Source organism: Stomoxys calcitrans, chromosome 4 (assembly GCF_963082655.1).
Source record: "Stomoxys calcitrans chromosome 4, idStoCalc2.1, whole genome shotgun sequence".
Taxonomy (NCBI): Eukaryota; Metazoa; Arthropoda; class Insecta; order Diptera; family Muscidae; genus Stomoxys; species Stomoxys calcitrans.
This window is the reverse complement of record NC_081555.1, coordinates 103462584-103534672: the sequence shown is the minus strand read 5'-3', so window position 1 is coordinate 103534672 and position 72089 is coordinate 103462584. Positions and strand designations below refer to the sequence as shown.

The 72089-nt window shown below is 38.4% G+C and overlaps 1 protein-coding gene across 1 annotated transcript; it reads left to right on the top strand.

The window, feature by feature from the left end:
• Positions 1-18337: 18337 nt before the first annotated feature.
• LOC106083241 (uncharacterized) lies at positions 18338-67288 on the top strand. Its single transcript, XM_059367219.1, has 4 exons — positions 18338-18419; positions 66095-66177; positions 66587-66656; positions 66873-67288. Exons 1-4 carry the CDS (start codon positions 18338-18340, stop codon positions 67286-67288), a joined length of 651 nt encoding a protein of 216 aa, XP_059223202.1.
• Positions 67289-72089: the final 4801 nt, after the last annotated feature.

Sequence of the window (72089 nt, the reverse complement as noted above, 5' to 3'; positions counted from 1 at the left end):
CTTCAACGAGAAGTACCTTTGAAAAATTTCAAGTGGCTAGCTTTATGCGTTCGATCGCTGTCGTGAGTTCGATGATGGAGGGACGGACACGACTGGTCCGCATCATTTTTGATTCAGGTGCCGAGGACTTGCATACAAGTGACAATTTCATCGAAATTGGGCAATAAAGCAGCTATTAACGGGATTAAGACCATGAATTGGCCAATCTGGATAAAATTCTAGGCGGAAGGCTAAGAACAACTCTCTGTTTTAAGTTTCTGCAAAATCGGACAAATGTGCGGCCTTTATAGACTTTAAAACCTAAATCGCCAGATCGGTTTATATGGTAGCTATATCTAAATGCGATCCGATCCAAAATCGAATAATAAATGCGGGGTCTTAGATAAATATTTCGAGGTATTACAATTGGAATGTCGAAATTGGAATACCCCCATCCTATGGTGGAGGGCATAAAAATCGCACCTCATCGATATCTGAAACGAATATGGTCCAGATTGGACTACATTTGGATATAGTTGCGATATAGACCGATCTGCCGGTTTAGAGTTTAAAGTCCATAAGATGCGCAATTTTAATACGATTTCGCTGAAATATAGAGCAACGAGTTTTATTATGGCCGCCGATATCCAAACCGGATATGGTTCTTACCGGGCTTTAATTGCACATTACTGCCATATAGACCGATCTGCCGATTTAGGGTTTTAAGCCCATCAAGGAAGCATTTAGTATCCCATTTCGCTAAAATTCAGAACAGTGTGTTGAACTAGGCCACCTATCCTATATCCTATCCGACTATGGTCCACATCAGTCAATTTATAGATTCAGCTGTCATAAAGCCCATAAAAGACGTATTTATTATCGGATTTCGCTGAAATTTCTAACAGGTAAGGCCACCGTAGCGCAGAGGTTAGCGTGTCCGCCTGAGTTCCATTCCTGGCGAGAACATCTGGAAAAAATCGTCAGCGTTTGTTATCCCCTCATAATGCTGACGACATGTGTGAGGTACTGTACCATTTGGTATGGCAGCCATGTAAATACTGCATCACAAAGAGGTGTCGCACTACGGCACGCCATTCGGACTCGGCTATAAAAAGGAGGCCCCTCTTCATTGAGCTTAAACTTGAATCGGACATCACTCATTGATATGTGAGAAGTTAATAGAATGTTCAAGACAAATTTGTATTTGTATGATCGACATCATATTTAGATATAGCGGCCATTTGGAATGGTCTGCTGATATGAAGCGTTAGGTCCATAAAAGCCTTATTTGTTACCCGATTTCTCTGAAATTTGAAATTGTGACTTATATAAGGTTTCCTGAAAACTTAAACTACATAAAATTCTAAGAAAATTCTCCGTAGAAACCATTTATCTAAAATAAAATCCTAGTCCACGCCTCTTGACTTGCAAATGTATATGCCAGCCTTTGCCAAAAAAATAAATGCTACTCGTAGAAATAGTAGGTTTTCCCAAGTTGAGAAGCGCGGATTAGGATTTGATTTTAGATCCATAGTTTTTTCGGAGAATTTTCTAAGAATTTTATGTAGATGACGTATTTGCTATTTGCAACCTGTCACGGTCGAAGTTAATGGGTTTTTATGTCCTACAGCACTATTGAGGTACAGGATATTATAACTTAGTGAATTAGTTTGTAACACCCAAAAGGAAGAGAGATAGACCCATTGATAAGTATACCGATCGACTCAGGGTCACTTTCTGATTCAATTTAGCTATGTCCGTCTGTCTGTCCGTCTGTCCATGCTAATTTGTGTTCAAGGTACAGGTCGCAATTTTCATCCGATCGTCTTCGAATTTGGTATGGGCATGTTTTTCGGACTAGAGACGAAGCCTTTTGAAATTGAAAAAAATCGGTTCAGATTTGGATATAGCTCCTATGTATTGGGTTGCCTAAAAAGTAATTGCGGATTTTTTAAAAGAAAGTAAATGCATTTTTAATAAAGCTTAGAATGAACTTTAATCAAATATATAATTGCCATTGTGTTCGATAACCTTTTGCCATCTTCCTGGCAAATTTAGTATTCCACGCTCATAGAACTTCTGGCCTTTATCTGCAAAAAACTGAACCAAGTGCGATTTTATAGCCTCATCATTGCCGAAAGTTTTACCATTTAAGGAGTTCTGCAAAGATCGAAATAAATGGTAGTCTGATGGTGCAAGGTCAGGGCTATATGGTGGATGCATCAAAAGTTCCCAGCCAAGCTCACTCAATTTTTGGCGAGTGACCAAAGATGTGTGCGGTCTAGCGTTGTCCGGGTGGAATATGACACCTTTACGATTGACCAATTCTGGTCGCTTCTCCTTGATGGCTGTATTCAATTTGTCCAATTGTTGACAGTAAACATCCGAATTGATCATTTGGTTCCTTGGAAGCAGCTCAAAATATACCACACCCTTCCAATCCCACCAAACAGACAGCATAACCTTCTTTTGGTAGATATCAGCCTTTGAAGTGGTTTGAGCTGGTTCACCATGCTTGGACCATGGATCGTTTTCGACTAACGTTGTTGTAAACCATCCATTTTTCATCTCCAGTTATGATTCGTTTTAAAAACGGATCGAATTCATTGCGTTTAAGGTGCATATCGCAAGCGTTGATTCGGTTTGTTAAATGAATTTCTTTCAAAACATGTGGTACCCATATTAAAATTGACGCCAAACAAACAAATGTAAACCAAATTTCGCGCACTTTTTTTCTAAAGCAAGCTAAAAGTAACAGCTGATAATTGACAGAAGAAAGAATGCAATTACAGAGTCACAAGCCGTTGAAAAAATTTGTCAACGCCGACTATATTACTACTATATTACCGACAATTACTTTTTGGGCAACCCAATATATGTTCGTCATATACATGTTCAGAATTAGATGTAGCCCCCTTTTGTTTTTATAGCGTATGTCTAGGGTATTATAAAGTCGGCACCGTCCGACTTATGCCTTTCCTTACTGTTTTCCTACGTAATGTAGAGTATCAAATTGCCGGCTTTTCCCAATCTTAGTCTTAAAACGCTTATTTTTATATACATGTCTCCCATGCATTCAGATGCCATTCTATAAGTTTACCATAAAATCTTTTGAGATCATGGCATAGCTTTTTTCTGCTTTCGTTATTTTGTACTCCTTTAGCCCAGTTTTTTTCTGTTTCTTTTGCATTCCCTTTACTGGATTTTTGTTTTCTTTTCGCATGGCTGTCATTTTTGGGTGAAGGCAAATGTTATCTCAGAGTTGTAAAGTATTTTGTCTATTTTTTTTTCTTCTTCTTGGCAAATTTTCATATTGTTTGAACTTCCCCACTTTAAGATAACTTTATGCCGTATTGAAGTTTTCTTTACATTTGGGTATTAAACACATATGAATAAGTTGTGAATTTATGTCTGTAAACTTAACCAAATGTAAATTTTTCGGTTATTGTTGTTGCAGTTGTTGGTTGGGACTAACATTTTGCGGGGGTAGACTGTCTTGATTTAAGTTGTTGATAATTTGTTTTGGAAAATTGGTAAAATATGTGCAAATAGTTATTTTGGGGAGAAGATTAAATGTTTGGTCGGCTGGAGAAATTGTTGCTGGCAAAGTAAGAGATAACAAGATGACACAAGTGGGGAAATGAAGGAAATCAAAATGTGGTCTAACATGTTACGATATAAATGGTAACCTATCTAGAATGTGATGATTTGGGTGAGGCAAATACAGCACAGTAGATCTTACTTAGATCATTTATAACTGTGTGTATTACCACAGGAAGGATATTTGTCTTCTAATGGAAGTGATTCAGATGGGAGCTGAGCAGGTAGCTCTTCATAATTCCTAGAGCATTATGTTGACAGGTCTTCATCTTATTGCACTGAGTGTCGTTCAGCTGGAGAGTCCATACTGGGCCTTCATATTTCTTTGTCTACATCTCAAATGCTTGCAGGAAATGATTTGAGCATCTTTTTATACCCTCAACCATGGGATGGGGGTGTACTAATTTCGTCATTCTGTTTGTAACCACTCGAAATATTCGTCTGAGACCCCATAAAGTATATATATTCTTGATCGTTATGACATTCTATGTCGAACTAGCCATGTCCGTTCGTCTGTCCGTCCGTCCGTCTGTCTGTCAAAAGCACTCTAACTTTCGAAGGAATAAAGCTAGGAAATTGAAATTTTGCACAAATACCTCTTATTAGTGTAGGTCGATTGGGATTGTAAATGGGCCATATCGGTCCATGTTTTGATATAGCTGTCATGTAAACCGATCTTGGATCTTGACTTCTTGAGCTTCTACAGGGAGCAATTCTTATCCGATTTGCCTGAAAGTTTGCATGACGTGTTTTGTTATGATTTCCAACAACTTTTCTGATTATAGTTCAAATCGGTTCATAACCTGATATAGCTGTCATATAAACCAATCTGGATCTTGAATTCATGAGCCAATAGAGGGCGCAATTCTTAACCGATTTGCCTGAAATTGTGCACGACGTGTTTGTTTATGATTTCCAACAACTGTGCTAAGTACGGTTCAAATCGGTTTATAACCTGATATAGCTACCATATAAACCGATCAGGGGTCTTGACTTCTTGAGCCTCTAGAGAGCGCAACCCCTGTCCGATTTGCCTCAAATTTAGCATGAGGTGTTTTGTTATGATTTACAACAACTGTGCTAAATATGGCGCAAATCTGTACATAACCTGATATAGCTGTCAATCTTAGATCTTGACTTCTTGAGCCTCTAGAGGGCGCAATTCTCACCCGATTTGGCAGAAGAACGCTAGAACGGCTTCTCCCATGACCTTCAATATACCTGTCTTATATGGTCTGAATCGATCAATATCTTGATACAGCTCTCATATACACCTGTCTCCCGATTTTGCTTCTTGAGCCCCTACAAGGCACAATTCTTATCCGGATGAACTGAAATATTACACAATGACCTCTACAATGTTCATCATTTAATTCATTTAGTGTCAGAATCGATACGGGATAACTATGAGCACCTCACAGGTTGGAACTTTGAGCTCCGACTTGTGTGTTGCCCATCGTTATCATGTGAAGCTTAGCTGAAAGCTACCGGGCGCGTCCACAGATTGCGGATGGTGGAAAGCTCCGTTTTTATGCGGAGTAGCTGCAAATGCGGCCGCGGGCAGTCAGCGATTTTCGAGAGGAGAGTCTCAGTGGGGAGTCAGGTGGCACTGGCTCGAAATTAAATACTGGGTGCCAATGATACTCGAGATGACAAGGCGAGTTATTGGCGCCGTCAAATAACCAATGGCCAACATCAGCGTCTGTTCCCAAATTAGGGGCGGCTGGCGGCGAACATCGGATCTTGGAGCAAGCGGCTCGCCACAACGAGGGATACGTGTGCAATCCCATAAAACCCATGCGGTTGGGGCGCTGGGTCAGTAACCCGTCCCCGGATAATAGAGGACTACTATGAAAAACAAAGGAATAGTAAAAACGGACTCCCCCAACGTTGACGACCCGTGCAAACGAAAAAAGGACCATGATTTGCGGATCTGACAGGGAATGTCCGCACTCTTTATAGAGAAGGTGCAGTATACGCGCTGGCGGATGTATTAGAGAAGTACAAGGCTGATATAACCGCCTTACAGGAAGTGCGATGGACTGGGAATGGCGTCACTACAACACCAAACGGTGACGAACTATACAATAGCTGTCATAACACGAGGCATGCATTTGGCTGTGAATTTGTGATTAGTCGAAGACTGAAACACCTTGTCTCCAGCTTTACTCCGATGGATGAGAGGCTAGCCACAATCCGCATAAAAGCCAAATTCTTCAACATCAGCCTTATTTGTGCCCATGCCCCGACGGAAGACAAAGACGAGAAGACCAAGAATAATTTCTGCGAACGCCTAGAGAGAGAATATGACCGCTGCCCCGCCCATGATATAACAATCGTTCTGGGAGATTTTAATGCGAAAATAGAGAAGGAAGACATTTTTGGTCCAACAGTCGGAAAGTTAAGTCTCTCTCCAGACCCACTCCATGGTAAATGCCGCGAAATCCGTACTTGGGTACCGGAAGCCTCCTTCAAGAAACCCATGGTACGACCAAGATTGTCGAGATGCTACTGAAGCCAAGAATGCGGCATATAGGGCAACCCTGCAATCAGTAGCAACGCGCCAGATGATGGAGAGGTATCGGGAGGAAAGAGAGAGGAGAAACGTCTATTCCGCAGAAAAAAAAGGAAATGGAAAAAACGTGAGTGTGAGCGAATTGAGATGTATAGGAGTCATAATAAAGTCCGGAAATTCTACCAAAGAATTAAACATCAAACCGATGGCTTTGGTGCAGGCACATCCTCCTGCAGAGACAAAGAAGGAAATCTGGTAACTGACACAGATAACATGCTGAGGATATGGAAAGAACATTTTACCCAACTGCTAGTGTCCGATGTTGGCGGCGAAGAGGATACCGCAGAACCAATCAATGATGATGGTATAGAATGTTTACCTCCTAGTCAGAATGAGGTCCAAATAGGAGTGGCCCGACTAAAGAACAACAAGGCAGCAGGAGCCGGCGGCTTACCTCCTGAACTATTAAAGATCGCAGGCGACACGCTGATAAGGCGTATGCATCAGCTTATCTGCGCATTCTGGCTAGAAGAACGCATACCCGATGATTGGAACCTCAGCATACTATGTCCCGTACCCAAGAAAGGAGGCAAGACGGAATGTGCCAACTACAGAGGAATAAGTCTCCTCCCCATCGCATACAAGATACTCTCGAGCGTACTGTGTGAGAGATTAAAATCAAAAGTCAATGCGGCCTTAGACCTGCTAAATCCACCCTAGACCAGATATTCACACTGTGCCAAATCCTGGAAAAGAGCCGAGAAGAACAAATCAACACCAACATCTCTTTGTTGACTACAAAGCCGCCTTCGATACTCCTTTACGTTCAAAGGTATTTGAAGCCATGTCTGAGTTTGGTAACCTTGCAAAATTAATACGACTCTGCAGGAGTCTGATACGCGTTGCTCAGAAAAAATAGAACAAAATCTGGCATTCAATACTAAACGAGGTTTCAGATAAGGAGACTGCCTATCGTGTGATCTCTTTAATATCCTGCTGGAGAAGATTATATGAGGTGCAGATGTGAATAGATATGGCACACTACCCGCAAGAGAACACATGCTACTCGCCTATGCCGACGACATCGACATCATAGGTCGTTCACCGGAAGTAGTAACTGCAGCCTTTGAAAGAATCGAAAGGGAGTCAGTGAAAATGGGTCGGACAGTAAATGGAGATAAGACGAAATGGATGGTTTCAAATCCCAAAACGCCTTATATACCTGAGCAGATAAAGAAAATGGAAAAAGTTGGGAACCACAACTTTGAGATAGTCAATAACTTTATCTACTTCGGCACCGCTGTAAACGAAACGAGTGACACCAATTTTGAGATTAAGCGAAGAATAATACTGGCAAACAGATGCTACTTTGGACTAAGTAAGCAGTTTAGAAACAAGGCCACCTCCAGACAGACGAAGATTACGCTATACAAGACACTGACACTACCCGTGCTGTTACATGGTTTTGAAGCATAGGTACTTGAGAAAGGCAGTACTTGGAGTATTTGAGAGAAAGACTCTTCGAAATTGGTCGTAGGGACCAATTTGCGTTAATGGAGAATATAGGGGACGTATGAACGACGAGCTGTATGAGCTAGCATGATAACATAGTTACACCCATCAAAATGCAACTACTGCGTTGGCTCGGTCATGTTGTCAGAATGGGTAAAGAAGCTCCAGCAAAGAAGGCTTTTAAAGCCAAACACGGTGGTACACGCCAACCGGAAAGACGAAAAGAATAAGCGCAGAAGATCGAGGCTCATGGAACGCTATTCTACTTTCGTCCAGTGGAACAAATGTTCTGTCATAACCAATTAAAGTAAATAAGTAAGAATATTCGCAAGTTCTTGGTCTCTTGGAAGCGATCTGGATAGTTCGACGATAGGAACTAGAAGGTATCTTCCTTCTCCTGTTCCTGTGGCATCACAGTGAACTTAAACCTGATCTAACCTAACCTAAGCTCAAGTCGAATGGAAATTAAAGAAAGAAAAATGTTCTGTCATAACCAATTAAAGTAGGTAAGTGAGAACATTCGCAAGTTCTTGGTATTTTTGAAGTGATCTGAATAGTTCCACGATAGGAACTTGAAGGTATCTTCCTTCTCCTGTTCCTGTGGTATTACAGAGAACTTAAACCTGATCTAACCTAACCTAAGCTCAAGTCGAATGGAAATTAAAGAAAGAAGAATGTTCTGTCGTAACCAATTAAAGTAGGTAAGTAAGAACATTCACAAGTTTGTGGTCTTTTGGAAGCGATCTGGATAGTTCCACAATAGGAACAAGAAGGTATCTTCCTTCTCCTGTTCCTGTGGTATTACAGAGAACTTAAACCTGATCTAACCTAAGCTCAAGTCGAATGGAAATTAAAGAAAGAAAAATGTTCTGTCATAACCAATTAAAGTAAATAAGTAAGAACATTCGCAAGTTAGTGGTCTTTTGGAAGCGATCTGGATAGTTCCACAATAGGAACTAGAAGGTATCTTCCTTCTCCTGTTCCTGTGGTATCACAGTGAACTTAAACCTGTTCTAACCTAAGCTCAAGTCGAATGGAAAATAAAGAAAGAAAAATGTTCTGTCATAACCAATTAAAGTAAATAAGTAAGAACATTCGCAAGTTCGTGGTCTTTTGGAAGCGATCTGGGTAGTTCCAGAAGGTATCTTCCTTCTGCTGTTCCTGTGGTATCCTGTGGTGGACGAAAACGTATAAGTAAGTTTGATGGCCGACTGCCACTTAAACCTGATCTAACCTATCCTAAGTTCAAGTCAAAGGGAAATTAACACATAAAGAGTTTTTATTTTCATTTTTTCATCTGCAATCTTAGTATATTTTATTTGCACTTAGGTTTTCATTCTGAATTTTTCACATACCGGAATTACTTCCTTGCACTCGGAAATTGTTTGACATTTTAAAAATGGTTCCTGACATGGCGTGTAAATTTAAGAGATTTATATAAAATTTCTTGTTTTCTCAACACATTCCACACAAACACATATCCATACACAATATAATCATAAATATGTGTGAGCATTTGCATATATGATGACAATTTTAGTTTATTTACAAACAAACATACGAACATACATATGTCGTCCATGTGTATATTTAGCCTTAAATAAAGATATGCATATTGTTGATGTTGGTTTCCTTATCACTACGACACAGTTATAGTCGTCTAAGAACCAACACAGAGACGCATGCTTCCTTTTATGCAGCTCTACTTTGTGCGTATGTTTCATGTTTCGTAGGGATTTCACAGTGCGTTTATTGTGAAATCAGTTGCCAAAGTTAATACGGAAATTGTAAAAGTTTCGTTACGTTCGTACGCTCTTGAGTTTTTCTCTATTTGAGCTGTTGCAAGAAAAAACTCACATATGATGTTCCTTTGTAAAGTTTTCTTCACTTTTTTTCTAAAGTTTTACTGATTTTGTTGTTGTTATACCATTTGCAACATTTTCCACACATCATCATTGGATGATCCATGGTAGTTGGGTACATAAGTCTCAGACAATTTTAAGTTTTGTACTTTTTCGATTTGAATTTTATTTCATCATTTTATTTATCTACTCGTCCATATATTGTTACTGTTTTTCTATATGGGTAAATGCATAATAAAATATATGCTCTTTTGGTTTTAAGCTGCATTTCAAGGATTGTGGCATATGGAGTGCATAAAATGGCAGGTAAACTAGTGGGGACGGGCTAAAGTTGGTCAAATCCGTTCTATTGATATGCTACATCATATTGGGTATGCAGTATTAAGTAAGTCGTTGAAATTAAAATTTGCTTACTTATTTGAAAATATGACTTTTGACCAAGGTTAGGTTTTTGACCAAGGTTAGGTTTAGGTTAGGCATTCTGCATCACACTAACATAGACGTTTTCGTACATTGTGACACCAAAGGCACTTCTTTTGACTGTCAGTGCGAGACACACATCAGATATTCTATAGTCTCTTCTTCCTAGAGCTGGCAAACTAACAATGATGATAATAAACTAACGATAACTTACCAACGAAAATAAATTCGATATTTCAAATAATAAATATCGATAGTATCGATATAATCGGGAGATCGAATTATATGGTAGCTGTATTAAGCTATAGATCGATTCAGATCATATTGGACACCTATGTTGAAGGTCATGGGAGAAGCCGTTATACAAAATTTCTGCCAAATCGTATGAGAATTGCGCTCTCTAGAGGCTAAAGAAAATCAAGATCCCAGATCGGCTTATATGGCAGCTATATCAGGTTAAGGGCCAATTAAAAAACCATAATGTACAGTTGTTGGAAGTCACAGGAAAACACTTTTTGCAAAAATTCAGCCAAATCGAATAAAAATTGCTCTCCCTAGTGGCTCAAGAAGTCAAGATTCAAGATCGGTTTATATGGCAGCTATATCGGGTTATGAACCAATATAAACCGTATTTACCATAGTGGTTCGAAGTCGTAACCAAACATCTCATGCAAAATTTCAGCCAAATTGAATAGGAACTGCGCCCTCTAGAGGCTGAAGATGGCAAGACTCCAGATCGGTTTATTTGATAGCTATATCAGGTTATGAACCGATTTGCGCAATACTTAACACAGTTGTTGGAAATCATAAAAAAACACCATATGCGAAATTTCAGCCAAATTGCAGAGAATTGCTCTACTGGCTCAAGAAGTCAAGATCCGTAATTGGGGCCATTCACAATCCCAACCGACCTACACTAATAAAATGTATTCGTGCAAAATTTAAAGCGGCTAGTTTTACTCCTTTGAAAGTTAGCGTGCTTTGGACAGACAGATGGACGGGCGGACAGACGGACGGGCGGACAGACGGACAGACGGACAGGCGGACAGACTGACGGGCCGACAGACGGACGGGCGGACATACGGACGGACATGGCTAGATCGACTTAAATTGTCATGAAGATCAAGAATATATACTTTATGGGGTCTTAAACGCATTTTTCGTGGTGATACAAACAGAATGACGAAATGGGTATACCCCATCCTATGGGGGAGGGTATAAAAATCAGGAGATTAATTTATATAGAAGCAATATCAATGCACGGACCAAATAAAACCAAATTTAAAAACTCAGATGGAAGTCATGAGAGATATCATTGTATTGGGTTGCTCAAAAAGTAATTGCGGATTTTTCATATAGTCGGCGTTGACAAATTTTTTCACAGCTTGTGACTCTGTAATTGAATTCTTTCTTCTGTCAGTTATCAGCTGTTACTTTTAGATTGCTTTAGAAAAAAAGTGTAAAAAAAGTATATTTGATTAAAGTTCATTCTAAGTTTTATTAAAAACGCATTTACTGTCTTTTAAAAAATCCGCAATTACTTTTTGGGCAACCCAATACAATATCTTAGTCCAATCGGATGAAAATTGCGCCATCTATAGGCGCAAGATCTCTCACAACATACATTTAGCGTTGGATCGCTTTTTAAACCCACTACCATTAGATAGGGGGTGTATTCATTTAGTCATTCCATTTGCAACACATCGTAATATCTATTTTCGACCCTACAAAGTATATATATTTTGGATCGTCGTAATGTTCTAAGGAGATTTAACGATGCCCGTATGTTCGTCCGCCTGTTGTAATCACTCTACAGCCTTCAAAAATTGAGATATTGGGCTGAAATTTGTCACAAAAATGTCTTTTTGTTGCACGCAGGCTAAGTTCTTGAACTGGCCAAATCGGACCGTATTTGGATATAGCTGCCATATAGAACGATCTGGCGATAAAGGACTAAAGCCCATAAAACAAAAAAATTTTGCCCAAGAACATTCCACTAAGGAACAGGGACAAACTTCTCACATATCAATGAGTGCAGTCCGATTCAAGTTTAAGCTCAATGATAAGGGGCCTCCTTTTTATAACCGAGTCCGAACGGAGTGCCGCAGTGCGACACCAGTTTGGAGAGAAGTTTAACATGGCACAGTACCTCACAAATGTTGCCAGCATTAGGAGGGGAAAACCACCGCTGAAAATTTATTCTGATGGTACCGCCAGGATTCGAACCCAGGCGTTCAGCATCATGGGCGGACATGCTAACCTCTGCACGACGCTGGCCTCCGCGTTTTTTATTATCCGATTTCGCTGAAATTTGAAAAAGTGAGTTGATCTAAGCGTCCCGAGATCTGACTCAATTATGGTTCAGATCAGACTATATTTAGAAATATCTGCCATATATGGGTCTCTGCCGATTATGGGTCTAAAACCTCTATAGTACAGATCTATTAAGAGTCTTAAGCCCAAAAATACTTTATTTATTACCCGATTTCGCTCAAATTTTAATCAGAGAGTTGTTTTAAGCCTCCCGTAATCTGACCAAAATATGGTTACGATCGGACTTTAGATATAGCTGTCATATAGACCGATCTGCTAATTAAGGGGCTGAAGTCCATAAAAACTTTAATTGTTACCCGATTTCAGTTAAATCAGACAAAAATTGCTGCATCCAGGGGCACAAGAAGTCAATTCGGGGGATCATCAATATGGGCCATTTGTAGTCCACAATGACCTACATCAATACTGTATCTGTGCAAAATTTCAAGTGGCTAGCTTTACTTGTTCGACCGCTATCGTGATTTCGACAAACGGCTAAATCGACTCAGAACGTCGAGACGATCAAGAATATATATACTTTATTCGGTCTTAGACGAATTTTCCGAGGTGTTACAAACGGAATGACTAGAACAGTATTTCTCCATCCTATGGTGGTGGGTATAAAAACATGTGATAATGCTTAGTATGCAACCACTGAAACATACATTTGTTCTGAAAGCTTACCAATTCAATCGATGTAGAACCGATTTCTATGGTCAGTGGAATGTTTGTGATCGATTGAGGTGCAATTTTCCTGCTTTTAGGCGCTAGATCGGTCATTTCTCCCATAGCTTGAGCGCCGAGGGTATATCTACACTGATGCTGAAGATTGTGGATGCACCTGGAGTCGAGTGCCTTACTAATGTCCTCAACCTGCCTTTAGACACTCTTACAGTATCTGATATCTGGAAATAGGCAGAGTGATACTCTCTGATGCCTGGGAAGGATCCAAGTAAAGTGGAGTCGTACAGACCGTTCTCCCTTCTCTCACCAGTAGCCAATACGTTTGAAGGACTACTACTCTCGAGGCTCTTTGGAGAATTCCTATTTGCCAAGCATCAGCATGGATTTCGAAGACTGTAAAGCACAAAAACTGATTTGCATGCCATCACGACACACATTTTTCGTGGCTTCAGTCAGACCTGATCATGTGATAGGATGGTCCTCGTGACACTGGACCTATCGAAAACATTCAACACAGTCAGCCATGACAAACTATTTCAGGATATAGCAAACATGTCACTCCAGCTCGGCATGAAACGCTGGGTCGATGGGTGTGGATTTGTCAGTCATTTGTGGATTTGGGAATAAGAATTTAAAACAGGGTGTTCCCAAAAGCGGGGTGTTATTTAACCTCTACCTATCCTCCATGCCAGACGGCATAGAGATCGTATCATGTACGGCCATGGCATCAGGCGCCCAAAAAATTGTTAATATCTGCGATAAATTAAATGTCGCCTCAATGAATTTGTCGCTTAAGAGATCTTAAGATATCTGCCACTACATCTTCAGCTACATTATTCACTACATACACGCACGAGGTGGATAAGGTGCTGAATACGATAGTCGATGAGTGATGATTCTGACTATCAAGAGTCCCAAAATACTTGGTGTCACATTTGACAGCTGTTACACATTCTCCTCACATGATACTGCAATTTGAGATAAGGTCAGAAATATTGGGTTGCCCAAAAAGTAATTGCGGATTTTTCATATAGTCGGCGTTGACAAATTTTTTTAAAGCTTGTGACTCTGTAATTGCTTTCTTTCTTCTGTGAGTTATCAGCTGTTACTTTTAGCTTGTTTTAGAAAAAAAGTGTAAAAAAAGTATATTTGATTAAAGTTCATTCTAAGTTTTATTAAAAATGCAGAAAGTAATTCTTTTAAAAAATCCGCAATTACTTTTTGGGCAACCAATAGAAACACGGTCCTCAAGTCACTTGCTAGGGAGGGGTGCTGACAGAGGAACCTTATCGATCACGTACATTGCGATTGGCCAGTAGTAAAGTTATGCAGTGCCAAAATGGTCTCCTCACCTATGTAACACGCGGTGGAATAATATTCAGATCTGCCAATGCCGTTCTTCGAACTACGAGGGCTGTCTACTCAATTCTCACGTGGATCAAATTCATCAGGAGACAAAGATCTTACTTGTGCGAAGACATAAATACATACTGTCTAAGCAATACGTTCTGGGCTGTTATCGCAGAGACCATCCAAATCATCACCTTGTGGATCGTCATGGTCTACAATGGGAGGTTCAGGGTTACAAGAGAAAACCTCTAGATTAAGCGACATACCAAGAGGATCTGGAAAACATTCATGCAGACATGACAACAGATGCGGTTGTAGTTCTATAGAGTAGTCCTGCTGAATGTTGTAGTTCTGTAGAGTAGTCCTGGCTCAATTACTCCTCAACTCCTACAACGCAAGGATTGATGTCGACGTGCAGGATGTGTGTATCCCGATTATGACCTGGGACCACTCGACACACATCACCTATTTAACAGTCCATCCAGACCCACTCGACTCAAATCCAGATCGCTATTGACCAGGGCTGCGGAGTCGGAGTAGAGCAATTTCGACTCCAACTCCGGACAAGGTAATAAAAAATGTTTCAACGTCCTTATGTAGTGTTCGAAGCCATCAATACAACTTCCAACAGATGCACAGATTCATGTGCACCATGGAAGTAGTGTAATTGTAGCAGAAACAAAAATCTGTCATAACACGAAAACACATGCAATGGGTACATGCGTCTGTAAAAGACAGGGTTCTCGAGCGTTGTTAATTTGGTATTTGTATCATAGAGGCGACCCTTGAAGCCATCACGTCTAATATGGTTGAAAAATCTTCTAACCAAAGACGAGTCGAGTAAAAATTGCTCGACTCCGCAGCCCGACTTATGACACAACCCATCTTAGTCCCAGAATTCCTGGATATGGATATTCAACAGAACCAAGCAGACGAAAGATAAAACAGAACACATGCAACAACAGCAACCAAAACTCCGACGGAAAGATCATGTGGTGAAAGACATCTCTAAACTTGGTGTCAGAGATTAGAGAAGGAACGCATAAGGTTGAGGAGCTTGGTATGCTATTCTTAGCTCGGCTAATGGGACAAATGTTCTGAAATACACAAAGTAAAGTAAGTAAAGTAAGATTGGCTTAAAATGAACCGATTATCAATTCGATTTATTCAGTCCCCAGAAACTTAAATTTTCAAACGATTTGGTTTGTGCCCCATATGTGTGCTAGACTAGGAAGGGCGCATTTGCATTATGACGAATAAAGAACATTTTCATTTTGAACTTAAAAGGAAAACACATTATACTCGCTTTTTCTAAAAAAAAAATCAAATAGGAAAAGAAGAACTTCAAATTGATATTCGCCACAGAATATGGCGAAGCAACCATCGATGTAATGCTTTTGTTGCCCCCTTCCCACGGAGTTTTGTACGAGATGACTGACTTATCTTCACGAGACAAATAAAACTAGTTAAGCTAGCAGGGAGTTTTCCTAAGTACTTGGCATACACATGTGGACAAATGTTGGAAAAGTTCAATTTAAAATGATTTTAGATGGGAAATTTTGTGTCAATAAAACTGTCAACAGAGTTGAAGTGATTTTGGAATTTATTTGCGCTGCATTGCAAAACAAAAATATGAATAATGATGGGCTGCTAAAGTGGCAGTTTCCAATAGGAATGGGGAATCTTACAGGCTTTGGAGGAGATAGAAAGTTAAAAGTCTTTAAGTTCGGCCGGGCCGAACTTTGGATACCCACCACCTCGGGAATATATGTAAACCACCTTTCATCAAAATTCGGTGAAAATTTCATACCTTATGTCCCATATCAGTTATATCAAAATATGTTCCGATTTGTACCAAATACTAAAAGTACACTAGCTATATCTTAAAATAAACCGATCTGAACCATGTACGACACGGATGTCGAAAAGCCTAACATAAGTCACTGTGTCAAATTTCAGTGAAATCGGATTATAAATGCGCCTTTTATGGGGCCAAGACCTTAAATCGCGATATAGGTCTATATGGCAGCTATATTCTAATCTGGACCGATCTGGGCAAAAATGAAGAAGGACTTCGAAGAGCCTAACCAAACTCACTGTCTCAAATTTCAGCGACATCGGACAATAAATGTGTCTTTTATGGCCCCAAAACCTAAAACCTAGATATTGGTCTATATGGCAGCTAGATTCAAATCTGAACCGATCTGTGCCATATTGCAGAAGTATGTCAAGGGGTTTAACTTAACTCACTGTCCCAAATATCGGCGACATTGGGCTCATAAACATTTTATGAGCCCAAAACCATAAATCAAGAAATCGGTCTATATGACAGCTATATCCAAATCTAAACCGATCTGGGCCAAATTGAAGAAAGATGTCGAAGGGCCTAACACAACTCACTGTCCCAAATTTTAGCAAATCGGATAATAAATGTGGCTTTTATGGGCCTTAGACCCTCAATCGGAGGATCGGTCCAGATTTGGATATAGCTGCCATATAGACCGATCCTCTGAGCCAAATTGACGACGGATGTCGAAGGGCCTAACACAACTCACTGTCCCAAATTTCAGCAACTCGGATAATAAATGTGGCTTTTATGGGCTTTAGACCCTAAATCGGAGGATCGTTCTATATGGCAGCTATATCCAAATCTGGACCGATCTGAGCCAAATTGAGGAAGAATGTCGAAGGGCCTAACACAACTCACTGTCCCAAATTTCGGCGACATCGGACCAAAAATGCGCAGCTATATCCAAATCTGGACCGATCTGGGCCAAATTGAAGAAGTATGTCGAGGGATTAACGTAACATCCCAAAATTTGACTAGATTGGACAATAAATGCTCCTTTTTTGAGCCCAAAGCCTTAAATCGAGAGATCGGTCTATATGGCAGCTATATCCAAATTTGGAACGATCTGAGCCAAATTGAGGAAGGATGTCGGAGGGCCTAACACAACTCACTGTCCCAAATTTTGGCTAAATCGGACAATGCTCCTTTTATGGGCCCAATACCTTAAATCGGAGGATCGTTCTATATGGCAGCTATATCCAAATCTGGACCGATCTGAGCCAAATTGAGGAAGAATGTCGAAGGGCCTAACACAACTCACTGTCCCAAATTTCGGCGACATCGGACCAAAAATGCGCAGCTATATCCAAATCTGGACCGATCTGGGCCAAATTGAAGAAGTATGTCGAGGGATTAACGTAACATCCCAAAATTTGACTAGATTGGACAATAAATGCTCCTTTTTTGAGCCCAAAGCCTTAAATCGAGAGATCGGTCTATATGGCAGCTATATCCAAATCTGGACCGATCTGGGCCAAATTGAAGAAGTATGTCGACTGGGCCAACACAACTCACTGTTCCAATTTTTAGCAAAATCGGATAATAAATTTGGCTTTTATGGGCCTAAGACCCCAAATCGGCGGATCGGTCTATATGAAAATATAGTCCGTCCATCTTCAAACTTAACCTGCTTATGGACAAAAAAAGAATCTGTGCGAAATTTCAGCAAATTAACTCTGTTTTTGGAGACTGTAGCGTGATTTCAACAGACAGACGGACGGACATGGCTAGATCGTCTTAGATTTTTACGCTGATCAAGAATATATTGGGTTGCCCAAAAAGTAATTGCGGATTTTTCATATAGTCGGCGTTGACAAATTTTTTCACAGCTTGTGACTCTGTAATCGCATTCTTTCTTCTGTCAGTTATCAGCTGTTACTTTTAGCTTGCTTTAAAAAAAAGTGTTTTTCTAAGTTTTATTAAAAATGCATTTACTTTCTTTTAAAAAATCCGCAATTACTTTTTGGGCAACCCAATATATACTTTAGGTTAGGCTAGGTAAGAGTGGCAGTCCTTTACAGACTCACTTAGACAATTTTAGGTCCATTGTGATACCACAGTAGCAACAGCCTATGGCTCCTGGCGGGAATCGAACCCACGACCCCTGCACTGGTAATCCAAGCACGCTACCAACTCAGCTACCGGGGGCCCTATAAATATACTTTATAGGGTCGGAAATGGATATTTCGAGGTGTTACAAACGGAATGACAAAATTAATATACCCCCATCCTTCGGTGGTGGGTATAAAAAGTATGGTAAATCCTTTGCAAGGCCGCCATAGCGCAGAGGCTAGCATTTCCGCTCATGATGCTAAACGCCTGGGTCCGCGTCCAGGCAAGAACATCGGAAAACATTTTTCAGCGGTGATGATCCCTTCTTTATCCTGGCAACATATGTGAGGTACTATGTCATGTTAAAACTTCTCCCCCAAAGAGGGCTCGCTTGCGGCACGCAGCACAGTGGGAAGGAAAAAAATTGTGAAAATAAGTCTGTCATTTATGAACGGATAAAGATATGATCACAAAATTTTAGATGCTTATAGCTGAGGTGTTAACCATTTGAGGCCCTCCGCTTAAACTTGAATTGACTGTCATTTATGAACGGATAAAGATATGATCACAAAATTTTTGATGGTTATAGCTGAGGTGTTAACCATTTGAGGCCCTCCGCTTAAACTTGAATTGACAGCACTCATTGCTGCCCTCATTCCTGTTGAGTAAAGATATCCACATGAAATTTGAACGTAGATCTTTGTAAATAGGCCATATCGGTTCATAATTTGCCTTATTTCCATATAAGGTGGGTTTCTTTTTGAATTTTGAATTTTTTGTGGCCAATGTTCGATACCGGGTGAGGACTTTAGAAAAAGATTTCGCGGTTGTTCTCATCTCACTTATGCGGCGTACATATCTTTATCCGTCTTAACTCTTATAAACCACATCACTGAAGAGGAATAACATTAACACTCATTAGTAACCACTATTTTTGTCAACATTTCTTGGACTCTGGTCTGACCTGTGACATTCATATCTTGCCTTGCACCCCTTTCCCACTAAAAAACAATTACAATTTATGATCTTTCCAAGGAAATACATCAACATCTCGAAGAGAATTTCTAGCAAACAACATTTTGCCATTTCTCTTCTCTTCGAATTGCATGCCACTTTTACGATATGCAATGAAGAATTTCACTTTGGGAAGGCCATATTTCTTGATATGTGCGATGATAAAACTTAACAATGACACTTGACATTGTCACACTGATGATGTACAGTCGTCCGTCGGCTTTTCGCTGTCTGTCTGTCCAGTTGTCTATCATTCTATGGCAGAATCGTGCCTGTGAGTGATGTTTGTTCTATGGCAATCCTAGGCTTTATGGCTTAGACCTTTTTTTTTCTTAATGCAAGGCCCCCTTCAAGTTGATGATTTGATAGCTCGGCATATTTGCGAAGTTTAGACAAGGCGAAGATGTAAAAAATGAATGTGAATGTGCGAATTTTCTTCTTTTTTTTTACGAGAAAAACCATTTGTTACAATGTTTGCTAGGACCATATGGAAAGCAGGGTTAGTTGTGAAGAATTTGTTGGTAGTTCGCTAAGCCCACTGCTTAACCCAGGGGTCATCATCATCAGTTACTACATCAGTAGACAAAGGAAATGTGGGGAATGTTCTTGACTTAAATATTATATCATGATTTTTTTTAATTTGGTTTTTATTTTTACAGACGGTTCTGATTGGCTTACTATTCCTTTCTTTCTCATAGTAGTTCTCAATTTTCCGAGGGCGGGTTACTGGCCCAGCGCCTCAACCGCATGGGTTTTGTGGGATGACACATGTATCCCTCGTTGTGGCGAGTTACTTGCTTCAAGATCCGAAGCTCGCCTCCATCCACCCCTAATCAGGAAACATACGCAAATGTTGGTCATTGGTTATTTGAAGGCGCCAATAACTCGCCTTGTCATCTCGAGTATCATTGGCACTCAGTATTTAATTAAGAGTGCAACCAGACTCCTAACGGAGACTCTCCTCTCGAAAATTGCTGACTGCCCGCGGCCGCATTTGCAGCTACTCCGCATAAAAACGGAGCTTTCCACCATCCGCAAACTTTGGACGCACCCGGTAGATTTCAGTTGAGCTTCCCGTGATAACGATGGACATCACACAAGTCGATGCTCTATATTCCAGCCTGTGTGGTGCTCATAGTTATCACGTGTCGGGAGCTGAAATTTGGCACAAATACGTCTTTTTGATGCACGCTGGTTAAGTTCTTGAACGAGGCAAATCGGACCATATTTGGATATAGCAGCTATGTAGACCGATTTTCCGATAAAGGTTCTAATGTCCATAAAAACTTTATTTTTCGATTTTGCTGAAATTTGAAACAGTGAGTAGTTTAAGGTTTCCCGACAACTGACCCAAATTTGGTTCAGATCGGACTATATTTAGATATAACTGCCATATATGATAATGTTATGATAATGGGTCCGAAGTCCATAAAAGCTTTATTTACTACCCGATTTCGCTGAAATTTGCAACAGTGGGTTATTTTAATCCTCCCGACATCTGACCAAAATATAGATTAGATCGGTCCATGTTTAGATATAGCTACCATATAGACCGATCTCCCGATGAAGAGTATGAAGCCCATCAAAGCTTTATTTAATACCCGATTTCGCTGAAATTTAAAACAGGGGGTTATTTTAAGCCTCCAGAGATTTGACGTAAATATGGTTCAGATCGGAGTACATTTAGATATAGCTGCCATATAGACTGATCTCCCGATAAAGGGTCTGAAGGCTATAAGAGCTTTATTCTTTATCCGATTTCGCTGAAATTTGGAATAGTGTGCAGTTTTAAGCCTCCCAACATCCTACCCAAATATGGTACAGATCGGACTATATTTAGATATAGCTGTCATATAGCCCGATCTGCCGATAAAGGGTCTGAAGACCATAAAAGCTTTATTTTTTTAACCTATTTCGCTTAAATTTGAAACAGTGAGTTGTTTTTAGCCTCCTGACACCAGACCAAAATATGGTTGAGATCGGACTATATTTAGATATGGCTGCCATATAGACCGATCTGCCGATAAGGGGGTCTGAAGCCAATAAAAGCTTTATTTATTACTCGATTTCGCTGAAATTTTAAACAGTGAGTAGGTTAAGACATCCCAATATCAGACCTAAATATGGTACAGATCGGACTATATTTAGATATAGCTGTCATATAGACCGATCTGCCCATAAAGGGTCTAAAGCCCATAAAAGCTTTAATTTTTAACCGATTTCGCTAAAAGTTGAAACGGTGAGTTATTTTTAACCTCCTGACACCGACCTAAAGATATAGCTGCCATATAGACCGATCTGCCGATAAGGGGTCTGCAGCCCGTAAAAGCTTTATTTATTACCTGATTTCGCTGGAATTTTTAACAGTGTTTTCTGAGCCTCACGATATCCGACCTTAATATGGTCCAGATCGGTTTATAATTGGTTATATCTGCCAAAAAGACCAATATTTTGTTCTACAAAATTGAATTGTGACATATATATTAAGGCACTTAATGTCCGTGCCAAATTTTGGGTGCTTAAGTTATTCAATTTTCACCGGATTTTGACGAAATGGAGTTTATATATATACCCGAGGTAGTGGGTATCCAAAGTTTGGCCCCGCCGAACTTAATGCCTTTTTTCCTGTTTTTTTTTTCTTCATTTAAAATTCTCCCTTTAAAATCAAACATTTGTACCACCCTTTTTTCTGCATTAAGTTCCGCTGTCTATTCATTCGTCCCAGCGTTTTGTTGACAGATTGATTGCATAGAAAACTCATACATACATGACGAAAGAAATTCTTGTCATTTTTTTCTTTTCTTAGCCCAATTTCCTTGTTAGCTAGCGTCCCAAAAAAAGAGTTCAGGCATATTTCAAGATTACAAAATTCAAATTATTTCTCTACTCTTTTTAAGTATGTTGACTTATGCGCTCTCATGTCACAATAATCATAAATATTTGGTATTTTGTTAACTTATAACAACAATTTGCCTAAGCACACAACAATAATTTTTTGTTAGATCCATACATGCACATATTTTTTTACGATTTTAGGAAAAATGGTTGCAGACATTCTCTATAAATTTTATTAATGTGGGCTTGATAAGTTTACGCGGTGCAGTTATCATAAATAAGAAAATGGTTGGATGGCTGTAGAAAGTTCTTTAATTTTGAGAAATACTTAACAGCTAGCTTGAGAAAAAGGGGAAAGAAAATCGCTTAGTAGGAAAAGCCATAGGATGGGGGTATACTAACTTTGTGATTCCGTTTGTAACACATCGAAATATTGATCTCAGACCCCATAAAGTATACTTAAGTTTCATCGCCATATTTAGTCGATCTAGCCATGTCTGTCCGAATGCCTGGAATGGAAGCTAGGCCTTTGAAATTTTGCACAAATACTTTCTATTAGTGTAGGTCAGTCGGGATTGTAAATGGGCCATATCGGTCCATGTTTTTATGTAGCTCCCATATAATCGTTCTGCCGATTATACTTCTTAAGAGGCAGCAATTCTTATCCGATTTGGCTGAAATGTGTACAATGACTTCGTAAGAACTGCATCATTTGAAACCAGGAAGGAAAGGCAAAAGTCGGTCGGTGCCGACTTTATAATACCCTACACCTGTCCTAAATGTACAAAGTTAGAGCTATATCTAATTCCGAGCCAGTTTTGATGAACCTCGGCGGATGTTTTAGATAGATATCGTTGTAGTCGTCGAAGAAAGCGTTTTACAAAGGCAAGATTGGTCGATAAATGCGCTTGCAGCGGCTCTAGGAGTGAAAATCGGGTGATATACATATATGGCAGCTATATCTAAATCTGAACCGATTTCTATCAATTTCACCACATATATTAAGAGTCATAAGAAAATCCTTCCTGCCACCTGAGCACTTTATTGCATATATATGGGAGCTATATCCAAATCTGACCCGATTTCGACCAAACTTATATATTGTGGTAGTCGTCGAGGAAAGCGTTGTACAAAATTTTGGCAAGGAGAGAATCGGTTGACAAATGACAATTTTATTGTATTATTACTGCAAATCGGACGAACATATATATGGGAGCAATATCAAAATCTGAACCGATTTTTTCCAATTTCAATAAGCTTCGTATATAGACCGAAAAACATGCCCACACCAAATTTGAAGACGATCGAATGAAAATTGCGACCTGTAGTTTGTACACAAATTAACATGGACAGACGGACAGATAGACAGACGAACATAGCTAAATCGAATCAAAAAGTGATTCTAAGTCGATCTGTATACTTATCAAAGGGTCTATCTCTCTTCCTTTTGGGTGTTACAGACAAATACACTAAGTTATAAAATCCTGTACCAGAGTAGTAGTGTAAGGTATAAAAAGATACAGTTTGGTGTGGTTTATGCGCTAGTGGCATCATTGGACAGTACTTCTGCAAAGATAATGCGAATCGTAATGTAACTGTAAATGCTGAGCTTTACCCTGAGATAAAACGAACTTTTTTTTGCCCAAAATGCCAGCGCTTGCCTTGCATGACATGTGGTTTCAACAAGGCGGACTTATTGAGTGGTGAGTTCGTCAATTAACCGCCTAGATCGTGCTTTTTAACGCCTTTAGACTATTTTTTGTGGGGCTATCTTAAAGCTTATGCCTAAACAGACAAGCCTGCTTCAATTGTCGTATTGGAAGGTAATATTGATGCATTTATTCGTGACCGACGGGTTACCCGCTGAACTATTTAAGACCGGAGGCGACACGCTGATAAGGCGTATGCGTCACCTTATCTGCGCAATCTGGCTGGAAGAACGCATACCCGGTGATTGGAACCTCAGCATACTATGTCCCGTACACAAGAAAGGAGACAAGTAATAATGTGCCAACTACAGAGGAATAAATCTCCTCCCCATCGCATACAAGATACTCTCGAGCATACTGTGTGAAAGATTAAAACCTAGAGTCAATGAAATAATTGGGTCCTATCAATGCGGCTTTAGACCTGGTAAATCCACCCTAGACTAGATATTCACACTGCGCCAAATCCTGGAAAAGACCCGAGAAGGACAAATAAACACCTACCATTTCCTTTTTGACTACAAAGCCGCCTTCGATACTCCTTTACGTTCAAAGGTATTTCAAGCCATGTCTGAGATTGGTATCCCTGCAAAATTAATAAGACTCGGCAGGATGACACTTGCTGATACGCGTTCCTCAGTAAGAGTAGGAATGAATCTTTCCGAACCATTTAATACCAAACGAGGTTTCAGACAAGGAGACTGCCTATCGTGTGATATTTTTAATATCCTGCTGGAGAAGATTATACGAGATGCAGATGTGAATAGATATGGCACACTAATCATAAGAGAACACATGCAACTCGCCTATGCTGACAACATCGATATCATAGGTTGGTCACCGGAAGTAGTAACTGCAGCCTTTGAAAGAATCGAAAGAGAGTCAGTGAAAATGGGTCTGGTAGTAAATGGAGATTGGACGAAATAGATGGTTTCAACTTCCAAAAAGCCTTGCACAACCGAGCAGATAAAGAAAATGGAGATAGTTGGGAACCACAACTTTGAGACAGTCACTAAATTTATCTACCTCGGCACCGCCATTACCGAAACAAATGACACCAGTTTTGAGATTAAGCGAAGAATAATATTGTCAAATAGATGCTACTTTGGACTAAGTAAGCATTTTGGAAACAAGGCCACCTCTCGACAGGCGATGATTACACTGTACAAGACACTGATACTACCCGTGCTGTTATATGGTTCTGAAGCATGGGTACTTGTGAAAGCAGATGAGGCAGTGCTTGGAGTATTTGAGAGAAAGAATATATGGACCAGTTTGCGTTAAAGGGGAATATAGGCGACGTATGAACCACAAGCGGCTGCGTTGGCTAGGTCATGTTTTCAGAATGGATAAAGAAGCTCCAGCAAAGAAGTCTTTTGATGGCAAACACAGTAGTACACGCAAACCGGGAAGACCAAAAGCCCGATGGAAATATCAAGTTGTGCGAGACACATCGAAACTTGGTGTCAGAGATTTTAGAATGAGCGCAGAAGATCGAGGCGCTTGGAACGCTATTCTACGTTCGGCTAGTGGAACAAATATTCTGTCATAGCCAATTAAAGTAACTTTACTTTAAGTAAGTAAGTAAGTAATCTTCAAACATTTAATTATATGGACTATCGATTCAAAGAAACAAAAAATTAATGCATTTCTCTGAATTATGTGTGTGGGTGTTTTTTTTTTTATGAAAAACAATATAAACCTAGAAATTCAATTTCAATCAGAGGCTAGATGATTCAACTCCAAAGGTGAAATACTCTAGAATAAGTAAATATAACATAAAGTTTAGCTAGGTGAAATTTTGTATATCCACGACTATGAATTTTCGTCGAACCTTATACTGACACAAATCTTAATTTCTGTGCTCAGAATATACATCGAAATGAAATGAAAAAGATCTTCGTGAGCACGAAGAGGTAAACTAACAAACTAATGTATATGATGGCTATAACAAAATGTGAGTTCATATAAAAGCTTTTAGAACATGCGTAGGAGGGCTAATATAATTCATTATTATATTGAAATCGGATGAAATTGGCCCCCTCAGATGTAACATCTGAAGTTCGGTCTATATGGAGACTACGTCGAAATGTGGATATTTGTGGACCATGTTTCAAAGAGATATTGAAGGAGGTAATTATTCATTATTCCTAATTTAAAAGCAATCTTATGCAAAATACGTTCTATATGCCCTCAAGAAGTAAAATTAGAACTACAATTAAAATTTGATTGCACTCATATGCATGAGCGAAGCATCCCCATGTTCATTGAAGGGATTTTCTTGAATAATGTACGCGAACATTATATACGCGAGGACATTTTAATACTCACCACCATAGGATGGGCGTATACTAATCTAGTCATTCGGTTTGTAACACAACGAAATATTGATCTGGGCTCCATAAAGAATATAAATTCTTGATCGTTTTGAGATTTTAAGTCGATGTAGCCGTATCCGTCCGTTCATTTGCCCATCCGTCCCTCCGTTCGCCCGTTTATGGAAATCACGATAGCGATTGAATGACTAAAGATATCTGCTGTAAATATTGTACACATATCTCCTATTGATGTATTTCGTTGGGAACTACAAATGGGCCATATTGGTTTAGATTTGGATGTATTGTAGCTTCCTTATATATTGGACCTTCGACTTGACTTCTTCAGCCGCTAGAAGTTGCAAATATTATACGATTGGGCTGAAATTTTGCAAGTAGTATTCAGTTAATAAAGACAATTGTGCTATGTGTAGTCTCAATTGGTTATAACCTGATATAGCTCCCATACAAACCAATCTCCCGATTGACATCTTGATTACTATAATATCTATTATAAATTCAAATGATTGTATTGTCCGAATCTGTATATAAAGGATATAAATTGATCGCCCGGTTTCACATTTTAGGATTTCACATCTTAGAAGTCGCAATTTTAATTCGATTGGGCTGAAATTTTGCACGTTGTGTTATGTTAAGACTACCAACTATCGTGCTAAATATGGTGGCAATTGGTAATAACTTGATATAGGTCACATATATAACCGATTTTCCGAGTTGACATCTTACGCCCCTAGAAACTGCAATTGTTGACCATGGCTGAAATTTTGCACGTAGTGTTTTTTTTACCGTCCACCATAGGATGGGGGTATACCAATTTCGTCATTCTGTTTGTAAAACCTCGAAACAAGAGTCTAAGACCCAATAAAGTATAAATATTCTTGATCGTCATGACATTTTAAGTCGAACTAGCCATGTCCGTCCGTTTGACCGTCTATCTGTCGAAAGCACGCTAACTTTCATAGGAGTAAAGCTAGGCGCTTGAAATTTTGCACAAATAGTTTTTAGTAGTGTAGGTCGTTTGGGATTTTAAATGGGCCAAATCGGTCCAAGTTTTGATATAGCTGCCACATAAACCGATCTTGGGTCTTTACTTCTTGAATCTGTAGAGGGCCTCAATTCTCATCCGATTTAAAATTGAAGTTTTGCACGCGATGTTTCGGTATCACTTGTAACAACTGTGCTAAATGTGGTTCAAATCGGTACATAACCTGGTATAGCTGCCATATAAGCCGATCAGGGGTCTTGAATTCTTCAGCTTTTAGAAGGCGCAATTCCTATCCGATTTGGCTGTTATTTTGCATGAGGTGTTTTGTTATTACTTCCAACAACTGTGCTAAGTATGGTTCAAATCAGTTCATAACTTGGTACAGCTGCCATACAAACCGATCATGGATCTTGAGTTCTTGAGCCGCTAGAGGGCGCAGTTCTCATCCGATTTGGCTGAAATTTTGCATGAGGTGTTTTAGTATCACTTCCAACAACTGTGTTAAATATGGTTCAAACCGGTACATAACCTGGTACAGCTGCTATATAAACCGATCTTGGATCTTGAATTTTTGAGCCTCCAGAGGCGCAGTTCCCATATTGACTTCTTAAGTCTCCAGAGGGCGAAGTTCTACTCCGATTTGGCTGAAATTTTGTACAATGGCTTCTCCCATGCGTGTTAAATATGGCCTGAATCGATCTATAGCCTGATACAGCTCCCATATAAATCGATCTCCCGATTTTGCTTCTTGAGCCCCTACAAGGCTTATTCTTATCCGAATGCACCGAAATATTAAACAATGACTTCTACAATGTTCAGCATTCAATTCATTTATGGTCCGAATCGCACTATAATTTGATATAGCTCGAATGCCATAACAGTTCTTATTCATTATTTTTTGTTTACCTAAAAAGAGATACCGCGCAAAGAACTCAATAAACGCGATCCATGGTGGAGGGTATATAAGATTCGGCCCGGCCGAACATAGCACACTCTTACTTGTTGTTTATACAATTGTCATTATTGCTGCCATACTTAAAGGCCTTAAACTACAATTGAATAGAACTCTTTGTCACCTTCAAGAACATCCTCTAAATTCAATTATCAATTTGATTATTTGCCAAGCCTTTCGGTTTACAACAGCTACAAATGTATTGTTTGTTTTTATTTTACTCCATTAAAATGAAAGTTTTCTAAATAACGGCATTGAAACATTACTTCAATATAATGGCATAAGCCCAAGACAAACACTTTTCTTTGGCACACACACAGTTCTAACCAAAACATAAATACTTGTCGTTGAGAATACAAAAGAAATTTCTAATTTATTTTCTATTTACCAAATTATACCCAAATGAGCAATAGTTGGTTCAATTTTAATAATTACATCGTTTCCTTTTGCTTCTGGCTAAAGTTTTTAATCCTCCTATCAAAGGCAGATAAATTATGAGCTGTGAGGTGAGAAGTTTCCGGTCCATAAACATAATAAAGTTGCTAAAAACGGAGTTGCCATACTTTAAAATTAAATGGAACTAAATTCTACATAACTAAAAATGCAACATATATAAATTCAACGAAAAGATGTCAATTACGAACGGCGGCCCCTTATCTATGGGGTAAAACTTTAATCGGACTACACTTTTTGATAGTTGGAGGCCACCGTACCGGTTAGCAGGTCCGCATAAGACGCTGAGTGCCTTGGTTCGAATCCTGGGGACAACATCAGAAATAATTTTCAGCGCTGGTTATCCCCTCCTAATGCAGCCGACATTTGTGAGGAACTATGCCATTGGAAACAAGTAAGAACGTGCTAAGTTCGTTCGGGCCGATTTTTTTTACCCTCCCTCATGGATCACATTTATCGAGTTCTTTGCGGGGTGTCTTTTTTTAGGCAAACAAAGAATAATGAATAAGAACTGTTATGCTATTGGAGCTATATCAAATTATAGTCCGATTCGGACCATAAATGAATTGAATGTTGAATGTCGCCTTGTAGGGGCTTAAGAAGCAAAATCGGGAGATCGGTTTATATAGGAGCTGTATCAAGCTATATATCGTTTAGGACCATATTGAACACTTATGTTGAATGTCACGGGAGAAGCCATTATCAAAAAATTTCTGATTAAAATTTCACCCTTAAAGACGCAAGAATTCAATATCCCAGATCGGTTTATATGGCAGCAATATTAGGTTATGTAGCGATTAGTGCAGAACTTAACACAGTTGTTGGAAGTCATAACACCCCATGCCAAATTTTAGCCAAATCGGATGAGAATTGCGCCCTCTAGCGGCTCAAGAACTCAAGATCCAAGATAGGTTTATATGGCAGCTATACCAGGTTATGAACCGATTTGAACCATACTTAGCACAGTTGTTGGAAAAAATAACAAAACACCTCATGCAAAATAACAGCCAAATCGGATAAAAATTGCGTCCTCTAGAAGCTGAAGAATTCAAGACCCCAGACCGGTTTATATGGGAGCTATAACTGGTCATGTACCGATTTGAACCATATTTGGCACAGTTGTTGCAAGTGATACCAAAATATTGCGTGCAAATCGGACGAGAATTGCGCCCTCTAAAGGCTCAAGAAGTCAAGACCCAAGATCGGTTTATATGGCAGCTATATCAAAACATGGACCGATTTGGCCCATTTACAATCCCAACCGACCTACACTAATAAGAAGTATTTGTGCAAAATTGCAAGCGGCTAGCTTTACTCATTTGAAAGTTAGCGTGCTTTCGACAGCCAGACGGACGGACATGGCTAGATCGACTTAAAATGTCATTACGGTCAAGAGTCCATTTACTTTAAAGGGTCTTAGACGCATATTTTGGAGTGTTACAAACAGAATGGCAAAATTAGTATATCCCCCATCCTATGGAGGAGTGTATAATAAATTAAAGCTATTATTGTAGAATTTTTTACCCAAACTTACCTTTGTAGTTTTATCTGGCAACTTCCTTGAAATTTGAACCATCTATGGTGTTATTCCATTTGCGGAATTAATAATTGCTACAAAGAACAACAGTTTCAGGACCACAAGCATTTATTTCAAATGTTGGAGTCATTAAAGGCAGCCTAAAACGAAACAGAAAAATTAACAAAATATTAACATAGCACTCCATCCTAAGAATAATACAAATGTTTATAGAAATTAATTCAAATGTACTACACCTTCTCTTGTTTTAGTCCAATTACCCAAAATTTGTCCTTTGAAACACCTGAGCTTCAAAGAGAAACGCAGTCCCTGTTGAAGTGAAAATTATGTGACAAAGTGGGCAAACATTTTTGCTGTCAAACAAAAAAAAAAAAAATGGCTGTTACAGTTTAAAAAGCAAAAATCTATGAACAAAGCTATAAATTACAATGAGGGACTTCTATTTTGTACCAACATTTTTGGGAAGAGCATAAAATAATAGGTAGCGGAGATTGGCAGAGACTCGTAAGTGACCTATTCTTGTTTCAATTTCAGTTTTGCCTTACTCAGTCAGGCTGAATTTCAGTTTTTCCATAGGAAACCTTATTCAGACAGGCTCGATTTCAATTTTCCCATGGGAAAACTTTATTCAGCCATCCTAAACTTTAGTTTCTTCCTAGGAAAACCTTATTCTGACTGGCTTAAATTCAGTTTTCTCATAGGAAAATCTTATTCAGCCATTTCACTTTTTCCATAAAAGAAGCTTATACAGCCAGGTTCAATTTTAGTTTCTCATACGGCTGAATTTCAGATTTCCTTTAGGAAAACCTTATTCAGCCAGGATGAACTTAAGTTTTCCCATAGAAAACCTTGTTCAGCCAGGCTAAATTTGAATATTCCCCTAGAAAAGCCTATTCAGTAGCCTGAATATCAGTTCTCCCATATTCAGCCTGGCTGAATTTCAGATTTCCCACAGAAAAACCTTGCAGCCAGTCTGAATTTCAGTTTTCTCAAAGAAAAGCTTATTCACCCAGGTTGAATTTCAGTGTTCTCATAGAAAACCTTAATCAGCGGGCTGTATTCCACTTTTTCCAAAGGAAAATTTTAGTATAGCTTTTGGTAACATAACGGAACAAATAGGACTTCGAGCTCACTTATGCAAAATCGGTGCGGATAGCATGTGTAGGGCATGTGGGGAAGGTAATGAGACGTTGGGGCATTTCCTATGTCATCGCCCGGCTTTCGCGGCTAAAAGACACCGGTACTTAGTTAGGGACACAATACCAGACATTAATCAACTTAGGGGCGTGGCATGGAAAATAATTACAGATTTGTAAGTAGTTATAAATTCCAAACTTAGATTTTCTTTTTCGATATTACTTTTTAGTATTAAGAGCGCACAACAAGCCAATTACAGTCTTAGGTGTATATCCATAGTGGCGGATTAATATCCGCACCCTCTTTTTATACCCTCCACCATAGGATGGGGGTATACTAATTTCGTAACTCTATTTGTAACTCCTCGAACTATTTGCCTAAGACACCATAATCATATATATATTCTTGATCGTAATGACATTTAAAGTCGAACTAGCCATGTCCGTCCGTTTGTCCGTCTGTCTGTCGAAAGCACGCTAACTTTCAATGGAGTAAAGCTAGCCGCTTGAATTTTTGCACAAATACTTCTTATTAGTGTAGGTCGGTTGGGATTGTAAATGGGCTATATCGGTCCACGTTTTCATAAAGCTGCCATATAAACCGATGTGGGATCTTGACGTCTTGAGCCGATAGAGGGCACAATTATTATCCGATTTGACTGAAATTTTGTACTAAGTAATAACTGTACTAAGTATGGTTGAAATCGGTCCATAACCTGATATAGCTGTCATATAAACCTATCTGTGGTCTTGATTTCTTGAGCGTCTAGAGTGCGCAATTCCTATCCGATTTGACTGAAATTTTGCACGACGTGTTTCGTTACGACTTCCAACAACTGTGCTGAGTATGGTTGAAATCGGTCCATAACCTGATATAGCTGCCATATAAACCGATCTGGGGTCTTGATTTCTTGAGCCTCTAGAGGGTGTAATTTTCATCCGATTTGGCTGAAATTTTGCCCGACGTGTTTCGTTACGACTTCCAAGAACTGTATTAAACATTTTTCAAATCGGTCCATAACCTGATATAGCTGTCATATAAACTATCTGGGGTCTTAATTTCTTGAGCCACTAGAGGGCGCAATTATTATCCGATTTAGCTGAAATTTTGCATGAGATGTTTTGTTATGACACTCAACAACTGTGATAAGAATAGTTCAAATCGGTCCATTACTTGATATAGATGGCATATAAAGCAATATGGTATCTTGACTTCTTGAGCCTCTAAAAGGCGCATGTATTATACGATTTGTCTGAAATGTTGTACAACGGCTTTACCCATGACCTTTAACATGCGTGTCGAATATGGCATGAATCGGTTTATAGTCCAATACAGCTGCCCTATACCACGATCTCCCTATTTTAGTTGTTCAGCCCCTTAAGTGCTCAATTCTTATTAGATTTGGCTGAAATTTTACACAATGGCTTCTTTTATTGTCTCCAATATTCAATATTCTTTTATCCTTTGTTTGCCTAAAAAGAGATACCGTGGAAAGAGAGATATAAGATTCGGCCCGGCCAAACTTAGCACGCTTTTACTTGACATTTTTGAGGTGTTATGCCATGTGAAATCTGCTCACCAAAGAGGTGCCGCCGTTCGGACTCGGCTGTAAAAAGGAGGCCCCTTATCATTGAGCTAAGACTTAACTGACAAAAAAACCTGCTAAAATTAAAAAACACCGTATGATGATATTGTTGTTCTGCTACTGCGCCAGCAGTTCTACAATTTCAATTTCAGCAGGCTTGCTGCTGAATAGTCTGTTGTATGCTGAAAATTATTGCTGCTTAACAGAAGATTTTTGATAAGAAAAAAAAACTAGTAGAAGAGTGCTAAGTACGGCCGGGCCGAATCTCGGGAACACACCACCATAGAATCTGATAAAAATTTATACAACATAAATTTAGTTGAAGGGCTTAGTTTAATCTACATACAAAACTTCAGTCTAACCAGCAAAAACTAAACGTCTAGGATCCGAACAAAGATGATCGAGATTTGATGATTTGCACTACACGCAAAATTTCGGCCAAATCGGTCAAAAATTGCGACTTCCAGGGGCTCAAGAAGACAAAACGGGAGCTATATCTAAATCTGAAACAATATTGCCCATTTGCAATTCCCAATGATCTACATCAATATCAAGTATCTTAAGTTAAGTGTAGTGCAAAACTTCACGCGCCTAGCTTTACGCTTTCGAACGCTATCGTGATTACGACAGACGGACGGACATGGCTAAATCGAATCAGAGCATCGGGACGATCAAGAATATATAAACTTTATTGGGTCTTAGACAAATATTTCAAGTTTTTACAAACGGAATGACTAGATAAGTATAACCCCATCCGATGGTGGTGGGTATAAATATACACAGCACACATTCGTCATAAGCATCAAGTTGGTATGAAACACTTATGCGGCATTTCCCTGTACAAAATACATTGGCACTGTTGTTGTTCTACTTTACTACACACGAGAAATAGAAACAGGCCAAGTATTAGAATAATCGAACAAATGGGTTTCCTCTCAAAAGCGAAAATCAACAAGGGACAGTACTTTGTCATGCATTGCACCCATACAAAAGTAGAGCAAACAACTTATTGTCCAATTCGGGCCATAAATGAATGCTGAACATTGTAGAAGTCATTGTGCAATATTTCAGTTCATTCGGATAAGAATTGCGCCTTGTAGGGGCTCAAGAAGCAAAATGGGGGCAGACCGGTTTATATGGGAGTTGTATCAAGCTATTGATCGATTCAGACCATATTAGATACGTATGTTGAAGGACAGAATTTCTTCCAAATCGGATGAGAATTGCGCCCTCTAGAGGCTCAAGAAGTCAAGATCCCATATAGCTTTATATGGCAGCTATATCAGGTTATGTACCGATTTGCACCATACTTAGCACAGTTATTGAAAGTCATAACAAAACACCTCATGCAAAATTTCAGCCAAATCGGATGAGAATTGCGCCCTCTACAGGCTCAAGAAGTCAAGATCCCAGATAGGTTTATAGGGCAGCTATACCAGATTATGAACCGATTTGAAACATACTTAACACACTTGTTGGAAGTGATATGAAAAGCACCACGTGCAAAATTTCTGTACAATCGGACGAGAATTGCGCCCCCTAGTGACTCAAGATGTCAAGACCCAAGATCGATTTATATGGCAGATATATCAAAACATGAAACGATTTGTCCATTTATCCCAACCGACCTACACTAATAGAAAGTATTTGTGCAAAATTTCAAGCGGCTAGCTTTACTCATTTGAAAGTTTGCGTGTTTTTGACAGACAGACGGACGGACTTAAAATGACATGAAGATCAAGAATATATATTCTTTATAGGGTCTCAGACGTATATTTCGAGGTGTTACAAACAGAACGACGAAATTAGTATACCCCCCATGCTATGGTGGAAGGTATAAAAACAACAAATTTTGTCACAGCCAACTTAAGATAGTTTTCGAAAGAGATATTGACCAGTGGAGAAATGAAGATGTGTGTCTCAGTGGCTGTTTATATTCCATACGGCTCTTCGTACCCTCCACCGAAGGATAAGGGTATATTCATTTGACTATTCCGTTTGCAACACATCAAAATATCCATTTGCGACCCTATAAAGTATTTATATTCTTGATTGTCGTTGAGACGATCTAGTCACGTCCGTCCGTCGGTCGGACTATATCTTAACTATATCTATATCGGATTAAATCTTGATATAGCCCCCAAAAAGACCGATCAGCCGATTTAAGTTCTTAGGCCCATAAAAGCCAAAATTTTCATCCGATTTTACTGAAATTTGAGACAGTGAGTTGTGTAAGGCCGCTCGACATCCCAGATCGGTCCAGATTAGGACATAACTGCCATATAGTCCGATCTCTCGATTTAAGGTCCTAGGCCTATAAAAGACGCATTTTTTAGCCGATTTCTCTAAAAGTAAGGACAGTGGATTATGTTAGGGCTTTCAACATCTTTTTTCAATTTGGCCCAGATCGGTCCAGATTCGGATATAGTTGCCATATAGTCCGATCTCTCGGGTCAAGGTGGTGGCCCTATAAGAGGCGCATTTTTTTTTTGGCTCATTTCGCTGAAATTTAGCACATTGAGTTGTGTTAGGCAGGTCGATATCTCTCTCGGCCATGTCGGCCCACAGTGACTTACGGTTTTTCCACTTTCGTATCCTGTGCGGTTCAGATCGGTCTATATATGGATATAGCTGCCAAAAAGACGAATCTTGAACCAAATAAAACACGCATGCTAGATCTAGCTCTTCTCAATCTTAGCATTAGCAAACAAATGCGCAACTTATAATACCCATTACCACAGTGGTGGTGTAGGGTATAAAAAATGTAATTGTTTTCCTTAGGTATTGTGATGACTCTAAGCTTCATAGGATGTTTCTTCTTGTCGTTTGTTTCCAACTCCTGCCCATATTTTAATTAAAATATACAAAGTGTTCATATCCATGATTGTGTTTCAGGTGCTTTTCATCATTATTATAGCATAACTGTTTTCGTAGCGCTTATTGTTGTCCTGGATGCCTTTGTCATTGTTATTGTTGGCATTCACTAAGACAATCTTTGTTTTCAGCGTTTATAATTAATGTTCTTTCCTAAGGTTTTCATTTGATGAGCCCTACAAAGAAATTTTTGTAAAAGTGATACTTGATAGAGGTGGAAAAAGCATACTTGCAATGTGGAATGGAGAACATTTTTAAACAGATTAAGAGACTAAAGAATATCTGGAATCGGAGTTATAATATATATAGAGTGAGTTTCAGCCAGGCTGAATACAGTTTTTTATATGCAAACTTTAATTGGGAAATCTTTTACTCAGCCAGGCTGAATAAGGTTTTCTATAGGAAAACTTTAATTCAGCCTGGCTGAATAAGGTTTTCTATAGGAAAACTTTAATTCAGCCTGGCTGAATAAGGTTTTCTATAGGAAAACTTTAATTCAGCCTGGCTGAATAAGGTTTTCTATAGGAAAACTTTAATTCAGCCTGGCTGAATAAGGTTTTCTATAGGAAAACTTTAATTCAGCCTGGCTGAATAAGGTTTTCTATAGGAAAACTTTAATTCAGCCTGGCTGAATAAGGTTTTCTATAGGAAAACTTTAATTCAGCCTGGCTGAATAAGGTTTTTTATAGGAAAACTTTAATTCAGCCTGGCTGAATAAGGTTTTCTATAGGAAAACTTTAATTCAGCCTGGCTGAATAAGGTTTTCTATAGGAAAACTTTAATTCAGCCTGGCTGAATAAGGTTTTCTACAGGAAAACTTTAATTCAGCCTGGCTGAATAAGGTTTTCTATAGGAAAACTTTAATTCAGCCTGGCTGAATAAGGTTTTCTATAGGAAAACTTTAATTCAGCCTGGCTGAATAAGGTTTTCTATAGGAAAACTTTAATTCAGCCTGGCTGAATAAGGTTTTCTATAGGAAAACTTTAATTCAGCCTGGCTGAATAAGGTTTTCTATAGGAAAACTTTAATTCAGCCTGGCTGAATAAGGTTTTCTATAGGAAAACTTTAATTCAGCCTAGCTGAATAAGGTTTTCTATAGGAAAACTTTAATTCAGCCTGGCTGAATAAGGTTTTCTATAGGAGAACTTTAATTCAGCCTGGCTGAATAAGGGTTTCTATAGGAAAACTTTAATTCAGCCTGGCTGAATAAGGTTTTCTATAGGAAAACTTTAATTCAGCCTGGCTGAATACGGTTTTCTATAGGAAAACTTTAATTCAGCCTGGCTGAATAAGGTTTTCTATAGGAAAACTTTAATTCAGCCTGGCTGAATAAGGTTTTCTATAGGAAAACTTTAATTCAGCCTGGCTGAATAAGGTTTTCTATAGGAAAACTTTAATTCAGCCTGGCTGAATAAGGTTTTCTATAGGAAAACTTTAATTCAGCCTGGCTGAATAAGGTTTTCTATAGGAAAACTTTAATTCAGCCTGGCTGAATAAGGTTTTCTATAGGAAAACTTTAATTCAGCCTGGCTGAATAAGGTTTTCTATAGGAAAACTTTAATTCAGCCTGGCTGAATAAGGTTTTCTATAGGAAAACTTTAATTCAGCCTGGCTGAATAAGGTTTTCTATAGGAAAACTTTAATTCAGCCTGGCTGAATAAGGTTTTCTATAGGAAAACTTTAATTCAGCCTGGCTGAATAAGGTTTTCTATAGGAAAACTTTAATTCAGCCTGGCTGAATAAGGTTTTCTATAGGAAAACTTTAATTCAGCCTGGCTGAATAAGGTTTTCTATAGGAAAACTTTAATTCAGCCTGGCTGAATAAGGTTTTCTATAGGAAAACTTTAATTCAGCCTGGCTGAATAAGGTTTTTTATAGGAAAACTTTAATTCAGCCTGGCTGAATAAGGTTTTCTATAGGAAAACTTTAATTCAGCCTGGCTGAATAAGGTTTTCTATAGGAAAACTTTAATTCAGCCTGGCTGAATAAGGTTTTCTACAGGAAAACTTTAATTCAGCCTGGCTGAATAAGGTTTTCTATAGGAAAACTTTAATTCAGCCTGGCTGAATAAGGTTTTCTATAGGAAAACTTTAATTCAGCCTGGCTGAATAAGGTTTTCTATAGGAAAACTTTAATTCAGCCTGGCTGAATAAGGTTTTCTATAGGAAAACTTTAATTCAGCCTGGCTGAATAAGGTTTTCTATAGGAAAACTTTAATTCAGCCTAGCTGAATAAGGTTTTCTATAGGAAAACTTTAATTCAGCCTGGCTGAATAAGGTTTTCTATAGGAGAACTTTAATTCAGCCTGGCTGAATAAGGGTTTCTATAGGAAAACTTTAATTCAGCCTGGCTGAATAAGGTTTTCTATAGGAAAACTTTAATTCAGCCTGGCTGAATACGGTTTTCTATAGGAAAACTTTAATTCAGCCTGGCTGAATAAGGTTTTCTATAGGAAAACTTTAATTCAGCCTGGCTGAATAAGGTTTTCTATAGGAAAACTTTAATTCAGCCTGGCTGAATAAGGTTTTCTATAGGAAAACTTTAATTCAGCCTGGCTGAATAAGGTTTTCTATAGGAAAACTTTAATTCAGCCTGGCTGAATAAGGTTTTCTATAGGAAAACTTTAATTCAGCCTGGCTGAATAAGGTTTTCTATAGGAAAACTTTAATTCAGCCTGGCTGAATAAGGTTTTCTATAGGAAAACTTTAATTCAGCCTGGCTGAATAAGGTTTTCTATAGGAAAACTTTAATTCAGCCTGGCTGAATAAGGTTTTCTATAGGAAAACTTTAATTCAGCCTGGCTGAATAAGGTTTTCTATAGGAAAACTTTAATTCAGCCTGGCTGAATAAGGTTTTCTATAGGAAAACTTTAATTCAGCCTGGCTGAATAAGGTTTTCTATAGGAAAACTTTAATTCAGCCAGGCTGAATAAGGTTTTCTATAGGAAAACTTTAATTCAGCCTGGCTGAATAAGGTTTTCTATAGGAAAACTTTAATTCAGCCTGGCTGAATAAGGTTTTCTATAGGAAAACTTTAATTCAGCCTGGCTGAATAAGGTTTTCTATAGGAAAACTTTAATTCAGCCTGGCTGAATAAGGTTTTCTATAGGAAAACTTTAATTCAGCCTGGCTGAATAAGGTTTTCTATAGGAAAACTTTAATTCAGCCTGGCTGAATAAGGTTTTCTATAGGAAAACTTTAATTCAGCCTGGCTGAATAAGGTTTTCTATAGGAAAACTTTAATTCAGCCTGGCTGAATAAGGTTTTCTATAGGAAAACTTTAATTCAGCCTGGCTGAATAAGGTTTTCTATGGGAAAACTTTAATTCAGCCTGGCTGAATAAGGTTTTCTATGGGAAAACTTTAATTCAGCCTGGCTGAATAAGGTTTTCTATAGGAAAACTTTAATTCAGCCTGGCTGAATAAGGTTTTCAATAGGAAAACTTTAATTCAGCCTGGCTGAATAAGGTTTTCTATAGAAAACTTTAATTCAGCCTGGCTGAATAAGGTTTTCTATAGAAAACTTTAATTCAGCCTGGCTGAATAAGGTTTTCTATAGGAAAACTTTAATTCAGCCTGGCTGAATAAGGTTTTCTATAGGAAAACTTTAATTCAGCCTGGCTGAATAAGGTTTTCTATAGGAAAACTTTAATTCAGCCTGGCTGAATAAGGTTTTCTATAGGAAAACTTTAATTCAGCCTGGCTGAATAAGGTTTTCTATAGGAAAACTTTAATTCAGCCTGGCTGAATAAGGTTTTCTATAGGAAAACTTTAATTCAGCCTGGCTGAATAAGGTTTTCTATAGGAAAACTTTAATTCAGCCTGGCTGAATAAGGTTTTCTATAGGAAAACTTTAATTCAGCCTGGCTGAATAAGGTTTTCTATAGGAAAACTTTAATTCAGCCTGGCTGAATAAGGTTTTCTATAAGAAATTCATTTTTTTTTTAATTGTCTGATGTTAGTGTACCACTATAAACTAACCTAGCACAACGTAACTCGATAATGCGTTTTCGATTTATCTTCATACTTGAGGAAATGCCAATATGTCTATGTTCCATATGTTAAGCGCTATGTATGAGAATATAACAGTATGGAAAAAATGTTGTTAATCTAAGATGACCGTCAGTATATCACATTGAATTACCCTCAAAATATTTTTTAAAACCACCATGCTGTGGTTTTTAAGCGTTTGAACTCAATGTGGGGCCAACAAATAAACCGATACATATACCTTGAATTAATTAATAGCTGATTTCATCATTTATCATTTTTAAACCTTTGGTAGGGGGAATTCCCAATCACATTTTCTGGCATAGAATTTGGTATTGAGCTCTTGAGATTCTGTAATCCATTTTCGGTTTTGCTGTTCTTCTTCTCCTTCTATTTGTTTCATTTCATAATGTAAAGTACGAGCATTTGTTGCTCTTTTGTTCTTGAAGGCAGAAAGCAGAATATTAATTAAATAACGCATCTCCTCGTCTGTTGTATTACAATACGACAACAGAATACAACAGTTTGCACTTTTCAATGGCTTACAAATTAATTAATGATTTTTTTGTTCATCTTAAAATAAAAAGACGCGAGCGCTACTGCCTGCTTCCGTTAGCAAGCTATTGAACTGAGTAGCATTGAAATTCATTTGCAATTGAGCTGGCTACAATTTTAATTGTTCTTCTTTGAGAAAAGGAATCTGTATGATTAATGGAATTTATCTAAATATTGTCATAAACATGAATTGGGAAAAACTACTTGAAGAACGGGTATTAAATGTAATAAGATATGAATAATGATTACTTACAATGACAATTGGTGCTGACAACAAATTCTCGGAAGCGTTTAATTATACTTTTCATACCCCAAACAAAATGTTCATATCTATTATATAAAAATGAAAGTGATGCGCTTTGTTTGTTTGTTCCGAATAGACTCAAAAACGGTTGAACCGATTTTCAAGAAATTTTCACAGATGATAGAGTCCGGTGAAAATAGGATACCTCATTTTGTGTTATCCGGTGCGGACCCCTTCACTAACCTCAAGTTTCCAAACGCCAGATCTCGGAAGTAGGTACATCGGTTTAAGTGAAATTTTGTACACCACCTTATGGTAACCCAAAAACACAAAATTGCCACAATGTTTACTTTTTCAAATAACCGTGGGGGACGCCCTACCCCAAACCCTCCCAAAGCGACATGTTTAACGATTGGGACAATATGGGTATCAAATGAAAGGTATTTAAGAGTAGAGTACGAATTTGATACAACAATTTGAGCTCATGTATCGGTGGGTCGACCCACCCCCAACAAACGGCCCAACATTAGCATGTTTACCGATTGCCGTAATATGGGCATCAAATGAAAGGTAATTGGAAGCAGAATACGAAACTTATAAAAAAATGTTGGGTCAAGACCCAGGGTAGCCGCCCAAGCCCTAAAATCACCCCAAACGGACATTAGCCGAATGGAACAGTATGGGATTCAAACGTAAGGTACGTGAGAGTAGTATTATAAGCTTACTCGAAAGTTTGGGATCTATTGGGTTGCTCAAAAAGTAATTGCGGATTTTTTAAAAGAAAGTAAATGCATTTTTAATAAAACTTAGAATGAACTTTAATCAAATATACTTTTTTACACTTTTTTTCTAAAGCTAGCTAAAAGTAACAGCTGATAACTGACAGAAGAAATAAATGCAATTACAGAGTCACAAGCTGTGAAAAAATTTGTCAACGCCGTCTATATAAAAAATCCGCAATTACTTTTTGGGCAACCCAAAATTTCATGGCGGATCATGTACACCAAACTTGACTAGATGGGATTCAAACGAAAGGTATTTGAGAGTAGAATACGAAAATTATATAAAGATTAAATTATGCCCCAAATGGATATGTATACCAAACGGAACAATATGGGTTTCTAATGGAAGTTATATGATTGTTATATACGAATATAAATTGTTTTGAAAGGGCGCCGCAAACACTTATGGATATTGCAAAGCACACCGGGTCAGCTAGTTGTACATAAATTTAAAATAAAATAAAATTGAATTAAATAAAGTAAAAAAATATAAAATAAAATAATAAAGAAAACTAGTAAAAAGGCGTTAAGTTCGGCCGGGCCGAACTTTGGATACCCACCAACTCGGGTATATATGTAAACCACTTTTCGTCAAAATCCTTAGAAAAATGCATACCTTCCTTAGAAAAATGCATACAGCAGCTATATCGAAATATGTTCCGATTTGGACCAAATACAAATAATTACAAGTCATTGTTCAATTGTGTATTGGAGGCCACCGTAGCGCAGAGGTTAGCATGTCCGCCCATGACGCTGAACGCCTGGGTTCGAATCCTGGCGAGACCAGAAATAATTTTCAACGGTCCTTTTCTCCTTTTAATGTTGGCAACATTTGTGAGGTACCATGCCATGTTAAACTTCTCTCCAAAGAGGTGTCGCACTGCGCCACGCCGTTCGGACTCCGCTATAAAAAGGAGGCCCCTTACCATTGAGCTTAAAACTTGAATCGGACTTCACTCATTGATATGTGAGAAGTTTGCCCCTGTTCCTTTGAGGAATGTTCATGGGCAAAATTTGCATTTGCATAACAAAATATTGATCTTTTTAGTAGCTATATTTAAAAGTAAACCGATCTGAACCATATACGACACGAATGTCGAAAAGCTTAACACAAGTCACTGTAACAAATTTCAGTGAAATGGGATTATAAATGCGCCTTTTATGTGGCCAAGACTATAAGTCGAGATATCGCAGGCCAAGACTATAAGTCGAGATATATAAGTCGAGATATCACAGTCGAGATATCTATCTATACCTATATGGCAGTTATATCCATATCAGGATCGTTTGGGCCAAGTTGCAGAAAAATTTAGAAGAGCCTAACGCAACTCACTTTCCCAAATTTCGGCGAAATCGGACAATAAATGCGCTTTTTATGGCCCAGAAATATTAAATCGAGAGATCGATCTGTATGTCAGCTATATTCGAATCTAGACCGATCTGAGCCGAATTGAAGAATGATGTCGACTGGCCCAATACAACTCACTGTCCCAAATTTTTGCGACATCGGACAATAAATGCGCCTTTTATTGGCCCAAAACCTTAAATGTAGAGATCGGTCTATATGGCAGCTATATTCAAATGCGGACCGATCTAGACCAAATTAAAGAAGGATGTCGAAGGTCCTAACACAACTCACTGTCCCATATTTCGGCGACATCGAACAATAAATGCGCCTTTTTTGGCCTAAGACACTAAATCGGCGGATTGGTCTATATGGCAGCTATATCCAAATCTGGACCCATCGGGGCCAATTTGAAGAAGGATGTCGAGGGGCCTAACATAACTCATTGTCCCAAATTTTGGCAACATCGAAATAAATGCGCCTTTTTTGCTCCCAAGACCTTAAATCGAAAGATCGGTCTATATGGCAGCTATATCCAAATCTAGACCGACCTGAACCAAATTGGAAAAGGATGTCAAAGGCTCTAAAGCAACTCACTGTCCAAAATTTTGGCAAAAAAGGACTATAAATGCGCCTTTTATGGGCCCAAGACCTTAAATTGAGAGATCGGTCTATATGGCAGCTATATCCAAATCTGGACCGATCAGAGCCAAATTGAAGAAGGAAATTTCAGTAAAATCGGATAATGAATGTATTTTTTATGGCCCTAAAACTCTAAATCAGCGGATCGGTCTATATGGGGGCTATATCAAGATATAGTCCGATATAGCCCATCTTCGAACTTAACCTGCTTATGGCCAAAAAAATGGTCTGTGCAAAGTTTCAGCTCAATATCTCTATTTTTATTCCCTCCCCCATAGGATAGGGGTATACTATTGGGTTGCCCAAAAAGTAATTGCGGATTTTTTAAAAGAAAGTAAATGCATTTTAATAAAACTTAGAATGAACTTTAATCAAATATACTTTCTTTTACACTTTTTTCTAAAGCAAGCTAAAAGTAACAGCTGATAACTGACAGAAGAAATAATGCAATTACAGAGTCACAAGCTGTGAAAAAATTTGTCAATGCCGACTATGTGAAAAATCCGCAATTACTTTTTGGGCAACCCATAATTTCGTCATTCTATTTGTAACACCTCGAAATATGCGTTTGAGACCCCATAAAGTATATATATTCTTGATCGTCATGTCATTTCAATTCGAACAAGCCATGTCCGTCCGTCCATCTTTCCGTCCGTCCGTCTGTCCGTCCGTCCGTCCGTCCGTCTGTCCGTCCGTCCGTCCGTCTGTCCGTCCGTCCGTCTGTCCGTCCGTCCGTCCGTCTGTCCCTCCGTTTGTCTGTCGAAAGCACGCTAACTTTCGAAGGAGTAAAGCTAGTCGCTTGAAATTTTGCACAAATTCTTCTTATTAGTGTAGGTCAGTTGGGATTGTAAATGGGCCAAATCGGTTCATGTTTTGATATAGCTGCCATATAAACCGATCTTGGGTCTTGACTTCTTGAGCCTCTAGAGGGCGCAATTTCTATCCGATTGGGCTGCAATTTTGCACATATTTTTTTGATATGACTTCCAATAACCTCGCTAAGTATAGTTTAAATCGGTCCATGTTTTGATATAGCTGCCATATAAACCGATCTTGGGTCTTGACTCCCTGAGCCTCTAGAGGGAACAATTCTAGTCCGATTTGACTGATATTTGGAAGTAGTTTTTTTGCACGTAGTGTTTTGGTATCACTTCCAACAACTGTGTTAAGTCTGATTCAAATCGGGACATAACCTTGTATTACTGCCATATAAACCGATCTTGGATCTTGACTTCTTGAGCCAATAGAACGCGCAATTCTCATCCGATTTAACTGAAATTTTGAATGAGGTGTTTTGTTATGACTTCCAATAACCGTGCTAAGTATGACGCGAATCGGAACATAACCTGATGTGGCTGCCATATAAACCGATCTAGGATCTTGACTTCTTGAGCCTCTAGAGGGCGCAATTATCATCCGATTTGGAAGAAATTTTGTACAATGGCTTCTCTCATGACTTTCAACATACGTGTCTAAAATGGTCTGAATCGATCAGTAGCTTGATACAGCTCCCATATAAACCTATCTCCCGATCTGGTTTCTTGAGCCCCTACAAGGAGCAATTCTTATACGAATGAACTTAAATATTATACAATGACTTCTACAATATTCAGCATTCATTTATGATCCGAATCGGACTGTAACTTGTAATAGCCCCAATAGCAAAACAGTTCTTATTCTTTGTTTGCCTAAAAAGCGATACCGCGCATAGAACTCGACAAATGCGATCCATGGTGGAGGGTATATAAGATTCGGCCCGGCCGAACTTAGCACGCTCTTACTTGTTAAAGACTATAGCGTGATTTCAACAGACAGAAGGACGGACATGGCTGGATCATCTTAGATTTTTATGACTATAGCGTGATTTCAACAGACAGACGGACGGACATGGCTGGATCATTTTAAATTTTTACGACTATGGCGTGATTTCAACAGACAGACGGACGGACATGCCTGGATCGTCTTAGATGTTTACGACCATCAAGAATATATATACGTTATAGGGTCGGAAAGGGATATTTCGATGTGTTGCAACCGAAATGACAAAATAATATACCCCCATCCATCGCTGGTGGGTATAATGACGAGATCTGTATACCCCTTTTATATGGTGGTTGTTATAAAACATCCACGTTTCCACATATTTGGATGTAAACAATCACAATCCAATGTTGCCATTGATATAAAAATAGATATCGCAGTATTTCAAACCCACTGAGAAGCTCAATGGCTTCAGCTTCAGTAAATGTATTGAAAAACGATTTGCTCAAGTCATCGCCCATAATCGCTAGTGTGGCGTTAATGATTAACTCTGGCATTGGTCCAGATATGACACGACGAGTTAGCTCGTTGCAGCCAAATGGACATTTATCAAGATGTGCAAGCAAAAGCCAAAGCATAGGGGTTATCAGTAAAACGATCCAAGTGGAATTGAAAAAAAATAAAAAAAAACCTAAGCAAAATTATCAGCAGAAGTATAAAATATAAAGGCATGCGAAAAATCTGTATGAAAAGATAATTAATCCCTAATGGTTGGTCTTCAAAACCACAAAGCTCAGTGATTTGTGTGTTGTTAATCAAAAAGTGTGTGCAAATCGCAGAAAAGACTTAAAAGGAAGCCCTTAAGCCATAAAACCTGAAATACAAAAATAATTCGTTTTTAATGCCGTTAAATTGAAAACCAAAAAAAAACAAAAATCAAAAATCAAAACATTCAAATCTATGTGTAAAACCCAAGCGATGACATTCAAATCAATTAGCAAAACCGTTGAAACAAGCGACCATTGGGGCTTTAGGGGCCCGTGGGCAGCAACGTGACTAATGTTTTGCACTTGGACAGTCACCTGCATCAAGTGGAGAATGTCTGTCTGACTGCTCTCAAATGATTCATTCAAACCGAAGACAGACCGAATGTCGTTAACATAAATTTTGTTGCTTATGTTCTGCATAAATTTTATTTATTATGAAATATACCGGCAAATTAGACAGTTGATAGACCAAATTTTTATTTTCATGCCCATATAAACAGTTTCGGTAGCAATTTAAATGTGCCACCATTAACTAGATGGTTATTAGCGCCAAACTAACAATAGTTCATAAATATTCATGAAAAGACTAAAATCAGAGATCGAGTGGAAGCAAGAGAATTGTTCATTAATTTTCAACTGATTGCTTAATAGCTTTAGGAACTTAACCAACCAATAAACTGTCTACCCCTAAAGGAGTCAGTTCATAAAATGCAGACATGAAAGAAAAGGCTCAAAGTAACTTTGGGAAAAGAAAAATTTAATTTCTATGAGCTGTAGCTCAGAGGTTTGCATGTCCGCCTATGACGCTGAACGCCTGGGTTCGAATCCTGGCGAGACCATCAGAAAACATTTTTTTTTCAGCGGTGGTTTTCCCCTCCTAATGCTGGCAACATTTATGACGTGCTACACCGTGTAAAACTTCTCTCCAAAGAGGTGTCGCACTGCGGTACGCCGTTCGGACTTGGCTATAAAAAGGAGGCCCCTTATCATTGAGCTTAAACTTGAATCGGACTGCACTCATTGATATGTGACAAGTTTGCTCCTGTTCCTTGGTGAAATGTTCATGGGCAAAAATTTACAAAATTTTGAAGTGTGAATACTGAATACTGCTAAGAAATGCATTTGCATTATCTAGGAAGTCTTCGAAGTTCGAGTCTCTTGGAATTTTAGACTAATGCAAACAAGTAAGAGCGTGCTAAGTTCGGCCGGGCCGAATCTTGAAATCCACCACCATGGATTCTGCTAAAATTGTGACGCTATATCTGGTTACAGACCGATTTAGACCGTACTTGACACTTATTGAGAGTCATAACAGAACACTATGTGCAAAATTTCAGCCAAATCGGACTAAAAATGCGGCTTATAAGGGCTCAAGAAGTCAAATCGGGAAATCGGTCTATATGGGAGCTATGTCAGGTTATAGACCGAAGATGGCACAGTTCTTTGAAGTCATAACAGAACGCCCACATACAAAATTTCAGCCAAATCGGACAAAAAATGCGGCTTGTAAGGACTCAGGAAGTCAAATCGGTAAATTGGTTTATATGGGAGCTATATCAGGTTAAATACCGATTTGGACCACAGTTGATTGGAAGTCAGAGCGGAACACCATGTGCACAATTTCAGCCAAATCGGAGAAAAATAACGGCTTCCAGAGGCTCAAGAAGTCAAATCGGGAGATCGCTTTATGTGGGAGGGAGCTTTAACAGGTTATAGACCGAATTGATAGGTATTTGGCACAGTTGTTGGAAGTCATAACAGAACACCACATACAAAATTTCAGCCAAATCGGACAAAAATTGCGGCTTCCAGGGACTCAAGAAGTCAAATCGGGAGATCGATTTATGTGTGAGCTATATCTAAATCTGAACAGATATGGCCAATTTTCAATCCCCAACGACCTATATCAATATTAAGTATCTGTGCAAAATTTCAATCTACGAGTTTTACGCGTTCGACCGCTATCGGGTAGATCGAATTAGAATGTCGAGACGATCCTGAATACATTGGTTCAAATTGGACTATATTTGGGTTTGACTGTTATATAGACCGATCTGCCGGTTTGGGGTCTTTAGCCCCTAAAAGCCGCAATTATTGTGCGATTTTGCTAAAATCTGTAATAGTGAGTTCCATTAGTGCTCCTGGTATCCAACTAAAATATGGTTCATATCGCACCATATTTGCATATAGCTGCCATGTATACCGATATACCTATGTAAGGTCTTAAGCCCATAAATGACGCATTATTAAGCCGATTTGGCTAAAATTTAGAACAGTGAGTTGTAGTAGAACCTCCAATTGCCAACCGAAAAAACGTCTATTTCGGTCCATATTACCATATATTTTCCACATAGACTGATATGCTCATTTAGGGTCTTACCTTTCATTTGAGCCACATATTGGCATGGTCGAAAATTTTTTTTCCCTTTAGGGCTGTTTTGGGGAAGGGGTGATGCCTTAAACACATGGTCCTACATTTGGATATCAAATTCGTATTCTACTCCCAAATACCTTTATTTAAGGCCCATATTGCGATGGTCACTAAAAATTTGCTGTTTGTGGGGTATTTTGGGAAAGGGGTAGACCCCCAGAAGATTGGTCCCGCAAATGGGTATCAATTCTTGCTCAACCCCCCAATTCCTTTTATTTAAGCCACACATTCGTTTTCTGATCTCAAATACCATTCACTTGAAGCCCTTATTGAAAAAGCCAGCAAATATGTTCGGTTTGGAGTATGAGCCCTAAAAACTATGAATATCGAGTTCCACTGTCTTGAAGATCCAAATTGTCTTGGTGAGCAAATTCGTCCTACTTGGGGGTTGTTAAGGTGGTGGACGTCCCCTAGACATTTGGTACCGATTGTTGATGTCAGATTCTCCATTTCAGCTTCATTTTATATAGTCGGCAAACATGACCGGTTTGGGGTGTGTTTTGAAGGATGGAGCGGCCACTCAGTGACTTGGTCTTTGAAAATATGTCTCAGATTCGTGTTCAACTCTAAAATACCTATTATTTGAGCCTCATATTGCAATGGTCAGCAAATACTTACTATTTGGGTGGTGTTGTAGACACTTTTCCCGAATATTGATATCAAATTCGTGTTTTACTCCCAAGGACCTTTAATTTGAGCCCCAAATTGGTATGGTCGTAAATTTGACCCCTTTGGGGGATGTTTTTTGGGAAAGGCAGCCCCCCAAACACTTGGTCTCATATTTGGATATCAGATTCTAATTCTACACTCAAATACCTTTTATTTAAGCCCCATATTCCCATGGTCAGTAAATAAGTCCTGTTTGGGGGTGTGTTTTGGGAAAGGGGTGGACTCTTCGAAACGTGGTCCCACATTGGGATATCAGATTCGTATTTTACTCGCTTATACCTTTCATTTGAGTCCCATATTGCCATGGTCGATAATTATGTCCGATTTAAGGGTGTTTTGGGGGTTGGGGTGGTCCCCCAAACACTTAGTCCTACAATTGGATATCAGACACATTTTCTTATCCTAAATACCTTTCATTTGAGTCCCATATTGTCGTGATTGGTGTATATATATATTTGGTAAGTTTTGGGATGGGGCGCCCGCCCTAGGTACCCCATCCAAAATTTGAAAACCAAATTTTTGTTTGTAGGTTTATATAAGAGAGCATACAAAATTTTAAATCGCACTAGCCATTTTCGAGATCTGGCGTTTCTGAAAATTTGGGTAAGGGGAGGGTCCGCTCCCCCTTCACATATCAAAAAATGTAGTACCCTATTTTCACCATGGGTGAAATGCACCTTCAGTGAAATTTTCATGAAAATTGGTTGAGCCGTTTCAGAGTCTATAAGGAACACACAAACAAACAAACCTACAAACAAACAAAAATAGATTTTTGTATATAAAATATGGGGCCCTAGATCATTATGGGCCCCATATACCCACGAACATCCTATGGTGGTGGGTATAATAAGGCCCATTTATTACCCTATATCACTGAATTTGGGAACTACTGTGAGCTGCGTTAGACTAGCGACTTCCACATAGAGTTAGTTTAGATCTCAGCATATTTCGATATAGGTGATACGGGTTTATAAATGCTTCATGTTCATATTTATCTCAGGTGGTGGGTATACAAAATTCGACCCAACCGAACTTAACATGCTCTCATTACATAGCTGCCATCATTTGCAAGCACCATCTAGCCAGCATTAATTTTCCCAGAAACCAAACATTTTTTTTCCCACATGAATTGAAAAGCTCAATAAATTATGATGGACGTGCAAAGTGCATAACGACCTTAAATATAAAACAAACAAACCATCAATTTTAATTTTAATAGTGTGTAAGCGCTTCCTAGGTTTTAAAGCAAATAAACAAATTCCATAAGTCTACAACATTATTTGCGAATAATTGATGATGATACCTGTAAACGTGTTAAAATATGCATGAAATCTCAGCTCTTCTGTTTTTATTTTTGGCACAAAACCAAACCGCCACCATTGTAAATAAAGACAAAACGATTGCCGAACGGACAGACAGCCAATGGAGCATGAGGGCAATTGATGTTTGAACACTATAGTGGTTGGAAGTGGAAGTCTCAACGCCGCCACCCAATTGTTGGATGAACGAATAAATTTACATAATGATTTCACATTTTGAATCGCAATCCAAGACACGTGTCCACTCATGATGATGACCACAAATGGTCAATCAAGAAACAGCAGTCATCAGACAAATCCATGCCATAATAAACGGGACAAAAGATTTATAATTTTATTGTATTGTAATAATAAATCGCACAAATATTTACAACACTGGCCAAATGGTTTTTGCATTTAATGTGGGTGAAGTAGGTGACGTTGCTGTGTCGCCACAGAGAAACTATTTCTGCAATTGTGGATTTTCGGATGTTTGCAAACTCTTACTAAAAACTGAATATAAGTAAAATTTTTTTTAATGAAATAAATTGTAGCCAGATTTGTGATAGTAATCAAAGTTTGAAAAAATTTTTCATAAAACAAGTTAAAAGACGTCAAGTTCAACCGGGCCGAACTTTGGATACCCACCACATCGGTTATATATGTAAACCACCTTTCGTCAAAATCCCTTGAAAAATACATACCTTATGCCCCATAGCAGCTATATCGAAACATGTTCCGATTTGGACCAAACACTAATAAGTATGTCATTGTTCAAATGTGTATAACAAAATATTGGTGTTTTAGGTAGCAATATCTAACAATAAACCGATCTGAACCATATCCGACGCAGATGTCGAAAAGCCTAACATATGTCACTGTGTCAAATTTCTGTGAAATCGGATTATAAATGTGCCTTTTATGGGGCCAATACTTTAAATCGAGATATCGGTCTATATGGCAGCTATATCCACATCTGGACCGATTTGGGCCTAGTTAATGAAAAATGTCGAAGAGTCTACCACAACTCACTGTCCCAAATTTCGGTGAAATCGGACAATAAATGCGCCTTTATGGCCCCAAAACCTTAAATCGAGAGATCGGTCTATATGGCAGCTATACCTAAATCTGGACCGATCTGAGCCAAATTGAAGAAGAATGTCGAGGGGCTTAATCTTACTCACTGTACCAAATTTCGGCAAAATCCGTCATTAAATGCACTTTTATGGGTCTAAGACCCTAAATCGGAGGATCGGTCTATATGGCAGCTACATCAAAATCTTGACCCATCTGAGACAAATTGAAGTAAGAAGTCGAAGGGCTTAATCTAACTCACTGTACCAAATTTCGGCAAAATCCGAAATTAAATGCGCCTTTTATGAGCCTAAGACCCTAAATCGGAGGATCGGTCTATATGGCAGCTATATCAAAATCTGGACCGATCTGAGACATATTGAAGTAAGAAGTCGAGGGGCTTAATCTAACTCACTGTACCAAATTTCGGCAAAATCCGAAATTAAATGCGCCTTTTATGGGCCTAAAACCCTAAATCGGAGGATCGGTATATATGGCAGCTATATCCAAATCTGTACCGATCTGGGCTAAATTAAAGAATGATGTCGATGGTCCTTACACAACTCACTGTCCCAAATTTCGGAGACATCGGACAATAAATGAAAAGGCGCATAAGCTGAAAACCTAAAAACGAGAGATCGGTATATATGGCTGCAATATCCAAATCTGGACCGATCTGTGCAATATCGCAGAAGTATGTCGAGGGGCTTAATTTAACTGACTTCCCAAATTTTGACGGCATCGGACAATAAGTGCACCTTTTATGGGCCTAAGACACTAATTCGGAGGATCGGTCTATATGGCAGCTATATCCAAATCTGGACGGATCCGAGCCAAATTAACGAAGGATGTCGAGGGGCCTAACACACATCACTGTCCCAAATTTCGGCGAAATTGGATAATAAATGTGGCTTTTATGGGCCTAAGACCCTAAATCGGTGGATCGGTCTATATGACAGCTATATCCAAATCTGGACCGATCTGGGCCGAATTGAAGAATGATGTTGAAGGGCCTAACACAACTCAGTGTCTTAATTTTCAGCAAAATCGGATAATAAATGTGGCTTTTATGGACTTAAGACCCTAAATCGGAGGATCGGTCTATATGGCAGCTATAACCAAATCTGGACCGATCCGTGCCAAATTAATGAAGGATGCCGAGGGGTCTAACACAACTCACTGTCCTAAATTTCAGCGAAATTGGATAATAAATGTGACTTTTATGGGCCTAAGACCCTAAATCGGCGGATCGGTCTATATGGGAGCTATATCAAGATATAGTCCGATATAGCCCAAATTCGAACTTAACCTGCTTATGGATAAAAAAAGAATCTGTGCAAAGTTTCAGCTCAATATCTCATTTTTTTAAGACTGCAGCGTGATTTCAACAGACAGACGGACGGACATGGCTATATACTTTATTGGGTCGGAAATGGACATTTCGATGTGTTGCAAACGGAACGACAACATGAATATACCCCCATCCTTCGGTCGATTTTGAAATTTCAAATGTTTATATTGACAAAATATGAACTCTTGAGAACATGCCTTATTTATTACACAAAATCGGTAACACTGTTCTCATGTATCTCCTTTCAGCCTTCTTACCCCCCTAGATCTATTGTAAAGAGGCGATTGACGATGACGATGAAGAAGAAGATAACAATACCCACAACACGTCAAAGGTGATGATGATATAGATGAAGAGGATGATTTTGATGCTGATTTTCTCTTAAGATGCACACTCAAGTGTAATGGTTAGTCTTCGACAGATGCTGCTTTTTCTACATCTTCAGCTTCGACTGATGCCCAACATATAATTCATGTTGCTTGAATCCATCCATTGTTATGGCTGTTGTTCGATATCGAAGTGGCTGCTGGACATTGTAATATTTTACATAAAAGCCTTTTGCTGCTGTAACTACGATAATGATTAATGATCTAAATTGGAGATTTCATCGTTAAAGGGGCCTTTGTACAATAGTTACAGACAAAGGGATGGAGGTGATGCATGCGTAGTACCACAACATAGACACAACGACATAGTACAACATTGGTCTTGGTATCGCAGTATCGATTTGAGCTCATTTCGTAAACTCCAATAAGAGAGGTCATTTAACTCCTCTTATCGAGATATGTATTTAATATGAAATTGATGAAATTAATCAAAATATTATAACATGCCCTCAATGTGAACAATAGAGTAGCTAAAATTATGAAATAAGTAGCATGAGTTATAATTGGTAGTAGTGTTCCTTAACAAAGGTGTATTGTCTTTGGAGTGACCTAATATTGATGCATTTCAATGTATTGCAGTATGTGATGCAGAGGAAAATTTTTACATTAATATTCCATTTAGAAGCTGGATGTATTGCCGTATGTGATGAGAAATGCAAACTGGTTAAGTTGTTAAAAAAAACAGAAAATTTATAATTTAAAATTCTCTATAGAAAATCAGTGTGTCAAAAATTTCTATACAAAAAGGAAAAAAAAATCTAAAAAAATAAATTTTGAAGAGATCTTGTATCAAATATATCAACTATATATCCAGCAAAATGTTTGCTTCCAAAGATGTAGAAAAATTTAGTTTTTTGCTATCTTTTAATTTTTTAAGAGCTATAGGAAAGTTAACAAAAGACAGTAAGGAAAGGCAAAAGATGGGCGGTGCCGACTTTATAATACCCTACATCTACCCTATAGGTACAAAGTGGGAGCTATGTCTAATTCTGAAACAAGACTCGACTAAGAATGTCAAGAATGTCCAGAAAATCAAGAATATATCGTGTCTCAGATCAATATTTCGGTGTATTAGAAACGGGATGACGAAATTAGTAGATCGCCATCCTATGGTGAAGGGTTTAAAAATAAATAAGGTTTTGGCAAAACTCCACCCTATGGCTATATGTGGGACTCAAGTGAAAGGTATTTAAGAGTAGAAAACGAATCTGGTATCCATGTCAATATGGGCAAAGGTGGCGCTGAGATGAATGGTATATGGGGGTAAAGAAATAATTTGATATCTATTTTCAGTGCAAAGTATCGGATGTCCACCCCTGTCCCAAAACACCACCCAATCCGTATATATACAATATATTTACCAATGAAGTGTTTGGGAGTAGAGAAGGATTTTGATATCCATATTTGGGGCGGAATGTCTGAGAAGCCATGCCACGAATATTTTTTTACAGTCTTATAGTAACCTAAAAACAAATGTTTGGTATCCATTGTTTAAAAGGGATAGTAGGCATCCCTACTGGCATGGGACTTAAATTCAATGTATTTGTGAATAAAATACAAATTTAAAATCCAATGATTATTGCGGTTTTTAAATGAAAGCTTTTTGGGAGTACAGCAAAAATTGATACTCAATTTTAGGGGACAATGTCTCTAGGAGGTCCTACCTACCCGAAAAACACCGCAAAACAGAACTTATTTACCCACCATGGCAATACTGGTATGGGTCCCATATAAAAAGCGTTGGAGAGTAGAGCACGAACCTCATATTATTTTAGGGGGCCCAGTATCTAGGTGGCCGTATCTGGTTGGCCAACACACGCCCAAAACATACCCAAACAGAACTTATTTACCGACCGATTTGGGAGTCTAGCACGATTTTGAGATTCGCATTAGGGACGTCCAGTGGGAGAAAATTAAAAAATAAAAAACTAGTAAAAAATAGGATATTTGAGAACGGTATCTCTATCTCTATCCTTTGAAATGGTTAAAGCTTAGGTGTTATCGAAATTATGTGCATAATTTCAAAGTCCTAGGTGGTCCGAGCGCCTCACTCACCCACACTCTCATCCAATATTTTAACATATAAAAATTAAAAATCGTATATCCCCGAAACCAGTAGAGATATTGTATGGCTTAAACGTATTTTTTGTAGGGATTTTTGAGTACTATCCAGCAAAAGAATTTTGAAATCGGACCACATATGAAGGTTCGGCAGTCCGAGGGAACCAAATGAAGGGGCCAGCCAAGAGGCGCCCCGACAACCTAGGGCCTTAAAATTTTGCACATGGTCTCGATAATACCTGAGTTTTAACTATTTTAATTTTCAAAGTGTTATCTCTATCCGTTATTTAATTGCATATTTTTTAACTTCCAACAAATCTGCCTAGTTTGGACTTAACGGGTTCAAAACCTGATATACCCCCCATATAAAATAATTTCCGACTTTGAGACGGTAGAGGTCGCAATTATTATCCAATTTGGATGAAATTTTGCATGGAGTGTTTTGTTTTCACTTCCAATAAATGTGCCAGGTATGGTCCAAATCGATTCGTATCCTGATATAGCTCCAATATAAACCGATTTCGGATCTTGATTTCTTGAGCCGCTAGAGAGCGTAATAATTATCCCTGAAATTTTGCATGAGTGATTTGTTATGACTTGCAACAACTTTGCCAAATATGGTTTAAATCGGTTCATAACCTGATGTAAATTTCATATAAACAGATCTTCCGATTTTATTTCTTGAGCGATTATAGGGAGCGATTCTTATCCGATCTGCCTGAAATTTTACATAATGACTTCCAATTTGGTCTCCAACATCCAAACCAAATATGGACCCAATCTGTTCATAGCTTGGTATAGCTCCCAAACCATAGCAATTCTTATTCATTACCCTTTGTTTGCCACTAAAGAGATATCGGCCAAATAACTTGACAAATGTGATCCATGGTAGAGGATATATAAGATTCGGCCCTGCCGAACATACCACGCTCCTACTTGTTCTTTATGCGGAATAGACATTTCTTCTCTCTCCTTTTTCTCCCAATGCCTTCCCTTTATCTGACGCGTTGCTACTGATTGCAGGATTGCTCTGTATGCCGCATTCTTGGCTTCGCTAGCACATCGTCACTTTTGGAAGTACCATGCGTTTCTTGGTGATTTTCTCGTGAGTCGTGATTTTATTCACTCACGTTTCACGCGTGACACGACAACTCGGTATTCTTTTCGAAATTTTTATATCCACCATGATTGCATAAGGGGGGTATATTCATTTAGTCATTCCGTTTGCAACACATCCAAATATCTATTTCCGACGCGACAAAGTATATATATTTCTGATCGTTTTACAATTCTAAGACGATATAAAGGATTTGATATAGCTGCCATATAGACCGATCTTCCAATTAGGGGTCTTAATCCCATAAAAATCGGATTTGTTGCCGGATTTCGCTGAAACTGTGACTTGTATAAGAGTTGTCGGGACCTGAATCAAATATGATCTAGACCAACCCCCATTTGAATGTTACTTTACATATGGTAGTGGAGTTGTTATAATAGAGGATGGTTAATTTATCCATGGTGGTGGATATCCAAAGTTTGTCACGGCCAAACTTAACACGTTCTTACTTTTTCTTCCTATGTTATTATTTGGAGACGCTTCATGCTTTACGCCCAACTTCATACTTCCAGTGCCATTTCGTACAATTTTGTACTATTCTTTAACAAAGTATGCGAAAAACCCTGTTGTGACTCGCACCTATGACCCATAACCAGCATTTGTACCAGATTTCATGATTTTAACTTTAGTTACTTTGGACTCTACGGTGATCAGTCAGTCTATCAATCACGCGAGATAAGCTCTTTTATATTTTGGCCTAATTTTGTTGTAATTGTTTTTTTTTTTTCTTTTGGTTTATCACTTCAATTTGAAATTCCAACGTAAATTCCGCTTAGCAACAGGAATTCTGCCTTATATTTGTTTTACAGTGGACACCGGATAAGTGCAACGCTAAAAATACATCTACTTGATTTCACTTATCTATAATTTACAGTTTAGCGTAGTTCGGATAAGTGAAATTAGTTATCTCGATATCTCTTTTTAGACAAACAGAGAATATTGAATAAGAACTGTTATGCTATTGGAGTTATATCAAGTTAAAGTCCGATTCAGACCATAAATGAATGCTGAACATTGTAGAAGTCATTGTGTAATATTTCAGTTCATTCGGATAAGAATTGCGCCTTGTAGGGGCTCAGGAAGCAAATCGGGAGATCGGTTTATATGGGAGCTGTATCCAGCAATAGATTGATTTAGACCACATTCGACACGTATTTTGAAGGTCAAGGAAGAAGCCGTTGTATAAAATTTCTGCCAAATCGGATGAGAATTGCGCTCTCTAGAGGCTCAAGAAGTCAAGATCCCAAATCGGTTTATATGTCAGCTATATCAGTTTATGTACCGATTTGCACCATACTTATCACAGTTATTGCAAGTCATAACAAAACACGTCATGCAAAATTTCAGCCAAATCGGATGAGAATTGCGTTCTCTAGAGGCTCAAGAAGTCAAGATCCCAGATAGGTTTATAAATATGTCAGCTATATCAGGTTATGTACCGATTTGAACTATACTTAGCACAGTTGATGGAAGTGATACCAAAACACTACGAGCGAAATTACAGCCAAATTGGATAAGACTTGAGCCTTCTAAAAGCTCAAGAAGTCAAGATCCATAATCGGTTTATGTAGCACCTATACCAGGTTATGGACCGATTTGGACCGTACATCGCACAAATGTTGAATGTGACACCAAAACACCACATGCAAAATTACAGCCAAATCGGATAAGAATTGCGTCTTCCAAAAGCTCAAGAAGTCTAGCTATATCAAAACATGAACCGATTTGACCCATTTACAATCCCAACCGACCTATTTCAAAAATTTCAAGCGTCTAGCTTTACTCCTTCAAAAGTTAGCGTACTTTCGGCAGACAGCCAAATCGGATAAGAATTTCGCCTGCTAAAAGCTCAAGAAGTCTAGACCCAAGATCGGTTTATATGGCAGCTACATCAGGTTATGTACCGATTTGAACCATACTTAGCACAGTTGTTGGAAGTGATATCAAAACCCTGCGAGCAAACTTTCAGTCAAATCGGACGAGAATTGCCCCATCTGGAGGCTCAAGAAGTCAAGACCCAAGATCAATTTATATGGCAGCTATATCAAAACATGAACCGATTTGACCCATATACAATCCCAACCGACCTACACTAATAAGAAGTATTTGCGCAAAATTTCAAGCGGCTAGCTTTACTCCTTCAGAACTTAGCGTGCTTTCGACAGACAGACGGACGGACGGACAGACGGGCCGACATGGCTAGTTCGACTTAAAATGTCACGATAATTGGTATAGCCCCATCCTATGGTGGAGGGTATTACAAAAGAACTGCTATGATGTTGCAGCTATATCAAGTTATGGTCCGCGTCGAATTGAGTTGAATGTGGGAGACCATAGTAGAAGTCATTGTCATCGGTTTGTATGGGAGTTGTATCAGGCTATAGACCGATTTCGACCATATTTGACACGTACTGATATAGCTGTCATGTAAACGGATCGTGCATCTTGATTTCTTGAGCCACTAGAGGGCGTAATATTTATCCACTTTGACTGAAATTTCGCATGGCGTTTTTTGTTATGACTTCTAACAACTGTGCCAAATATGGTTAAAATAGGTAGCTAACTCGATATAGCTGCCTTATAAACCGATCTGGAATCTAGACTTCTTGAGCGGCTAGAGGGCGCAATTCTCATCCGATTTGGCTGAAATTTTGCATGAGGTGTTTTATTATGACCTTCAACAACTGTACTCAGAATGGTTGAAATCGGTTCATAACCTGATATAGCTACCATATAAACCGATCAGGGGTCTTGACTTCTTGAGCCTCTACAGGGAGCAACTCCTATCCGATTTGGCTGAAATTTCGCATGAGGTGTTTTGTTATGACATTCAACAACTATGCTAAGAATAGTTCAAATCGTACCACAACCTGATATAGCTGCCAAATAAACCGATCTGGGCTCATGACTTCTTGAGCCTCTACAGGGAGCAATTCCTATCCGACTTGGCTGAAATTTTGCATGAAGTGTTTTGTTATGACTTTCACCAACTGTGCTAAGAATAGTTCAAATTGGGCCATAACCTGATATAGTTACCATATAAACCGATCTGGGGACTTGACTTCTTGCCCTCACTAGAGGGCGCAATTATTATCCGATTTGGCTGAAATTTTGTACATCGGCTTCTCTCATGACCTTTAATATACGTGTCGATTATAGCATGAATCGGTTCATAGCCTTATACAGCTCCCTAATAATCGATCTCCCAATTTTACTTCTTCAACCCCTAAAGTACGCTATTCTTACTAGATTTGGCGGAAATTTTACCCAATGACTCCTACTATGGTCTCCAATATTCAGTTCAATTATGGTCCGAAATGAACCATAACTTGATATTGTTACAATAACATAGCAATTCTTTTCTTTTATTCTTTGTTTGCCTAAAAAGAGATACCGTGGCAAGAGCTCGGCAAATGCGATCCATGGTGTAGGGTATATAAAATTCGGCCCGGACGAACTTAGCACGCTTTTACTTGTTAAAATTCCAAAAGTTTCATACAGAAATAACATTTTCACTTATGCGGTTTCAGTTTCATATAAAAACGGAATTTGGGGTGTATATATAAGTTCAGTTTTTTCACTTAAGCATATTACAGTTATGCGGTTTCGACTGTATACTAGCTTGCCAGAGTACTGTATTCCTATATGCGAATGCTTACCATAGTCCACACAGTTTACTATTTTGCACAGATTTTAAAGTGCTTTGAAATTATGTTTTGGTAGCCACAAGAGGAGGTTAAGTATAAACATTTTGCCCACCTATGATTAAAGATCTTCCAACTAGTTTTGAATTTTTTGCGGCATTTATGTTCAACGCCTTAATCTTCGCTCTGCTGGTGAAACCTTACTTGAAGGGAGTAAACGATATACGCTATTTTCTTGGTTTAATTATTGATGTTAACAAAATACCAAATTGAGCACCATATAACTTGGGCAAATTGAACTAAACGAATATTCAATTAACGTCTTTGTTTTGATAAAAAAAACATCTGTAATTGAAACATGAAACATCCTTGGCTTATTTTGTTATGTATTATGGCCCATATTTAGCTATCGCTGTTGAGTAGGTTTTTGGTGCTATAACTACAAAACGTAACGACGCGGCTATCATAGGTGTATTGCCTCTTATACAAATCAATGAGATAAAAATTGGCATTGAGATCAAGTGCCTTAACGGCATTATGGTGAAGATTCCTTCGTAGTTAGGTTTAAGTCTCTTGAAACAAAAAAAAAAAAAAAAGAAAAATAATAAAAATGCAGAAATACGCAACACTCGGTTTGTCTTTCTTTCTTTGTAGTTTAAACTAATTCCGACTACTATTTTTCGTGCATACATATATCGATAAATTTGGATACTAGGGTGGACGTTGACATAAATATTTGTGTTTGGATAGAAATGAGTTTAATAAGATGGCGCCGACTATATAGTACCGTACACCTACCCTAAAAGTTTTAATACGGCAAACGTGTTCAGGTGTGCAATAAAAAAATTATCGGGAAATTGTAGAAGTAAAAACTAGTCGATAAATCTATATGGGAGCTATATTTAAATCTCCACTGATTTCAATGCAAATCACCAGAAGTCATAGGAGGGAATCATTCCTGCCAAATTTCATGGCGTTTCTGTAGTTTGATTATAAATTAACACGGACAGACGGACTTAGCTAGATCGATTTAGAAAATGATTCTGAGTCCATCCGACTAAATGTGTCTCTCTCTCTCTCTTCTTTATTGGTGTTACAAACAAATGCACATCTATCTATCTTAATTCCATGTACCACAGTGGTGTAGAGTAAATTTGTGCGTGCAATAAATCGAAATATCCATTTCGAACCCTATTACATTTAGCCGAACCGGACCATCTCCGCTGCGCCTTTTTAACTCTCTAATATCTTTTTAGGGTGGGGACACTTCGCCCTGAATGGGGATATTGAATTCAAGCCATTGTAGCCTATGACGCTGAACCCGTTCGAATCCTGGCGAGAACATCAGATTTTATCCCATCTTAATGTTGGTGACATTTGCGAGGTACAATGCCATGCATGGTCATTTAAAAAATTTTCCCCAAAGAGGTGTCAAACTGCGGGACGCCGTTCGGACTTAGCTATAAAAAAAAGGTCCCTTATCCTTCAGTTTAAATTTGAATCAGAAAGCACTCATTGATGTGTGAGAATTTGCCCCTTCTCGGTCCTGTTGGTAATGTTCTTCCTTAGGGTAATGTTCTTATTAGGGGAGGCATGAGACTTAGACATTTCGACTCATATATGGATATCAAATTCGTGCTGCACTTCCAAATCCCTTTAATTTGAGCCCCATATTGCCATGGCCGGTAAATATGAACCGTTTGGAGAGTGTTTTGGGGCTGGGGCGGTCACCGGCACTTTGCACTGAATATAGATATCATTTCGTTCTTTATTCCCAACGGAAATTAAATTCAGTTCAGTTAGTGGGTGCTTTAGAGCTTACCCCAAAACACTTGGCTCCAAAATTGGATATCAAATTCGTTTTCTACTCACAAATACCTTTCATTTAAGTCCCCTATTGTCATAATGGATCAATGAACCTATTTGACTTATTTTTGGAAAGAAAAGCGCCACCTAGACTTGAACACAAGTTTTAATGTCATATTCGTGATCTACTCCTAAATACCTTTCATTTGAGTCCCACATAGACATGATCGGCTAATATACCCATTTATGGGTACTTGGCGGTGGGGCGACCTCCCATTACTTAGACCTAATTTGTTATGCCATATTTGTAATCTACTGTCGAATATTTTCATTTCAGGCCCATGTTGATATGAACGTCGAATATATCTGTTTAGAGGAGTTTTTGGGTTAGGGAGGCCCTCCGGGTACTTGGACCCAAATTTTAATACGATATTCGTTTTCTAGTCTCCAATACCTTTTAATTTGATAATCTTATTGTGCCTATCGGTCCACTTTTGGTTTTGGATGGCGTTGTTGGGGTAGGGGAAGGGACCGCCCCTATCCGATATCTAAAACTTATATAGCCTATGTTTCCTTCCAGACAAACTGACACAATCTGTGCAAATTTTAACAAAATTGGTTCAGCCGTTCTGTTCCTTTCCAAGTCGCATATAGTCACGATGGGTCATATGCCCTTTAAAGGCATTTTTGGGGGGTAGGGTGATCCCCTATACATCGATCTGATTTTGTATGCCAGATTCGTAATATACTCCCGAATACCTTTCATTTGAGGCCCATATTGACATGAACGCCCAATATGTCTGTTTGGGGCAATTGTTGGGTTTGGGCGGCCCGACGGGTACTTAGAGCCAAATTTTAATGCCAAAGAGTTCAGAAATTGGCGTTCGAATAAGAATGACTGCACTGAACTGCTGCGCAAATAGGCAAGAACTTCATGTGCCAGGGTAATTAGACAGGAAATACTTTTTCACAAACAACATCTATGTGCCAGAGTTATTGCTTCTCCAAAGAGGAGCAAGAGCTTTAAGTCATTTATGAAAAGAGGCCAATTCTCGTCAAAGATGACCAAATATTCACAGACTCCCGACGTTCGAGAACGTATCGAATGCAACATTTGAAGGCTTACGGAAATTCGCTGAAGAAATTTTTTCTGATGTTCTCGCCAAGATTTGAATCCAGGTATTTAGCGTCGTAGATGAACATGCTAACCTCTGCGCTACGGTGGCCTCCTTCAACTACGTTCAGTTTGTGGTGGTGGGTTCGCAAGATTCGGGTCGGCCGAACTTACCACGTATTTACATGTCAAACCCACTACCACAGGGGGGGGGGGGGGTTATGCTAATCTAGTCCCGTTTGTAACATCTCAAAATATTGACCTGAGACCTTTCAGAGTGTGAAGGCGATCAAGAGTATTAACACTGTAATACTCTTGATCGCCTTCACACTCTGAGTCGCCCGTCCGTTTGTTGAAATCACCATATCGTTCGACAAATGAAGATATCCGGTTGAAATTTTTCACAGATACTTTTTATCCATAGCGTTTGATAATGGAAGATATACGCTGCACAAATACTTTTTATCATCGATGTAGGTCGATGGGGTTTGCAATGGAAACACATCTGTTAAGGTTTAGATATAGCCTTTATAAAGACCGATCGCCAGTTTCAGCCCCTAGTGGCCTCAACTCTTATCCGATTTGGTTGACATTTGGCACAAAGACTTCTGCTATGACTTTTAACATCCAAATATGATCCCAATCGGCATACATGCTGATATAGCCCCCATATAAACAGATATGGCCCTCAATTTTCACCCGATTTCGGTGAAATTTGGCACAAAAACTAGTGCCATGAATTTCAGCGTCCGTGCAAAGAATGATAATCGGTATATACAGCGGTCAAAAAAAGTATTCATCATTCAATGTTTTTTTTAATAAGTCTACAAAAGACAATTGGAATAAAAACATATTAAACTAATGATGCAGTAGTGCTTGTGTGATATATATGTACACAATTTCATTGTTTTTAAAGAAAAAATAGTATTTATTGGAACAAAAAGGGCCATTTTACAGCTGAACACAAAAAATTAAACAAAAAAAGTATTCATCATTGCAAAAAAACAAAAAAATAAATAAAATAATTTAAAAAAATTAATACTTTGTTATTCGACCACCGCGTCTTATAACTTCTTTTAAACGGTTTGACATCGATTGGACTAATTTAGCGGTTATATTTTGGTCTATATTAGTCCATTCCTCCATTATCACCTGTTGCATTTGACTCTTGCTCGAAAAATTGCGCGTTCTCAATTTGCGTTCGAGATGTTCCCAAAGATGTTCAATTGGGTTCAAGTCGGGACTTTGAGGAGGAGTTTTAATGACTTTGGGGCAGTTATACAGCATCCACATCTTGGTATTTAAAGCAGAATGTTTGGGGCCATTATCTTGATAATATTGAAAGTTATTACCAAGCCCAAGTTTTGCAGCACTATCTTTTAAATTCCTCTTTAAAATGTCAATGTAATACTTATGATCCATTACTCCATTAATAATTTCAAGATTTCCCGCTTCTGAAGCCGCCATACACCCCCAAACCATTAAACCACCTCCACCATGTTTTACAGTAGCAACTGTGTTTCGTTCTTCAAGCTCTGTATTTGGTTTTCTGTACACTATGACCTTTCTATCGCACCCAAAAAGATTAAACTTGCTCTCGTCTGCAAAAATGACTGTTTTCCAAAATGATTCGGGCTGTTTTACATACATTTTTGCGAAGTTTAGCCTTTTCACTCGGTTTATTTTATTTATAAAGGGCTTCTTACGTGCAGTTCTTCCTCTGTAACTATGCCTTTTGAGTGTATTTCGAATTGTTTGTGTAGTAACTTCCTTCCCTAAATATTCCATAGTGTTTTTACGAAGAATGGTCGCATTTGTCTTCGGAGTTTTCTGAACTTGCCGCACTAGCCAACGCACATCTCCAACTGAAAGTGCTTTTGGTCGACCAGATCTTGGTTTATTGTCAACAGTTTTCGTTTCTGTCCACTTTCTGATGATGGATTGTATAGTAGATCGTGGTCTATTTAATATTTCACTGATAGTTTTTTGAGTTAAACCATTCCTGTGGTGTTTTGTTATCAAAACTTTTACCTCATCAGAAACCTCGTTTTGCTTACGACCCATTTTGACAAAAACTATATTTTCAATGAAATTAAATATTTGCTGTCAAGGGCAAAGCCTCCTTTACTAAATAAAACAGAAAAGGGGGATTCCCAAATAATATTTGAATTTGACTTTGATGATAGCACATCAATGATGAATACTTTTTTTGTTCTGTTTTTGGTGTTATTATATAAAATTGCATTTTTTGCGCTAATTAAATTTATTTTTTGAATTTATTTTAAAACATATTACGAAAAATAAACTATTGCATAAAACTGCATTATTTGTTTACTTTAAATTTTCTTCAATTACCCAAAATAAGTGAATTTATTATCAATTTTGCTAATGATGAATACTTTTTTTGACCGCTGTATACCGATTTGGCCCCATTAAATACCGATTGCCAGATATGACTTCCTGTGATCACACAGGCCGCACCCAATTCCCGAATCGATGAATATATATAAACCGATCCTGGATCTTAACTTCTTGAGCCTCTAGAGGGCGCGATTCTCATGCGATTTGGCTGAAATTTTGCACTAGTAATTTTTTTTTTACTTCCAACAACTGCACCATTTATGATCCAAATCGGTTCGTAACTTGATATAGCTCCAACTGATTTCGGATCATAACTTCTTGAACCGCTAGAGAGCGCAATTATTATCAGATCTGACTGAAATTTTGCATAAAGTGTTTTTGTTTGACCGTCAATAACTGTTCCGAAATTTCGCACAATGACTTCCACTTTGGTCTTCAACAGCCATTCCAGTAATAGCATAGGAATTCTTATCCATTATCTTTTGCTCGCCGAAAAAGAGAAACCATGCAAAGATCTTGACAAATGTGATCCAAGGTGGAGGGTATATAACATTCCGTCCGGCTCAAATTGGCACTCTTTTACTTGTTTTTCTTGTTAAATACACGTTTCCCCACTTTTCTTCTTTATCTGAAACGTTGCTACCAACTGCGTAGTTGTTATGTAGGCGCATTCTTGGCTTCAGTGCAGATTGCTTTGGTGAGCTGAAGTATAAGAATTATCAGTGTGTCGCATTGAGGATCACTTTTTTATTTTTGGTTTCAGTATCATATAGGCATTTTTTTGTCGCACCATTGGTTTTTTTGGGGGAGACTTCTCGTAACAAATACGGATATCGCTACGTTTTTCATGAAGTGGGCGATGTTAGCTGTAGGTCCAATGCGTTAAATCGAGAGTTTGGTCTATATGACAGTTTTATCCATATGTGATCGAGCGTAAAAAATAGCACTCAAGAAAAATTCATTTCTTTTGTCAAGTGACTCAAAGCAAACGTTATGCAAATGCTCCTCTGACCACCTCAATGTGCGGCGATGCAAGCAAATTGAAATTTTATTTGTGAAAAATTACCCATCATCTGCAGTAAATCTGTGGGCATGAGTTGGCAGTTCAAAACATTGATTTTAAAGTTTATTTCGATTACTACTTTTAGTGGTTAAGGTATGGGTTCACATTGGTTCTTCATCATCATCATCATCATCGTCATCTTCATGTGCTTTGCGTGCTTCACACTTGGTAAAAATTTTTGGAATTTGATTTCAAATGGGGGCTTTGTATTTTTTGGAGTTTTGTTTTGCTACCATTTTCGTGACAATGAGAGGTTTTTCAATGTCATCCCAATTAAAACCGCAAGAGAAGACACAACAGCAATGAAACACAGCATCTTCTTCTCCTCATGCATGCACAGTGAGCAGCAATATTTTTTTTTATTTTTTTTTTCTTTTGGGGAAGGGGAAAAGTGTATATAAAAGCAAACGGCTGCTTAAAAAACTATAACAATTCAATTTTGTCTTCTCTTGCAATAAGGTGGTCCAAACACGAAAACAGTTCCCAAAATGGTTGGTATTTATTATTCCCACATTACAGCAACATGCCCAAAACGAGGATTAATTTATTTTTTTGTTTTTCATTTATTTTTTTATAGAAATTCGCTTTGGTGGTGGCTTGTGCCCTATTGGGTTGCACTGTAGCTGATGTCTCCCATTTGGGAGGTTCCTATGACTATCCCAAACAGGATTCCGGCTACAATTACAACGAACCAGCCCAACAGGGGGGTTATCATTACGACGCACCTGCTCCTCCACAGCAGAGTTATTTGCCTCCTGCCCAACCTCAGCAATCATATTTGCCTCCCTCTCCACCACAACAGTCGTACTTGCCACCCTCTAGGCCTCAACAAAGTTACTTGCCTCCTTCACCTCCCAAGCAGACTTACTTGCCTCCCTCTAAGCCTCAGCAAACCTACCTGCCTCCCGTTCAACCCCAACAGACCTACTTGCCCCCTGCCCAGCCTCAGCAAACCTACTTGCCACCTGCTCAACCTCAACAGACCTACTTGCCCCCTGCCCAGCCTCAACAAACTTACCTGCCACCTGCTCAACCTCAACAGACCTACTTGCCCCCTGCCCAGCCTCAACAGACCTACTTGCCCCCTGTCCAGCCTCAACAGACCTACTTGCCCCCTGCCCAACCCCAACAGACCTACTTGCCCCCCTCTGAACCTCAGCAAAGCTATTTGCCTCCCTCCCAACCCCAAAACACCTACTTGCCCCCTTCCGACAACGCTGGTCAAGATGGTGGCTATCGTTATCGTTTTGTCAAGCGTTACCGCCTCAGATCTTTCTAAGAAGTACTGATATCATCCGGTGATATTTTTCTACATTCTCTCTAGATATGTGAATTTCGTTACTGTTTTCCGACAAAAATTGTTAATTCTTTTTAAGTTTTAATTATAATATTTGTAATAAATTCAATTTTATATGAATTGTTTTTGTGTTTTTGTGTGTTACAGAAGATCAAACCGTAGCTTGGGGCAAAACTTTGAAAAATGGATTAAATTCAAGAAGTAGCAGGTAAAAACATAATAAATACAATAAAATAAAATAAAATAAAATAAAATAAAATAAAATGAAATAAAATAAAATAAAATAAAATAAAATAAAATAAAATAAAATAAAATAAAATAAAATAAAATAAAATAAAATTAAATAAAATAAAATAAAATTAAATAATATAAAATAAAATAAAATAAAAAATAATACAAAATAAAATAAAATTAAATAAAATAAAATAAAGTAAAATAAAATAAAAATAAAGTAAAATAAAATAAAATAAAATGAAATAAAATAAAATAAAATAAAATAAAATAAAATAAAATAAAATAAAATAAAATGAAATAAAATAAAATAAAATAAAATAAAATAAAATTGAATAAAATAAAATAAAATAAAATAAAATAAAATAAAATAAAATAAAATAAAATAAAACAAAACAAAATAAAATGAAATAAAATAAAATAAAATAAAATAAAATAAAATAAAATAAAATAAAATAAAATAAAATAATATAAAATAAAATAAAATGATATTAAATAAGTAAAAGGGCGTTTGGTTCGGCCGGACCGAACTTTGGATACCCACCACCTTGGGTATATATTTAAACCACCTTTCGTCATAATCCGGTGAAAACGCATAATTTATAGCCCCTTAGCAATTATATCGAAATATGGACCGATTTGGACCAAATTCGACACGGACATTGTGTGGTCTAATAAGTACAAGTCATTGTTCAATTTTCAAGAACAAATATTGGTTTTTTGGTAGCCATATCTAAATATAGACCGATCTGAACCATATACGATACGAAAAGTCTAATAAAAGTCACTGTATCAAATTTCAGCGAAATCGGACATTAATGTGCCTTTTATGCGACCAAGACTTCAAATCGAGTGATCGGTCTATATAGCAGCTATATCTAAACCTGAACCGATCTGGGCCAAATTGAAAAACTATGTCGAAGGGCCTAACTTGAGTCAATGTTTGAAATTTCAGCAAAATCAAACAATAAATGCGCCTTCTATGGGCCCAAGACCTTAAATCGGGAGATCAGTCTATATGGCAGCTATAACCAAATCTCGACCGATCTGGGCCATATTAGAAAAAATGTCGAAGGGCCTTACATAACTAACTGTCCCAAATTGCAGCAAAATAATATAATAAATGTGGTTTTTATGGGCCCAAAACCTTAAATCGAGAGATCGGTCTATATGGCAGCATTATCCAAACCTGAACCGATCTGAGCCAAATTGAAAAATTATGCCGAAGGGCCTAACATAAGTCAATGTTTGAAATTTCAGCAAAATCAAACAATAAATGCGCCTTCTATGGGTTCAAGACCTTAAATCGGGAGATCAGTCTATATGGCAGCTATAACCAAATCTCGACCGATCTGGGCCATATTACAAAAAAAATGTAGAAGGGCCTAACCTAACTCACTGTCCCAAATTTCAGCGTCATCGGACAATAAATGCGCCTTTTTTGAGGCCCAAAACCTCAAATCAAGAGATCGGTCCATATGGCAGCTATATCCAAATCTGTAGCGATCTGTACCAAATTGAGGAAGGATGTCGACTGGCCTATCACAACTCACTGTCCCAAATTTCGGCGTTGTCGGACAAAAAATGCGGGTTTTTTTTTTTGGCCCCAAACCTTAAATCGAGAGATCGGTCTATATGACAGCTATGTCCAAATCTGGACCGATCTGGCCCAAATTGAAAAATGATGTCGAAAGGCCTTACATAACTAACTGTCCCAAATTGCAGCAAAATAATATAATAAATGTGGCTTTTATGGGCCCAAAACCTTAAATTGAGAGATCGGTTTATATGGCTGTCACATCCAAATCTGGACCGATCTGGGCCAAATTAAAGAATGATGTCGAAGGGCCTTACATAACTAACTGTCCCAAGTTTCGGCAAAATCGGGCAATAAATGCGGCTTTAAATCGAGAGATCGGTCTATATGACAGCTATATCCAAATCAGGGCCGATCTGGCCCAAATTGTAAAATGATTTCGAAGGGCCTTATACAATTAACTATCTCAAATTTTGGCAAAATCGGACAATAAATGCGGCTTAAAATCGAAAGATCGATATATATGGCAAATATATCCGAAGCCAGAACGACCTAGGTTAAATTGAAGATGGATGTTGACTGGATGTCGACAACTCACTGTCCCAAATTTCAGCAAAATCGGATAACAAATGTGGCGTTTTTGGGCCTAAGATCCTAAATCGGCGGATCGGTCTAAAGGGGGGCTATATCAAGATATAGTCCGATATAGCCGATAGCATCTTCAAACGTATGCTGCTTATGGACAAACAAAGAATCTGAGCAAATCTTCAGCTCAATATCTCTATTTTTATACCCTCCACCATAGGATGGGGGTATACTAATGTCGTCATTCTGTTTGTAACACCTCAAATTATGCGTCCAAAACCTATAAAGTATATATATACGTGATCGTCATGACAGTTTAAGTCGATCTAGTTATGTCCGTCCGTCGGTTTGTTGAAAGCACGTTAACATTCGAAGGTGTAAAGATAGCCGCTTGCAATTTTGCACAAATATTTGTTACTAGTGTAGGTCAGTTGGGATTGTAAATGGGCCAAATCGGTCCATGTTTTGATATAGCTGCCATATAAACCGATCTTGAGTCTTGACTTCTCAAGCCTCTAGAGGAAGCAATTCTCGCCCGATTTGACTAAAATTTTGCGCGTGGTGTTTTGGTATCACTTCCAACAACTTAGTTAAGTAAGGCTCAAATCGGTCCATGTTTTGATATAGCTGCGATATTAAACTATCTTGGTTCTTGACTCCTTCGCCTAAGTCAGTAATTGTTGCGGCACAACAAGCCGTTTACTGTGCTTGTTGCTGCACAAGTGCTAAGTATGGATGAAATCGGTTTATAACCTGATATAGCTGTCATATAAACCGATCTGGGGTCTTGACTTCTTGAGCCTCTAGAGGGCACAATTCCTATCCAATTTGGCTGCAATTTTGCACGAGGTGTTCTGTTATGACTTCCAACAACTGTGCTAAGTATGGTTCAAATTGGTCCATAACCTGATATAGCTTCCATATAAACCGATTTGGGATCTTGACTTCTTCAGCCTCTATAGGGCGCAGTTATTATCCAATTTGGATGAAATTTTGAACAACGGCTTCTAGCATGACCTTGAACATACATGCGTAATATGGTGGGCTAGATCGACTTAAAATGACATGACGATCAAGTATATATATATATACTTTATTGGGTCTTAGAGGAATATTTCGAGGTGTTACAAACAGAATGACGATATTAGTATACCCCCATCCATATGGTGGAGGGTATAAAAATTAATCCTATCTCCACTCCATAGCTACCTCACCCATATCTCAATTGGCATTCATTTTGCCAATATCCACCTGCAATCAAGCTCCATAATCGCCCTCAATTTTTTGTGTTTTGCCAAACTCTATACCAAACAATCGGTTTTATGACAGGTAATAGCTTCAATGAAATATCGAACCATTGCGGCAAGAAGAGCAGTAACATAAGAAATTCCAATAACTGCATCATTTATCTTTCCTCAGAGCATATTTTTTAGCACCAGGATATTTTGTTTTAGAAGAACAAAAAAACAACATAAAATGAACGAAAGGACATACTGATTGAGTATATTCGAATCCTGTTCCTTGGGGCACTATACAACTACAAGCAGGACACATATGATTAATTTGCATATAAATGGTCACTATTGTCCTCAATTTAGATTAAAGAATAGATACAAATGGTTACACATTGTTAAGGATTAGCCGAAAGACAGAAAAAAACATGGGTAAAGACACTAAGAAAAAAAGCTGATAAGTTGAATTTTTAAGGAATTAAAGGAATCTTCCATTTCATTTATTGAACTGGCGGACCCTTCCCCTTACCGCAAAAGTACTACCCAAAAATAAAAGTGGACCGATCGGGACAATATGGGATTCAAATGAAAGGTATCCAAGAGTAAAGTACGAATTTCATAATAAAAGTTGGATCAAAATACCTGGGGGCCGTCCCAGCTTAAAAACCCCTTAAAATAGGTTCATTTGACGATCATGACAATATGGGACTCAAATGAAAAGTATTCGGGAGTAGATTCCGAATATGGTCAGTTTGTTGATTTCAGAAGGGGGCGGACTCACCCCCGTTACCCCAAAAACACCACCCAAAATCAAAAGTGGACCGATAAGGACAATAGGGATATCAAAGGAAAAGTGTGCGGGAGTAGATAACAAATCTGGCATAAAAATTCATGTGGAAGTTTAGGGAGTCACTCCTCCCGCACAAAAACGCCCAAAATGGGTACATTAGCCAATCACGGATATATGGGACTCGGTTTGTTTGTTCTGTATAGACTGAAAAACGGCAGAACCGATTTTCTCGAAATTTTCCCATATTGAAAAACATAGGCTATATAATTTGTCGGTATCGGAAGGGGGACGGACCCTCCCCCTTATCCCAAAAACACAAAATCAAAATTGGACCGATCGGGACAATATAGGTATCAAATGAAAGGTATTGGAGAGTAGAATACGAATATGGTATTTTATTAATTTTGA

Excerpts from the sequence above, each read along its gene's own strand:
- LOC106083241 (XM_059367219.1), top strand. The coding sequence starts at position 18,338 with ATGGTAAATCCTTTGCAAGGCCGCCATAGCGCAGAGGCTAGCATTTCC. Across the intron at positions 18,420-66,094 it reads ACGCCTGGGTCCGCGTCCAG|TGGTTAAGGTATGGGTTCAC; the intron begins GCAAGAACATCG and ends TACTACTTTTAG. Across the intron at positions 66,657-66,872 it reads TGTCTCCCATTTGGGAGGTT|CTTACTTGCCTCCCTCTAAG; the intron begins CCTATGACTATC and ends CTCCCAAGCAGA.